Raw genomic sequence first — 67,157 nt, 5'->3', positions numbered from 1 at the left:
GCGATTGTGGCCAGATTGTTATGGCGCAGGGCCCTGGAAACTTCATTTAAGTTGACAACGAGTGGGACTCACGGTTTTGTACGGAGAGTCGTGAGGGATATCTATAGAGTTGTTATTACCGTCTTGGAGTTTCGCAAAAAATCACAAATCGTCTTGAGGGTGATATTTGTAGAGATGTTATTACCACCAATTAAACGATTGGACGTAGTTAGATTGTAACCAACTTGGAAAAAATATTATTTTTATAAAATAATAACTGCACATATTTGAAAAAAATCAAAATAATTTATTTTCGTATAACTGAGTAGATCCAAGTATTGTTAGTGTATACAATGTTCTTATGAGACTATGGTAGGTACTAAGCAGATAAGATAACACTTACTTAATTTCCATGACATTCATGTACACTGCCTCATTAAAACTTCTGTTTCATTTCAAATTAACACTTCACATCAAATCGAAAATACAAACTGAGACATGGATGCACAGGCAAGCCAAAAAAAGAGACCAGCACTGGGAATCGAACCCAGGTCCTCAGCAATCCGTGCTGCGTGCTGTAACCCCTACACCACTGCTGGACCTCACTGTCTCAGTTTGTATTTTCGATATGGTTTCACGGGATACCCGTAAAAGTAACAAATTTGGAGTTGAAATAAAAAATACAAAAAGACTCCAAAAAACTAATCATAACACCACATCAAATTAAACTGTCTATCTATGTCAAACCAAATAAATTCAAATTAATGAAATCAAATAAATTTCAAAGACTTTTTAAAGAAATCCGAAACTACTTCCATTCGAATCGAATGAAATCAAAATACTATAGCCTCCTAACGCCCAAAATCCTTTATAAAGGACTTATCAGTAATTTGACATTGAACCCTCTCAGAAGTGACATAAAGTTTCATGTTCATAAAACAAAAAATTGACTTGGGCGTTAGGATAGAAAAGCTGAAAAACTATTGTCATTTCAAAGTAGGTATCTCAAAAAGAACTGAAGGATTTAAATCAACTATTTTATCCAACACACACAAACACCGCAGAAACACTCGCTTTCACGTTAAATAACCGCATTGAAATCGGCCCATCCGTTTGAGAGCTATAATGCCACAGACAAACAGACCGTTGGGTGAAACTTATAACATCCCATTTTTTGCGTCAAGGGTTAAAATGTGAACAAAACTCGTATTTTTTACAAAATCCGTCATAGCCGGGAGTGTGCAACACGGGCGTAATGTCTGGCTGCCGGGCCGTATGAAAAAAAAGAAAAAAAAAATACAAATATAACTTTTTTGGTTGAATATGACTTTTAATTTCGTTGTAAAGATTTGTCGTCACAGCCATGGTCTAGGTCGTTTTGACGTGGGTTAAAAATTTCAAAATTCATGTGCGAAATTACAGTGAAAAAAGGATAGCTGAACTAGTTAGGCTACTTGACGTGGTTCACCTTGTTTACGCATATTTTTTATGTCATTATTCTATTTTGCATAATCTGTTTACGCATAATAGTATTTATGCCGAAACTGTTTTCGCATAACAGTTTACGCAGAATTCTCTTACGTATTACCAATGTAAGCCGAATGGGCTTTACGCATAATTTGTGAATTCCGAATATTACGCAGAAAATTACTTACGCATAAATTAGTTACGCAGAAAGTTACTTACTCCGAAGAGATCCCTTTAAGGGATAAGTTCGCCTTTGTACATCTTATTATCCTGTGTTATGTTATTTTCATGTGTTTTATGTACAATAAAGAGTTTTACAATACAATACTTTCGCATACTTTTTTTTTTATTCGTCTGGATGGCAAACGACCAAGTGGGTCTCCTGGTGGTAAGATATCGCCACCGCCCATAGAACAGGCATTGTGAAGTTTTAATTTATAATACATATAAAAAAATTGACAAATACTGTATTAACGTGTGAACCAAATTTAAACTTAATTGAATCAATAGATTTGGAGCTACTTCGCTGTGAAAGATAGATATATAGACAGGATTCAATTAATTATTCATTCGTCATTATTAAATGGAAAAGTTATTTATGAACACAAAAATAAATTGAAATTATTAACTAATTCAGGTTAAATGGTTTCCTTCACATTTTGTATCAATTCATCTTTCAAAGCAATCAGAGTTGTCTTCTAAGGTAAATAGAATCGTTACAAAAATAAACCTATTTATTTCTACGTCGCCACTTACGTGGCTGCCAGATGTCAAATGCCGCACGCGCACGCATGCTCGCACATACAATTTTTTACATATTTATACTATTACTTAACGGTTAATTGGTGTCAAGTGTCCCATGATATCTATTTATTTTTTATTTATTTACTCAAGTAAAGTTATCATCATCATCATCATCCCAGCCTATATACGTCCCACTGCTGGGCACAGGCCTCCTCTCAGAACAAGAGGGCTTGGGTCGTGGTTCCTACGCGGGCCCAGTGCGGATTGGGAACTTCACACGCACCATTGAATTGCTTCGCAGGTTTGTGCAGGTTTCCTCACGATGTTTTCCTTCATCGCAAAGCTCGTGGTAAATTTCAAATGTAATTCCGCACATGAATTTGGAAAAACTCAGAGGTGCGAGCCGGGGTTTGAACCCACGACCCTCTGTTTGAGTGGCGATAGGTCAAACCACTAGTAAAGTTATGTATGAATGTATTTATTTAAGAATTAGAAAATAGAGAAAACGTTGGTCTTATTAGATCCTACTAGCCGGTTGCCCACAACTCCGTCCGCTATCCCGCGGGAACTATAAAATTTTCCGGGATAAAAACTATCCTATGTCCGTCTCCGGAATTTAAACTATCTGCATTCCGAATTTCATCTAAATCGGTTCAGCGGTTTAGACGTCGATGAGGTAACAACAAACAGACTTACAAACTTTCGCGTTTATGATATTAGTGCCATATAGAATTTATATCCAGCCGTGACAGTACGTTTACTATCTTATTCAAAGGCAGCAAATGACACATCGTCAACGTAAAAGTACTGTCAGAAAAAGCAATATTTTCCGAGACACGGCATCGACAGCCGATACAGTGAGGGTCTGCAGCATTACTATTCATAAGGGGGCCAGCCACGTATACCCCCACTTTAGATTCCATTAGGACCCGCGTAGAATTCACTTTTAAACCCTTGCGGTGCCAAAAACCCGTATAAATATTTACAAGGTTAAAACCTGAGCCCGCTTCAAACAGAACTAAACTTTCCCGTTCCGTGTTTACAGTTAAATTTAACTTCGTCCCGGACATATTTGTTTTAATAAATAATTTCGCCCGTGTTGTACGAAAAATGGTCGGCCAAAGTGAAAAGTAACTACGTCAGGGCCTCAAAGAAAACGATTTGCGCGCCGAAATGAATTGTTGCTTTTATAAGGCCAATTATTTTTGATGTCTTATGCCTTTCTTGGCGTACAAAAATCTTACACTGTATATTATAACTCAAAGCATTAGTTTGAATGCGGGAGACGCGAACACCTACTCTTCTAGAAGACAGCCGGCCAAGAGCGTGTCGGGCCACGCGAGGGTTCCGTATATGGCACTAGATGGTCTGACAACGTTGAAAATTATGGGCAACCGATGGCAAGTGGTCAGTTGTCGTTTGTTGTATTCTAAGGGCCTTTGTTCAATTGTGGACGTCTTCCGGATAATGATGATATGACAAGTATTCAATATTAAATTTTGATCGTCAATTACTCGTTATCTTGTAAAACTTACTAGGCTGTGATAGTTTTCTTTTAAATTCATTTTATTTATATTTTAAACCAACACGGTTTGGCTTACGGAGGAGCACCTTTGCAAACGGATCTCTAAATCGAAAAATGCGTCCCTAGCAAACTTGTAATGTTTTTTGGAACCTCACACCAAAGCCTCACACTATGGGTTCAGACGAGAGAAAAAAAATGTCGTCGGCGTCTAAAAATAATACATCGTGTACAATAAGCCACTAAGAGTCTTGAAAGTTTTTCGGGGGCACTGGATAGGATTCAGACCCTCATCTCCTGGCTATACGCGGCGATGGTCCTACCAACTGGACCACACAGTGTAAACGATTGGCATGAGTGAGTTGGTCGAGCCCCTTCGTCCAGTTATTAGGACTCTTGGCTCGTTAAGCCTATAATCTTTTTCGTTTTTCAAAAATCTTAGAGTAGATATAATGTTTTAAATTTTCGTGATTTTCACTCAACTAAATATTAACACAATCGGGAATTATCACGCTAACAACTATAATAATTTTTTTATTCGACTGATGGCAAACGAGCAAGTGGGTCTGCTGATGGTAAGAGATCACCACCGCCATAGACACTGCAACACCAGGGGGACTGCAGATGCGTTGCCAACTAGAGGCCTAAGATGGTATACCTCAAGTGCCAGTAATTTCACCGGCTGTCTTACTCTCCACGCCGAAACACAACAGTGCAAGCACTGCTGTTTCACGGCAGGATTAGCAAGCAAGATGGTGGTAGCAATCCGGGCGGACCTTGCACAAGGTCCTACCACCTGCAATTAAGCAAACGTTCGAGTGCTCGACACGCTAATGCCAATAGACGACACCCTGCTGTCATCTCTATTGCTTATGACTTAAGATTAAAGATGCCAACTATTGGGACAGTGGCGAACACTCGTACGTTTACCTCACCGCTACGTTTCAACCACAATACGGTGGCCACAAGTAGAGGTTAATAATAGAAGGTAAAACAAGAAAAGGTGATAAATACTCGTATTTATTGCTTAGAATAGATATCTATGTAACCGTAAAAATGCCAAAAAAGTAAATATCTCGTTTCCAATTTCATGTCTATTATAGTCAAATACCACAAACGGGACTTATCACGCTATTATTATACAAGTAATATTTACCTCGACGTTTCGGCAACGTTACAGTTGCCGTAGTCACGAGTAGACTGAAGTGTGGGTGTCAAGTCTGCCTAGCAAACGCGAGTGCTCGCCACCTGCCCAATAGATCACTAACCTGCCGGTCATCTCTATTGCTAATGACATAAGATTGATGCCAGCTATTGGGACAGTGGCGAACACTCGTACGTTTACCTCACCGTACGTTTCAACCACAATACGGTGGCCACAAGAAGGTTAATAAAAGGTAAAACAATTAAAGGTGAAAATACTCGATTTATTGCAGAATAGATATCTAATGTAACCGTAAAAATGCCAAAAAAAGTAAATATCTCGTTTCCAATTTCATGTCTATTATAGTCAAACCATATCGAAAATACAAACTGAGACATGGATGCACAGAAAAACCAGAAAAGAGACCAGCACTGGGATCGATCCCAGGTCCTCAGCAATCCTGCTGCGTGCTATAACCAGCACGCAGCAAGCAAGGAAAACACTCGTCTCTAAGTTCTTGATTTAACTAGCAACTGTATTCACTTCCGTTACTATCATTACTCTAATTTGATTCAGATTATTCATGTTACATTTGTCAATAGGCAAGAAACGGAAGATTTGATTACAGAATGTCGATAACAGAAGTGACTGAAATTCTGAACAAGATAAAAGATGTGAATATTTCAAAATGATCTTTACTGTTTCACCATTCATTGATTAAACTAATGTGACAAATATCTGTGATGCCGTCTCTGTTTGTTTTGTCCGAATAGACAGAGACGACATCACATTTATCTGTCAAATAAAATTTATAAATGAGTGGTGAGACAGGCCCTAAATCTGGTATTTAAACTGAGATTCCGGGATTTCACCACCGGACATTACTTACATTGCATGAAAAAGGTTCATACACATGTCTCTAGATGTAGCAGTTGAAGTTTTGGGTTTTTACATTCGTACAGTCGAGGAACCTGAATAAGTACCAAGGGGGCTACTACGAAATTCGAAATTCGATGTTTTTATCGTACCGTCCCTCTCACTCTCGTATTAAATAACATAAGCGTCAGCGAGACGGCAAGATACGAAGTTCGAATTTTGCACTTCATAGTACAGGCCCTGGGTGGAACCTTTGTGCTACTAATGTAATGATGACATCCTATACATTTGCCAAAGAAATCATAGCGAAATAGTTTATGAAAAGGTTCCCCTCTTAAACATGATTCTGTTTCCTCAACTGTTTATTCCGATCCCGTAGAAATATCAGGATAAAAGGTAGCCTGTGTGATTCTTGAAATCCTATTTATTCAAATCTGTCCAGTCGTTTCAGCCTAAAAGATTAACGCACGCAAACATTGCAACATGAAAAAGTAAAAGATGAATGTACGTGATTATGTCTTGTGCTATACTGTGTTCTTTCCTCAACAGCTCTCTTATCATCTCATCCCTGAGAGCTTACTCGATTGCTACCACTCTTGACACAAATCCTGTTATAAAGGAACAAAATACTTGTTGTCGATTCTCCCCGCAATAATAAAGCGAAGTTAATCCCTCTTCCGCTCCAAGTGCGGGTGGCAACTGGGAAACTTTAAGACAATCCGCACATACAACGTTAACACAAATTATTTCCATTCACGTTATAACAAGATCATCGTTTTCCTCCATTGATGCCCTCAAGCCGACGCCTCATTATGCTCTCGACACGACACAAATTACTTTCGCCCGTCCCTGCCCTGGTATTGTTTCAAATATGATTATGTTCATACAGGAAATAAAAGAGCAAATCTACCGCAGAACTTGCTCTTTTGGGATATTACTGAGATACCGTAGAATTCATTTGTGCTAGGCGTCAAAGTTTTAAAGATAATGCGGTGCCTAACGAGTCAAAATAGAAAGAAGTAAACAAGACAATACATTTGAGGCCAGTTTTACAACTCTCAGCTGTCGTAAACATCAGGAACTTATTAGAAATTAATTCAAAAGGCTCTGAGTGATGCACAATCTTACTCTCAACAGACAGTGTGCACATATTTGTGTCACTTGATATCAGCTCAAAATTAAGTTCAAATTCAAATTCAAAAATTTCAAATTCAAATCATTTATTCAGTAAATAGGCCGCAATGGGCACTTTTACACGTCATTTTAAAACTACCAGCGCTTTCGGAAAGACCATCATTGCCAAGAAGAATGCGCCGCAAGAAACTAAAGAAAAGTAATTATCAAGACGTGTACCTATTTTTTGATTCCTTTTTTTTGTAACATAGCATTTCTTATATCTGGGTTGGTACAGTCGAGTTCATATACTTGTGAGCAAAAATTTGATCAAAAATATCTGAACATGCTTATACAAGTTTATGAACTCGACTGTAGACCCTTATGTACGTAAAATATATAATTACTCCGCTTTGTCTCGCGGGTTTCTCCTATGGATTGGAAGTAGGTACCTATAAAAAATGTGCTAGGTCTCTAGAAACGTGGAAGTTTCGAGAAATCTTAGGTCACCTCTATAATCTTTCAAGAAATATGTTTCGCAAAATTTAAGCCTCTAGCTCCAATAGTTGTGTGTTGTCTGTCTGTCAAACACCTTACTCTTTTAAAAGTGGAGATGTCTACTGCTATTTACAGCTGGGCATTTTCACAAAAAAAATTACCCATATTTTAACCCATAGTTTTTCCTACTCAGAATCAAAAGCACAATCGATTCAGATGGTTTAAAAAAATGCCCCAATCAAAAATGACAATTTTGTGACGTTTTTTTCATACACTCGGTATGGGCGTCGCAAAACTGACTCATCATCATCATGTCAGCCGAAAGACGTCCACTGCTGGACGAAGGCCTCCCTCAAGGATCTACTCAGACCGGTCTTGTGCTTTCCACATCCACAGTGGATGCGGAAAATTTGTATGAAAAAAGTAACACGTTTTTTTTTAAAACGCCCAGCTACGAGTATTTGTGTGGCAAAAACCAACATTTAATCACATCTCCCCTTGATTTTGTCATCACAATTCCGAGGTCACAATGGCATTACGGGACTTAGAGGAAAACTCGCTGAAAAAACATGGGCCCAATAAAAATAAAAAGCAGAAGGAAGCGGGGCGACGGTTTTATTTCGCTGCTATAACTAGATTCGATTCGAAGTTAGACTCGACTGGTATTGGTTTTCATTAACTCGCTTTTGTTTAAGGCGACCATAAAAAGCTTTACTGCTTTCGGATAAGGTTTCCCATGCAAGAAGTAAATGAGCGGTTGAAACGACTGGAAAAAATTTCGTGCGTTGACATTTACTTTGTAATAGAAGTTCGAGCATTCACCGTTTTTAAATTTGTCAAACAGATCAGAGCCAAGCGTAAAGTCAAAAATTGCTGCGAACATCTACACGATCATAGGAACTAGGAAACGTTCTAGTAAATGCTCGTTAAAATTTTTATTCTTTGCAATGATGTTGGACGGATACTCGGCAAAAAGCCTGAATCAAACTTAACGCCGTTTTGCTTGAATGCTCGCTAGAACGCTCCCTAGAATGCTCGCTGAAACGCTCCTTTTTATTTTGTGAGCTTTAAAAATAAAATGCTCTAAATGAGCATTCAATTAAATGCTCAAGTTTATCACCACTCTATTTATTAAACCAAGATACTAAAATGAAGTTTCATGTGTTACCCGTTTTTTCTACATCTCATAAATAGTGATGTGCCACAACCGGTAATCACCGAAAAGTTTCGGTAAGTACGTATGTTATACGTGTTAAATGTTAAGATATGAACGGATTTGTGACGTACTAACACACGTATGGCACTTAAGACATTCTAAAAAGGTAAAATGGGTCTAATGAATTTGCTTATGAGATATTTCGACTTTTTGTAGATGTTGATGTTTAAATTTCATTTTAATTCTAAGCAAGTTCTGCCTAAAAGCTCAATGCTTATGGAAAGTAGAATATTGAATGCTTTAATTTATTATTTTCCATTAAAATATTATTTTTTACAGATTATTTGCAATAATGTCGAAAACCGAAATCAGAGAGCAGCACTATTAGTATTATGCCAGCATATTATTTTTACATTTGAAATTTCATACTGTCAATTTAGTATCTTGGTTAACTTAATATACTATAAAGTTACTACCTACTCGTTGTACATGAATTGCCATCACATCATGCTACGAGATACCAAAAAGTACGGTCAACAAAAAAAATGGACTTAAAAATTTATTTTTCATAAAACTTTTCATTTTACAAGCTTTTATTTAACTTGCAATATATTATATATGTATGTGTGTATGTCAAATGACATGTGGTAGGTATGGTCAAATCTTGAAAGTGTAATTGACCCACTTAGAGTGGTCGGATTGACTTGAAATCTGGTACGAAAGTGTAGTTTGGATGACAATGCAAGTACAGCCTACAAAAAAGCTTGTAATATTAAAAATGATGTTTTACAAAAACTTATTTGAACCACGGTTAATTGCTTTCCTGCATCCTTATTTCTACCAAAATGTCATTAATTCTTTAATCAACGTACGTACATAGATCAAGCCCGCACGATATTGCACTCACAGGAACCATGTTGCATTTAATTTCGAAAATAACCTCTTAATTAAAGTTTGCTTCGTGCCAGAGGAGCTCTATTTCGTTGCATTCCCTTTCATTTAAAAAATTGCTCCAAAAATGTAAATTTTATCCTTTGATGTTAAATCCTATGAACTACCACGACTATCACTAGAGTTCGATTATTGAGCATTTCTAATAAATTATGTACGTTTCATTTTGCGATTTCATCGAGAAACAAAATATGACAAACAAAAATTATGTCAAATATTACGTACATTATAACGTGATTATAACCTTGAAAAATTATACAACCAAATACGCACCCGTACACGGAATTATCCAATACTAGCTACGTGGGATCTCCGGCGATATAACCTGTATGAGTATTTGAAATAAAATGATGATGAACTAGGTACATAGGTATTAAATATAATGACCCGGATAACTCACGTCTTAAATCGAGTTTAGCTCGACATGTTTCGGGTAGTCGCGCGAGCAGAGCGGCGGCGCGCAGTGCGCGTGTTGCAGCAGCCGCTGAGTCGCGTTGCTCCGAAGACGAAGGGCTACGGATTAGCCCGAAACATGTCGAGCTAAACTCGATTTAAGACGTGAGTTATCCGGGTCATTATATTTAATATGAGTGAGTCTCACGGTAGTTTCATGTTCAAAATAGGTACATAGGTACTTAATTTTTTAATAATTTATTTCAGTCCCTGCTTACATTCTTCCATGATTATATGGAGCCATACTAATATTATAAATGCGAAAGTGTGTGTGTTTATCCGTCTATCACGTCGAAACGGAGCGACGGATCGACGTGGTTTTTGGTATAGAGATAGTTTATGGCTCAGAGAGAGACATAGGCTACTTTTTATCCCGGAAAAATGCACAGTTACCGAGGGAACACACACCGCGCGATGACCGAATTCCACGCGGGCGAAGCCGCGGGCAAAAGCTAGTATTATTATAAAGGCTGAATCTAAAAACCATACCGTGAAAACGTACCTGGTATCCCATTCCTTTTCTACATACGTTGTAGTTGTAGTTGTTATAGTTCGGATACTTTTTCAAACCCAAGCTGGAGTTTAAATTACTACATCGCTGGCTTCAGAATACAGAATGGGTATAGATCCGAAGTTAAGCAAAACAAGAAGTATTCTTCTTATAAGTTCGAGGATTCTTCGTAAACCGCGACCCGGGAACTTTTCCCTAAAACCACTAGTCAGGAAACAAACTCTACTTTTTTTGATGAATCGGCGTATTGGATGGGAGTATTCACGTGAACACGTTTTTGTCAAAACTCTTATATCTTTAGACGAGTAATTCTTGTGTATTTATTTATTTACTAGTGTTTACCAGCAGTTTCAAACCCCGGCTCGCACCTCTGAGTTTTACGAAATTCATGTGCGGAATTAAATTTGAAATTTACCACGAGCATTGCGGTGAAGGAAAACATCGTGAGGAAACCTGCACAAACCTGCGAAGCAATTTAATGGTGCGTGTGAAGTTCCCAATCCGCACTGGGCCCGCGTGGGAACTGTGACCCAAGCCCTCTTGTTCTGAGAGGAGGCCTGTGCCCAGCAGTGGGACGTATATAGGCTGGGATGACCAGCAGCTTCGCGTGCGTAAACCATTATAAAACCAGCAGTTGTATCGAAATTCCGAGGTTTTACTAAAATTCCCGTGGGAATTCCCAAAAATTACATTGTGGATTTCATTAACATAGTATACTAGTGCTGGTTCCCTGCCCGCGGCTTCGCCCCTGGTGTAGTTTTTTTTTTCTAAATCTTCTCTTATAAGAACCTTCTCCTGACAATAGCAAACACAACAAAAAAAGAACTAGCGAAATCGGTCCAGCCGTTCACGCGTGTTGCCGTGACCAAGGGAAATAGGGAATTATTTTTTATATATTAATAAAAAAACATTAAATACCCGCGCCCAATTTCATGTCTCTGACCTTGGTTGAATGCTTCTGTTGGAAACTTTAACCAGGTAATCTGTCCAGCTCGTTGGTCGACGTCCTACGCTGCGCTTGCCGATCTTCGGTCTCCATTCGAGAACTTTTCGGCCCCAACGGCCATCTGTCCTCCATGCCTGACCGCCACTTCAATGAGCTGATTCGCTTGGCTATGTCGGTGACCCTCGTTCTTCTACGTACGGAAGAGATGAGTCCTATCTAAAACAGGGCACAGGACTGACTTCGGTCTTGATCTGCTGATTTAAAAGAAGTTATCCTTATTCTTAGAAGTTACCAAGTTGTTACAAGTTGCATTTTGCTTTGTCTGTGTATGTTATGAGGGCAAACGCACGTTAAGTTAACATATCAACAATCGCTCATGAATAAATAGAATAACAAATGTTTTTAATAACATTTATTTACGTTTATCTCGACAGCGTGCTAAATTAATATTAGCATTCTCGAAAACAAAACTCCTAGAACCAATAAACTCAAACCAAATATTGCTAATTGATAAAAAGATCTGCTTAAAGCTCTCGCCTGGCCCTACTACGAAGTGCAAATTCGAACTACGTCTCTTGCCGTCCCGCTGACAGTTATTTATTTAATACGAGAGTGAGAGGGATGGTACGATACGAACTTCAATTTCCGAATTTCGTAGTACCTCTCCTGACTTCTCAAGGGTACCAAGTAACGACTTATCGGAATTAAGGTTGGCCACTTGTTATCATACAGATTGATTTGCGGGGGAAATATGTGGAAAATTGAAGCGGCTTGCGGTCAATTTGCGTTGATTTCTCCATCCAGCCCGGAGCGTGCGCGCAGGCTGAATCCAAATGAGGCAGGGTCCGGCCTAGTTCGCGCGGGTGGCTTGAAACATAGTGCCACTACTTCAGTCGAGTTCATAAACTTGTGAGCAAAAATTTGAGATTGTTTTTTTTTAATCTTTTTGTATTTTTTATTTCTATGGCGAATTTTTGTTACTTTTACGGTGATCCCGTAAAACCCATATCGAAAATACAAACTGAAATATAGATGCACAGAAAAACCAGAAAAATAAGACCAGCGCTGGAAATCGAACCCAGCTGGCCGCTGGTCTTATTTTTCTGGTTTTTCTGTGCATCTATATTTCAGTTTGTATTTTCGATACAGCAAAAATTTGATCAAAAATATCTGAAAACGCTTCTACGCCGTACTTTGATAGTGGAAACCTCTTCTGTTGTGTACAATACAATTAGTTACCTTAAAAGTAATGTTTCACAACCATTTAGGTACAGAAACGACGTTGAAAGTATAGTTTATTTATGTAAAACCTGGCGGCAAACTTATAACATCTCTCTATCTCTCTATCATCGTCTATTTGCGTTAAGGGTTAAAAAATGTTACGACCCTGAAAACTGACAGATAACTCACAGCCTGCCTAGATCAAAAATCAAAATGTTTCTCCTGCAAGTAGGCGACAAAGTGCTCTTTTACATGTCACTTTTTTGTATTACCAGCGCTTTCGGAAAGACCATCATATTGCCAAGAAGAATGCGCCGCAAGAAACTTAATAGAAAGTCTTTTTTTTTTTCAAAACATAAAACGAAATATAAAAATGAAATTTGACAGACGTTGATATAACTTATGGGAAGTAATGTTCCACTAAAATCAATGCTAACATATTTTATTACAATAACTATATATCAATATCCAGTGGCACTCCACCCCGGAACTTGCTTTTTGACATTTATATTCCCCGGGAAGCCTGGCGAGGGCTCGATGGGTTTTTATCAGGCACAATGCCGCCTTCGGATTGCCTTTTAAACCTCAAAGGCCATTTGAAGTTATAATAGTTCTCTGCCCAGTTTACTTAGGCTAAGTAGGTTGTTTTATGGGTTTCTTATGTTGCTAATAAAATAATGGAGGTACGCTCTTTGTGTTTTGTAAGCTCTGAAATTTATTTGATGTTTTATATGATTTTTATTATTTGGTTAACTAGATGGTTACAGATCTAGTGATTTTTTACTATCGTATGTTGTCGGATACGGTCGTATTTATCTCGCTGTCTCAAATAGCTTCAGTAAACTTCAGTAAGCTAACATAATACGAACTGTTCCGACAAAATACGATGACAAAACATTATTCAATACATCTGTACGTATAGTTAAGGTACTAAGGTACTTACGTAAACAGAGGCGTCTTTAAGACCTATAGTGCAGGGTGTGCGTTGCACAAGGGCGCAGCGGTGTTAGGGGCGCCGGCCGCGGCCCTTTGTACCTATTCCATTTTGACCACGCGCGCCATAGATGGCGCTAAAGTAATAATTGCACACGGGCGCTACATGACATGGGCTAAAGACGCCGCTGTACGTGAATTATGTAATTACCTAATAAATTAATATAGGTACCTAATATTAGTTTTAGGAGTCTTTTTGTATTTTTTATTTCAACTGCAAATTTTGTTACTTTTACTTAATAATTATAGATTAAAACAATTTACATTAAAAATTACTCATGTACATAAAATAAAAATAAAACCTACTAATTACTGAAAGTAGCCCCTCTTATGCAAGGTCCCGAAGATACTGGCAGCGTTTCCTCTTCGAATAGCTAATTCTTTGTCCGAGGAAGCTGCCAGCTCTTCGTTCCCCTATGACGTCTAGATACTAACCTTTTTGATATTTATAATATTAATTTTAACTATCTTCCTCAGAACTGAAAAGCGAATCAGTGGACAGTGCCAACACATCTACCGGCAGCTCTCAAGAAGAAGAGCCGAAGGAGGCCTGGATGCGGGCGCCGGCGGGCGGCGTGGCCGTCCGGAGTGGGGAGGACGCCTTGCTGACGTGCGTGGTGCTGGGAGCGAGGGGGAAGCCCGTGCTGTGGCGGAGGGCCAGGGACCTCCAGCTGCTGACCGCCGGGGGCGTGAGGGTCACCAGAGACGACAGGGTCAAAGTGCTGCATGATGACTGTGAGTATTCTTCCTCATTTCACTATTGGCAAGTCGTGGTAATAATATCAAGTAATTTATTGAATCAGGTGTTACTTTGCGGAGGTCTAAATGAAGTATAAACTGAATTCTCCCCTGCGACCTTACAATAGCTACTTCTATGCGACAAAATAAATGTGTGTTTATACAGCTCCTTCGCCTCCTTACTGTATGTAAAAATACACATAGATCATAAAACCCAACTTTCACCACCGCCACACTACGCTGACCTCATTTGGGAATACAGGCGTTATGTTTGTATGTGTAGATATTTGTGACACGTTGAGCACTCACAAGTAAATACTACCATGACAATCAACAACTTTTTGACATTTGAAACGTTTACCATTCTTTGAGCACCTGGAGTGTATAGCGAGAGCGAGTTCTGCTGTACTTATGTTCGATAGATTTGTTTTTCTAATGTTCACAATTTCCTTCGCAGCTGAAGAGCCCCTCCAAGGGCCGGGCATCGCGAAGGGCGGCGACGTGTGGGCGCTTGTCATCAAACAGGTTAAGGCGTCCGACGCGGGGCTGTACATGTGCGAACTGAACACGGAGCCTCCGGTCAGGAGCTTCCACAGGCTCACTGGTAAGAACGACGAATACCGGGCGATTCTTTAGACGTAGAACCAACCCTAAAGCTTTGGTTTCCTAGGATCAGCGGTGTCGTCATATATCCGTGAATGACGTCACTAGAACGTTGTCTATGTACCTAAAACAAATGGTGCGGTTTCCTAAAGAGCGGTGTCAACACAACGTAGACAACGTTCTAGTGACGTCATTCGCCGCTTAATTACGGCCGCTATATGACCGCACCGCTGGTCCTAGGAAACCAAAACTTAAGTAACTCAGTTGATTATGAACAAGCCTTTCAATGAACTGAAACAATTATTTTGGTCACGGGCGATCTTATGACAGCTACGTTTATGCAAGAAAAGTGTACATGCAGTTCCTCTACCGCCACACTGTAAGAACACACACAAATCACACAAGCCCTATCAAAACCACCACACTACACTGACGCGTTTCGAACTCAACCAGAGCTTATCTTCAGAGCAACACAACCGTTCACCATGCTACCAGATGTTAGACTAGCTTGACTAACATTTCGTAGAAGGCCAAAAGAATGAGAATTTTTCGAAGAATTCATTTCCAGCAAGCTGAAACATTTCATTACCTATACCTTTGTTTGGTCCTAAATGCGTTTAATCCGGATTTGCCCCATTCCAGGAGGTGTGCATAACTTTTGATTTCGGCTCTACCACTGCACCGAATTTGAAGTTTTAAATGCTCATTCGACGTAGAATCAACATTCTTTAATATTGAATAGAATTACGTTTCCGGCGGAAGTACCGTTTTTGTGCTACAAGCAAAAAACTGAAAAAGAGAAAAAGTATCGTGGTTATTTGGCTCCCAAAAAGTTATGCACACCTCCTGGAGTGGGTCGCAATCGGATTACACGCATTTAAGACCAAATGAAGGTATTAAAATTATTTCCAGCTCAGTGGAAATTAATTCCTGAAAACGCTTTCGAAGAAACTTATTTGATTAGCCTATAGTGAGAATTAGTGAGATTTTTTAGTATTCTTTTGTTATTTTTTTTGGCGTGTGAAATGCGGACTAGTAACACTCCAGTAATATTTATTGAAAAACAAGTATGTTAATTTAATAAAATGTAAAAAAATATCGGGCGGTGAAGGAAAACATCGTGAGGAACTTGCACAAACCTGAGAGGTAAATCAATGGTGTTAAGATCAAAATCCGCGCTGGACTCGCATGGGCCCAACAACCCAAAACCTCTTAGACTGAGATAGAGATGGATGGTCTAATTCTAATACTATATGGAACCATAAAGTCAAAGTGGTTCTATAGAAACTAACTAATTTCCAACGCCTTCGACACAAAACTTTGGGTGTTCGGTAGAAGAATAACTTTACGAGAGGAGCCGTTTAGTGCTAACAGCATTAAGGAATTAAAGTAGTTGTGTCTTCGCGACAAACATACTTAGCTGAAACTTTGCACCTTTACCAGGCAGAGTTCAAAAGTTTAGTTCCTTCAAGTTAAATTCAATTAGAACCACTTTAAATGCGTAAAACGGTACGTTTTCATACATAAGTAAGCCCTGGATAAAATTAGGTACTTGGATCAGTTTTGAATCTGAAATAGATACGAGTACTTGGTAAAAAAAGAGATTTGGTATTCTAAAATTTCACGCCAAATAAAAATAAACAAAAACAAAAAAAACCAGATGCCAATATTATGCAATCATCAAAATACCCTGTGCCCTGTCACTACAGAGCATAATATTGGCATCTAGCTTTTGTTTATTTTTATTTGGCGTACAATTTTAGAATACCAAAGCACAGGTCCTGATATTGACGATAATTATATAAGGATACGTCGTTACTACAGAAAAATCAAGTTTGGGGACAAATTAATGAAACCCCAATCTTTCTACCTCTTATCTCTGTATACTCGTACATTCATTCTACACCGTTTCGCAGAAAGGAAATAGCGAACGCGATGTTTAATGACCTAATGTTCTTATACCCACTTTTGTCTCACTTTTTCTTCTTCGTCGTCACGCTCTTGGCAAAGTTGTCGTGGTTTTCACATCATGGGTGGTAACAAGCTTCACAATCCACCGCCATTCCTCCCGCATTGCAGCCCTTCTCTAACATTCGTAGGCTTGTATCACTCAGACAAAGCCAAATTTCTACATCTATCGTTAAATCAGCTCTATCAAGTTGCCTTCTTCAGTTTACACAAATCCGTTCTCTTTCAGTAATATCCAGAGGCCTGACACCTCCAGAAAACACAAACGTAACTGACAGTTACTCCGCGAACGTGCCAACTTTATCACCTATGGCGTTAGCTCACAACTACACGGATTGCTGCTTGGCTGCCAACGTCACCAAGGCTTGTCTCGGCTTCTGCAGCATCCAGACCATCTTGGAAGGCACTGGCCAGGACCCAGAAACCTGCCAGCCTGACTTCCCGTCTATTGTTAAGTAAGTTAAAGATAAAATCACTAGTTTTGATGAGAAAGATGATTGGTAAAATGTGGCAATGAGATAAAATAATAAATAAATAAAATATAAGGTCAAGAGAACTATAGTGGCAGTGGAGCCATTATTACTCAAGCTTGTAAAAAATATCTGAGTTTCATGTTGACTAAAACAAATCAAAATTCAAATAGATTTGCAATTACTGCGGCATAGTATACTGTTTTGTGGCATTACTAAAAATACGAAGAAAATGTAAAGAATTCGCCTAATTCAACATGACGATTAATGATTGAGACGTTAATTCAAAAGGGTTATTTGCGGCCCATTTAATTAAAACAAATCTCACATGGTCCGAGATCGGCAAACGCAGCGAAGGGCGTCCACCAACGAGACGGACAGATAACCTGGTTAAAGCCGCGGGTTCATGGCAGATGCAGGTTACTTCCAACCGAAGCAACTGAAGGTCTATGGGGGAAGCCTATGTCCAACAGTTGACGTCCTACGGCTGATATGATGATGATGAAATCGCAAATGATCACGAGTCCATCGAACGAAAAATATTATTATATCATCAAAGCCTTTATGGGTGAAGGTTAGTCCTCTATAAGTCCCCCTCTCCCAGGTGCATGGCAGACGGACGGAACCACGTCCCTTGCTGTGTCCAGGAGCGCGTCCCGGACATCTGCCAAGACGTCTGCCGTGGCGAATTCACCCCCGTCACCGACAACATCAAGACACATTACTCCTGCGCCGCTTATATGGAGAAAACTTTAGCCTGCATCGTTGAAGGCATTGGTAAGATACTAATTGTAAATTCTTATGGAGCTTTGTGTAAGTAAGAAAGTAATTCTTTATTCGCCAGAATGCATAAAACGTTTAGGTCTTCAGTAATTTGAAAGTGATTGATGAGAAGCCACTTGTGTGCCCTAATACGCTTTTTCAACATTCATAGGTGAACGCTATAGAACTATGAATGATGAAAAAGCGTATCATACTTAAAAACGAATGAATTCAATTGAATTCAGTTGTATTTATACCATACTGTAAAGAATTTGCGATCAAATTTTTGTGTAGATTTTTAACTATTATTATTATGTAAAATTATCAATCTAATGTGATTGATTGCAATCTATTTAAAAATCCGCATTCAATTATTATTCATCATTCAAATTTTACATGAAACTCTGAATTCAGAAACGCCATTACGGGAAAGTAACAATTGTGGCATGATTTTTAATGCTTTAGCATTTGCCATGAAAGTTAATTTCCATATAAATCATTTTCAGAACTTCTCCCAAGTCCACCAGAAGACGTGGAAGTGGAAACACTCAGCGAAAAACAGTTGAATGTAACGTGGAACCCTCCAGTAGAAAACACAGACACTGTCACGGAATATATCGTCAACGTAACAGCGCTTCGGTCCTTCGATGCCCACCTCATCGATCCTTCAGAAAGCTCTATTAGAAACAGTACCATAAAGATGAGCCAACCCGTAACGCATAAGGTTCCAGCTAACAAAACCTTCTTGGTACTTAATGATTTGCTGCCGTTCACGATGTATGAGATCACGGTTACGTCCTACAATATGCATGGGTCCAGTCTGCCTACATATGCTGTTAGGTAAGTTGATTTGTTTACATACATAAGCCAACATATTTCACTGGGATTGCATTTAGTAAAGTAAATGTTCCAGTGCTTGACATCTATATGACGTCATATAGATGACACCCTGCTGTCACCAGTCACCACTGTTGCTAATGACAGAAAATTAAAAATGGCAACTACCGAAACAGTGACCAACACCCGAACGTTTAGCGTAAAATTTTCTCCTCGCAGAATCAATGTCTTTACCTTAAAAGCTCATTTTATTTGAGTTCAATCTATTTAAGATTGGTTTTTTGGAATCTTTTTGTATTTTTTATTTCAATTCCAAATTTTTACTTTTACGGTCATCCCGTAAAACACAGAAACGATATCTCCTGTCCGGGTGAGCGGTTAGTTCCAAAGGAATGCCGAAAAAGTTTGAGGGCTTACGGCATAGATGTCGCTAGCGTCGCTGCTTAAGTGACTAAGTAAGAAACACAAGCTGAGATATGAGGTGCATAGGGAAATTCGTGTCGGTACCGTTGACCATCAGTGGTGTAGCGGTATAGCACGCGGTACGGATTACCGAGGACCTGGGTTCGATTCCCAGTGATGGTCTTATTTTTCTGTTTTTTCTGTGCATCTATATTTCAGTTTGTATTTTCAATTTCAATCTATTTTCCCAACAGGTCATTAACCCTGACTCCAGGCAAGATGAAGACGACAGAAGTAGCTGCGGCCCCAAAATTACCAGACGTGCGTGCTTGCTGTGTCAACGCTGGCGTCAACCACTTCGGATGCGTCGACAAACTGTGTGACCCCACCAAGACCTTCGAGATCGGGGTAAGGAGGTATCATGGTGTAGTTTGTGTGTCATCAACTTAAGATGAAACTTAAAGAAAACAGAAATCAAAAGGCAAAGAAATAACAGCCATTAAATAATCGAAGGGTTGCTTATTTTTTTATAAAATCTACCCATTGTGCAAAGTTGCCGATCTGAGATATAAAAGAATGAAAACTTTCAGTTTCAGAGTAATATCTATCGCAAAATAAAAATAAAACTCTAAGCTTCCCAATAAGTACTTTTTAACCGACCTCAAAAAAGGAGGAGGTTCTACGTTCCAATGTTTTTATTTTTACAATCTTTTATTTAGTTTCACCACTTTCACCGGTTCCGTTGTCTGTCTTTCTGTCTGGAGTCAAATCTTGTTAAATTCAACCAACTTTCAGTAGTTGGATTGACTTGAAATTTGGTATACTTATGTAAATTGCGTGACAATACAATAATATAGTAGTGACATTCTGGTAGTCCGGCCAGGATCGTCACCGCAGGACGGAACTCTTCAACGGTTATTGGCATCGACTTGAAATTTGGTATGCAAATGAAGTTTGGATGACAATACAAGTACAGTCAACAAAAGTTCAGTCAGCAAATAAAAGCTTGTATTAAAAATGAAATTGTAACCAAAAACTTATTTTATAAAGACTAGTCTGTCATTACATTTTGTTTTCTTTAAGTTTCCATCTTATACCATTATATTCATTGCGAATGTCTGTCATTTTTCATGTCATTCATGAGTATCAACGATTCAATTACATCATCATAGTTAACTTATACATAAAATATATATTGGACCAATTCTTTAGTGCAATTTGGAACGCCACATTAAAAGTTTAATTCCTCGTCACTAGAATATTTCTATAAGATTTGCAAAATCATCAACAACATCTATTCATTGAGCGCTACTCACCCCTAACATCCATCCACGCCCATCTGTGTCTAATGCACCCTCGTTGTCCCCCATCTAATCCTCAGCTGCAGGTGACAGATCTGATGATCTGCGCCCCCTGGGCCGGAGTCACCTTCGGCTGCCTCGCCAACGGGATGGACCACTCGCCGTGCTGCCGATCCCGGGGGCTCCCGGAGTCTTGTCTACCGCTATGCAGCGGAAATGTTACGAATCTGGATTTCAATCATTTCAAGTAAGTTAAAAAGACATGGTTTAAATTAGCCCTTTATAAATTATATATCCAGTGCATAAAGTAAAGGCTCAGTTTCATTGGTCGATAACTCGCACGACAACTCACTCGACATACAGCGTGCGGTGATTCCCCGCAGACTGAATTAAAAAGCGACAAGTGAAACCAGAACTCAGACGCTATGGATGCATTTTGGAAATATCCCGTACCCAACATGTGGACCCTATCAACCAATGAAAACGGTTCCCCGAACGCGGGCCCTATAGTTATGGAAATCTTCCGTCCCCCGTATGCGGACCCTATCGACCAATGAAAATGAGCCTTGATGAACACAAAATAGAAAGAAAGAAACGTGAAAATAAAATGATTTATTTTACACCATAAACATTTATTGAGCATTTTATCACGGCCAGAAGTGCGAAGAATTTTACACAATGACAACTATTTGTCTCCGTTACTCGCTGTGACAGTGTTTTAGTTGAAATAATTGTCTGGCGTTGTCTTCAAATTTCAATTCATTTGTTAATCTACCATTAATGTCTATATCTGTCATTATATCTAAATAAATATGTTCTACATAATTATACCTTTTATTTTTTATTGTTTCTTTTAAAGCAAAGCATCATTGTCATTTTTTATCAGGCAGCCTCTGGAATTACCTCTTAGCGGAGGTATATGGGAGACTGCTGTTAAGAAAACTAAAATTCAGATTACAGCATCTGCAACTTTTCCAGGTGTCTCCGCTACATTTCCTCCTACACCAACTGCTTGCTGCAAGGCTACGGAGTCCTCCCAGGCCCTCCTACTCGCCTTCACCTCACTAATATCGACACAGACTATGCTGTGGTCCACTGGGCCCCGCCCGCGGCTTTGCCGGACACCGTTCAGCACTACAACCTTCACTACAAGTCAATGCAAGTTGGAGATGACTACAGAGTGCTGGAGAAGGTCAGCTCTTCCACAAATATAATTTTTCGTAACTAATCAGTCATTGTATCATATAAATAAACGAAATTTTCACCTGCTTTAAAATCGTTAGAAGTTTAATATTTACTAAACTCATTAAAACTTTTGAAATCAAAGTGACTCTTTAGTTAAAAAATTAAGGCAATTTAAGATGTTTAATTTTAGCAAGGTTTTCATCCTACGTATTTATAATTACTATTACATTTTGCCTCAAATCAGCTGCAGCATATTGTTCCATTTCCCCAGAATAACATTTCGTGCAATTTCGGAAAACAATATCTGCGACTTTGTGATTATCTACTTATCCACATTTTTTAAATAATTTTTGTTTAACATCACACGTTATCTTACTACAAGTAAATCCTTTGATTCCAGCGTTTATTTGCTCCAACTCTCGCATTATTAATATGGAGCAAACCCACAACACTCCCTAGTCCTCGTCCAGCGAGCTATTATCCTCTACATATAATTCTAATATTACTCGAATCCAAACCAAGTTCAAATATAGGCAACGATTTGTATAGACGAAGGGATTAATTCATTATACATTCATTAGAGATCACCCTCGGCGGAACTATAAATTAGATAGGTGACAGAATTACCTTCTGTCTGCGCGTGTTTGCCGGCCTTATCGTTTAATTTATCGGTTCTGCTATATCCTTTTCACGGTAGGAGGAATTTCATACAATCCGAAGCGAAAGCGATTTATCATTTTGGAAAACGGTGAATGGCATGTGGTCAACTGTTACAGGGTACGGAGTGAATTGAAAGCGTAAGTTGTATTGGACTTGACCAATATTTAATAAGTAGCCGTTACCCGCGACTCCGTCCGCGTAGAATTCGATTTTCACTATCCCGCAGGAACTATGCAATTTTCCGCGATAAAAACTATCTTATGTCCTTCCCGGGACGCAACCTATCTGTATACCGAATTTCATCTAAATCAGTTCAGCGTTTCAGACGTGATGAAGTAACAAACAAACAGACTTACAAACTTTCGCATTTATAGTATTAATTTTAAAAAATAATGGCATTAGGTCATGCTTACCCAGTTGAACTCTTCTGCGAGCTCTGTGTCCCTATTGAGGTATAACAGGAACGCAAATCATACCCAATTGAATCGAGTGAACATTATCGTTAGGGAGGTAGAAGCATGTTTTCGGATGCTACATCACACAGTATGTATTGCTTTTCTATACCCGTCATTAATGGTGGGAATCAAGATGTTAGAACGCCTGTGCAGTAGCCAGACAAACATACACATAAAATATTTAAGTATAGCAATTATTTCATTCGGGTATTTTGAAATCTGTCCGGGTGAATCCACCCGCAAATTGTATTTTCGCATGTCGTGTGAAATAGCTATATCTTTGGTCTCTGTCTTGTGTCAATAATAGAAATGTATAAAAACAGATCGAACCTAAATAAATATTCATTGCATCTTGAGAGCTCTTTCTGATCTTCGGAAAACCACCAAACATCCTCCTCAACAGTGGTGACCCCTGACAACGCAAGAGCAACGCAAATGGAACAACCTAAGAAAATCAACGATGAACAGACGAATAATTCCGGCGGATCTCAAGAGCCACCGATGACCATTGCAGCGCAGAGTCATGCCGAGGTTCTAGGATTGTCAGTCGGACTACGCATTCCACCTATATGGCGAGACAAATTACGAGCTTGGTTTGCGCACTTCGAAGCAATTGTATCGTCACAGAAAAAAGGCGACCAGGCTATGTACGAATTAGTATTGGGGCAGTTGGAACGCCAGGATGTCGACGAGATTTACGACATGTTATTGCGGCCGCCGGAGACCAACAAGTATCAAGCCATAAAACAAAGACTACTCGAGGTATACGAAGAATCCGAGCAACAAAATGTGCAACGCGTGCTTGCCGGTATGGAACTCGGTGACCTTAAACCATCCCAACTTTTTAGAAGAATGCAAAACTTAGCTGGAAACCACCTCTCAGAAGTAACACTCCGCGGAATGTGGTTAAAACAATTACCCAGCAACGTAAGCTCCGTGTTAGCCCTCAGCGAGTCAGCAAGCATACGCGACATCACTCAAATGGCCGATAAGATGATGGAGCAGCAAGCGCAACATCAAATATCAGCTGTTTACCACAAACCACAATCAGAAACCGCATCTACTTCGCAACCAGAACTGTACGCCGTCGCTAGAACGTTCTCACCAGCACCTGCAAAACATCGCATCGTCGAAGATAAAATTGATCGGTTAACCGAAGCGATAACACAACTCGTCATCGCGCAAGCACACAACCGACGCGGCCGCTCGCCGCAACGCAACTGGCGCGGGCGCAGCAGACAATGGAATCGATCCCGTTCCCAATCAATGAAGCGCGGCCGCAGCTCACTCCGCAGTTCACCACCGTATAATGCATCATTCTGTTACTATCATCAAAGATTTGGACCAAGAGCATACAATTGTGAGGAGCCATGCACCTTTCACCAAAAACCACACACGCCGCCCACGGGAAACTAAAACCAGCGCTGGACGCGACGGAACCCAGCGCCACAGAAAACGCAAACCGTCTATTTGTCACCGATAAAATCTCTAAGCTAACATTTCTCATCGACACCGGCGCAAATATATCAGTCATCCCAAAATCAAGATATATGCAAGCAAAACCATCAACATTTCAACTATACGCAGCGAATAATACAATTATACCTACATACGGCGAAAAAACTATGAAACTCGACCTCAATTTACGAAGATCGTATTCTTGGAGATTTGTTATCGCCGCAGTAAGCAAACCAATCATGGGCGCCGATTTTCTGAACTACCACAAAATCCTAGTAGATGTCGCCGGACGAAAACTTATAGATAAACAAACGAACATGGCGGTAAAAACTCGAGTCTGCAATTTCTCCGACCCCACTATCAGAACAATCGATATGCAGCAGAAGTATCATCACATCCTGGCCGATTATCCTGACATAACTCGACCTTCAGCTATGAAAGAGACACCCAAACATTCGGTTGAACATTACATAGAGACGAGCGGAGCGCCACTATATTGTAAAGCACGGCCTATCCCACCGCACCGCTATGCAGCTGTTAAAAAAGAGTTCGAGTTAATGATGGAACAGGGCATTTGCCGCCCAAGTAAAAGTCCGTGGGCGAGCCCACTACATGTTGTCCATAAAAAAAACGGCGATTTAAGAGTATGCGGCGATTACAGAAGATTGAACAACGTCACAAAACCTGATCGATATCCTGTGCCAAGGCTGAAAGACTTCACCTATCAGCTAAAAAAACAAAATTTTCACTACGCTTGACTTAAACAGAGCCTATCAACAGTTACCAGTATTCGGCGAACATATCGAAAAAACGGCCATCATCACACCATTCGGCCTATTCGAATTCCCAAGAATGTGCCCAGGTTTAAGAAATGCAGGTCAGACTTTCCAGCGCTTTATCCATCAAGTATTGCAAGGACTCGACTTCTGCTACCCTTTCATCGATGATCTCATAATAGGCTCGCAGGACGAAGAAACCCATGTTACCCACCTCCGTACGGTACTACAGAGATTAAACGACTATGGAGTCACAATTAATCCCTCAAAATGCGTATTAGGCGCGAAAGAAGTAAACTTTTTGGGTTATACCGTATCAGAACATGGCATCAAACCACCTGCAGAAAAGGTATCAGCTATTAATTCCTTCACCCTGCCTGAAACAATCGACGAATTAAGAAGATTCCTAGGAATAATAAATTTTTACAGAGACGCCATACCACGAGCCGCATCATACAAGCACCTCTAAACGCTTATTTACATAGATGCAAGAAGAAGGATAAAACTAAAATTCCATGGACAAATGAAGCAAAAGAGGCATTTGAAAAGTGCAAAGTTAGCCTTCAAAACGCAGCCTTACTAGCTCACCCAGCACACGACGCACCGATCGCCCTTATGTGTGACGCATCCAACTCCTGCGCAGGCGCTGTACTACAACAAAATATAAAAAATAAATGGCAGCCGCTGGGATATTTTTCCAAAAAATTCACCGGTGCGCAACAAAACTACAGCGCGTTCGACAGAGAACTACTTTCCATTTACATGGCTGTAAATATTTTAGAAAAATATTCGAAGGAAGGCCATTAATTATATATACCGACCACAAACCAATAACATTTGCTATAAACAAGACGGCATCGAACAACGACACGCCTCAACGTACCCGCCAGCTATTATTCATTAGTGAATTTACAAACGACATACGTCATATTAGCGGCGCAAAGAACACTGTCGCTGACTCACTCTCTCGCGTCGAAGCGATATCGTGCCCCACCGCGATCGACTTCACTCAACTCGCAGCCGCGCAAGAAAAGGACGCCAATATGTACAAACTCTTACAACAAGACAACTTAAAATTAAAAGCAATAACGGTACCAAACACCGATTGTAAAATATATTGCGAGATCTCGACTAAAAACCTAAGACCGTATTTACCAAGCCAGTTTCGACGAATAGCTTTCGACACCATTCATAACCTAAGCCATGCAGGAGTTAGAACAACACGGAAAATAATCACGCAGAAATATTTTTGGCCAGCGATGAACAAAGATGTCGCAAATTGGACCAGAGCTTGTTTACCATGCCAGCAGTCTAAAATCCATCGGCATACAAGTAGCGACTATGAATCATTTGCACAAGCAGAGCGTTTCCAGCATTTGCATGTTGACATAGTCGGCCCACTCCCACCATCGCACCTTGGACACAGATACCTACTTACAATGATTGACAGAAGAACGCGCTGGCCGGAAGCCGTGCCACTGGAGAATATCACAGCGGAAACGGTGGCAAAACAGGTATATGAGGCATGGATAGTAAGATTTGGGTGCCCCACAACCCTTACTACTGACCAAGGACGCCAGTTTGAGAGTCAATTGTTTACATCACTCACAAAACTACTGGGAATAGAAAAGACAAGAACCAGTTCTTACCATCCCCAAAGCAACGGAATCCTTGAAAGATGGCATAGATCATTGAAAACGGCTATTACGGCTAGTCTAACTAATCAAAACACAAAGTGGCTCGACGCGTTACCTACTGTTTTATTGGGACTTCGGGCTGCTACAAGGAACGACACCGGCGTAAGCGCAGCTCAATTAACGTATGGATGTACGCTCAAACTACCTGGAGACCTTTTCGACGCAACTCGCATCGAAACGAAAAATGACTACGACTTCGTCGATAAGTTACGTCAGATAATTAGCAGCTTCAAAGCAGTACAGCGCGCACCGAAAAATACGAATACTTTTGTACACAAAGATTTGTTTACATGCAACAATGTGTTCCTACGTATAGATTCTGGGCATAAAGCACTAAAACCACCATACGAGGGTCCGTATCCCGTTCTACGCCGAGATAGAAAAGTATTTAAATTGCAGCTACCTGGACGAGAAGCAAATGTATCAATAGATCGATTGAAGCCTGCCTACGAGCTCAACGAAGAAGCTCAAATGAACCCAATGCACAGGGAGCGAAAATTTCACGCTACGGAAGAATAATTAAACCCGTAGTACGTTTCACTTGAGGGGGAGCACTGTGCAGTAGCCAGACAAACATACACATAAAATATTTAAGTATAGCAATTATTTCATTCGGGTATTTTGAAATCTGTCCGGGTGAATCCACCCGCAAATTGTGTTTTCGCATGTCGTGTGAAATAGCTATATCTTTGGTCTCTGTCTTGTGTCAATAATAGAAATGTATAAAAACAGATCGAACCTAAATAAATATTCATTGCATCTTGAGAGCTCTTTCTGATCTTCGGAAAACCACCAAACATCCTCCTCAACAACGCCACACCACTGCCATGTACTGTACACTTAATACAAAAACGGAACGTTATTAATAACAGTGACATATTTTCTATGAGCCTATCTTAGTGTAGATTTAAAGTACAAATCCTAATTTTTGTGGTATTCATCAGATCCAAAACTCTCCGTACATCCTGGAAGACCTGGAGTCGAATACTGACTACGAGATCTTCGTGGAAGCTGTGAATGAGCATGGAGTCGGGGAGGCTTCGCCTAGGCTCATCTTCAGGACTCAGAGTCAGGTATGGACCTATCAATCAGTGATGATTCTTTATTGCAGTCACATTACAGTACAATGACGTGACGACCTTCCATGGGTCATTATTATCTATTTACTTTAGTGTTTAGAATTTATCGATATCCCGAAGGAACTATGCTGTGCAATTTTTTCTCGTCATAAGATCCTAACTCGGACTTCAATAAAAGATTTGTCCAGTGCTTGTGTAGGGGTATGGCACACAGCACGGAATGCTGAGGACCTGGGTTCGATTCCCAGTGCTGGTCTCTTTTTCTGGCTTTTCTGAACATCCATGTCTCAGTTTGTATTTTCGATATTCAATTACCTTTATTTTGATTTGTACTGTGCTATGTTTTATTAATAAATATATAGATAAAAGACTTGATTTTTTTTACATACATATTGGTCTAGCCGTTCTGATATTTTGTGCTTAGCAAGACATTTACTGATTCATGTTTATTTTTATAAAGGTTTATAAATACATGTATGTCTTTAGAACCTATTCGTTTTTACTTTTATTGCATTACTTTCGTCTTCTCAGGTCCTAGAAGAAGAGGAAGAAGTTGCCGTCAACTACAACGTGTCCGCCTGCTGCGAAAGAGTGACCGTCGCCCGCGTTTGCATGCCTCTGTGCTCCTTCGACGCTAAGATGTCTGACCTAAGGACGCTTGCGCCGCTGTGTGCGCAGGAGTTCCATAAGCTGCTGCGTTGTGGAGCGGGAGGTAAGTTAAATCATTCTGCGCTACATCTTCTCTTCAAAGTCAAAGGGGTTTATTGTAGATTGTGGGTACATAGATCTAACAGTTTTTTTTTACAATATTCACTGTCACGCAGGCGTGCTGACAAAATCAACTAGTGTTGGCATATAATATTTTTTACAAGCTTGCCCTGATTGTTTATACATTTATTTATTTGTGTCAAATCTTGGAAGGTTTTGACCTATTTCTAGTGATCGCATTAATTTGAAATATTACATATTTGTGGAAATCTGGTAACAAGACAATAATCTGGTCGTGACATCCTGGTGGTCCGGCCAGGATCGTCTCCGCAGGAGGGAACTCTTCAATGGCATTGGCTTGAAATTTGTTACGGAAAATATGTAGATGACAATTCAATTATAGTCAGCAAAATATATAGTCAGCAAGAAAAACATAACTTAGTCAACTGATGATCATTGTGCAGGTCGCAATCACGAGGCGTGCTGCGAGCGGCGCGGCGTGCCCGCCAACTGCCGCGGCGTGTGCGCGGGCGCATACACGGGCGGCGTCAACACCTGCGTACCGTACATCGGGAACATTGTGCAATGCTTTGAAGAAGGTATGGTATAATGTAGAGAAAAAAAGAACAATAGCTAATAAAGAAACTGAAAAGTTCAAAACAATTATGCGGAAAAATTCAACCATTTTAATTTTCTTTACCTTTAAACGAAATTAAACTCCTTCGTTGTTACAACACGATTCCCACCGAATTGCTTAATGAAAATATTCACTTTGCGCCACTATCTTACACCATACGCATTTATAGATCAACGCACAGCCCAAACCGCTGGGTCTAGAAACTTGAAATTTGGAATTTATGTTCCTTAATAGGTGTAGACGCGCACTAAGAAAGGATTTTTCGAAATTCCCACGGGATAGGGAATAAATGGGATTTGTATTTTCACTTTTAATTAATGACTCTATTTCCGTAACTATAATCCTATATCGTGTATGAAGTCGCGGGCAAAAGAAACGCGTAGTATGTACTTTAACGTTTTCTAAAATTCCAACCCTGAATCAGCGAAGCAAAGTTGGTAAGAATCATAAATAATTACGAATGTGTCGATTTTTGTATTACAAAATTTTGCACCATCTGTCTAAAAGAAAATCGGTCTGTATTTGTATTTCCATATAATCCTCCGAAAAATTAATTAAAACACGAAAAAAGGATCGCAGAAAGTAAAAGTATGTTACTCCAAATTTAACGCGAACGAAACCGCGGGCAAAAGCTAGTTAATTATATATTTTCAACCCTTGATACCTAATGTCATAATATTATAACTATTAAGATCCAAGTAGACGAAGCCACTGTTGGCCGCCAGTTTCACTGACATCCAGCGCTGGCTTGTAGTTGGTCTCGTATCCACTCACATGCTTTGAATTTTAAATTGTACTCTATTCATTAACTAAATAAGAGCGTTGACAGGCAACTAGAATTGCCAAAAGCATATGAGTCAGTATAAACGTTCTTCAAGACAAGCTTAGCGCTGCCTGCATGCACTGGCGGGAATAGTGTCGGCTTATTTTTCAACCCAGTAACCTCCGCCCGCGTGCCCCGAGAATAATCCAGGTAAAAGGCAATAAATGAATCCAGTTGGCGTCATCTAAACAACACGGGCCAGGCCAGCGCTAGCTTGACTGGCGTTACTAACTTTGCCTAAACCTTACCTTACTTCTTTTTCTCCTACTGATAAATGTAACGCGACATCTTAATAACCTTGCCAGGCACCGGTCTCCTCCCGGGCCCGCCGCGCGAGGTCCACGCCATCGTGTCTTCGGAAGACAAGCAGAGCTGGACGGGCTTCATCGACTGGTCCGCCCCCCAGGATGGCAGCAACGCCACCTCCTACACGGTGCACTGGCAGCGTGTCGGGAACAACTCGCAGCCGTATTATTATAACACGCTGCAGTTGGATAATGTGAGTAGTCAGAGTTTTAAAAAAGGAAAGAAAGAAAGAATCAGTGGCGTAACTACCGGAGGGCTAGACGGAGCAGTGACCCGGGGCCCCCAAGCTCAGGGGCCCCTCGGACTCTGACTTAGGTACAAACTATAACTTGAACTACGAGTAGTAAAAATTTCTCCCACATTCGGAATATTTGGAATACGGAATAAACGATTTTAAATAGTTTAGATGGGGTGGGGCCCTAGTTTAGGTAGTTTTTGACCCAGGGCCTTTGACTGGAAAGAACAACAATTATTTGTGACATTTAAGGTTTAAAAAAAAGAGCAAAACCCACAAAAAAAAGAAGACACAATTCGACACGTATTAATGTAATATTTTCAAAATAGCACTGTTTTTGTATAATGTTAGTTTATACCAGCTTTAACGTTAGCCTATTCTATGTATGTTTGTTTGTACTGAAATTTTGTGCGACCCTCTTATAGAGGCATCACGGCCCCCCAGGGGGTCGCGAGCCACACTGTGAAAAACTCTGCTGGAAAGGATTAAAAAAATAAAAATCAAAGCGCTTATTCTGTAAGTTGGCCGCAACGATCTCTTTGACATGTCACTTTTTTATACCACCAGCGCTCACTGAAAGAGCATCATTGTCAAGAAGAATACCCCCGAGAAACTCGGCAGAAACTTTTTACCCGACTGCAAAGAAGGAGGGTTATTTTAAACACAATTTAGATTACAATTCTCTTGACTATTAAAACTAAAAAAACATGTGGGTGAACCACTAAATTTGTCAGGGATGTAGGGGATCCCTACTCAACTTATTATTATTAAACCCATCGTCCCCAGCAACTGAACACGACTGAGACCATGGCCCATATCGAGGGTCTAGAGATGAACGGGACGTACCACGTGTTCGTGGTGGCCGTGAACGAGCACGGCACTTCGCTCCCCAGCAGCATGCTGCTCATAAACATCACCAGCGAGAACCGTGAGTAATAAAATGACTTGTGGTAATATAACGGACTAAAGTTAAAGAAAGTTCAATTTAACGGAAGTTAACAAGAGCGTTAACAATTTTTTGATTTAACTTGAAAGTAAATCCATTAAGCATTTTGTTAACTTCGTTAAACGATTATCGGATTAGCAAAATAATTTCCACCTTATATCCTTATTACTATTACTTACCCCTCTGTTGTATGACATGAGAGCTTGTAGAAACACTACAGCCGCGCCACCTGACGCCAGAATATGAAAATATATTTCGCGCAGCCGCACAAGAGATCTGCCATACCTACTTTTGTCTTCTGTTTGAATTCAACCGTCAATACTCGACATATTGTAAATAAAATATTTTCTCTCGCAAATTTCGTTTCGACCTTCTAAACTGGTGACGCCCTAGATTGGAAAAAAGACGCAGCCTTTCTTGGAAGTAAAATCAAGGTCCGAACACAAATCGTGAGTCAAATAAAACGTTTCAAAAATGTCGACAAACAAAGACGAATTTTCCAACGCAATGTCAGATGTCGAACATGAAAAAAATGACGACAATTTTTCCATTCGCAACGAAACATTTCGTGTTGGAGTAAAAATACCACCATTTTGGCCGCAAGAACCAGCCGTTTGGTTTGCCCAGATAGAAGGCCAGTTTGCGTTGTCCAACATAACGTCCGACGGCACGAAATTTTTCTACGTACTTTCACATTTGGAACATCAATACGCAGCGGAAATTAAAGATATTATTGTTAACCCACCCGCAACCAATAAGTACGAAAAACTGAAGAGTGAACTTATAAAACGGCTGACAAATTCAAGAGAGAAGGAGTTGCAAAAGCTTTTAATGCATGAGCAGCTAGGCGATCGAAACCCTCGCAATTCTTGAGACACCTTCAACATATTGCCGGTCCCAACGTTCCTGAGGACATCTTGAAGGCTATTTGGACCAGTCGCTTGCCGCTAAGTATCCAAGTGCTTACTACTTCGCAACCGCACTCATCATTGAACGAACTTGCCGAAGCAGCAGACAGAGTTTGGGATGTTTCTCCTGGATTAGCCGGTATGCAACAGATAGCAAGTACCTCAGCAACATCGCCAATGGATCTGATGGCTAACCAGATTGCCGAGCTTACCAGACAAGTGCACGCTTTATCGACTCAGATGCAAACAAGATCTCGCTCTAAGTCAAGACGCAGAGACACGCAGCAATATCGTAGTCGCAGCAAGAGCCAACGTCAAGGTCGCAATCACAGCCGCTCGCAGTCAAGCTACCGCAAGTATCCAGTATGTTGGTACCATTCCAAATTCCAATCGCTAGCAACGAAATGCGTGAAGCCGTGCGACTTTGTTTCGGGAAACGCACCGGGCAATCGTTAATGGCGACCAGCGATTGTCACAGTCCCGGTCGCTTATTCGTCACAGATCGACGTTCAAAAGTGCAATTCCTCGTTGACACAGGAAGCGATCTTTGTGTTTTCCCACGATCTGAACTTCGCGAATACCGACCTAAAACTGCATACCAACTCTTCGCTGCAAATGGATCTACAATCAGCACATATGGTTATACACAACTCAACCTGGATCTTGGTCTCCGAAGAGAATTTAGATGGCAATTCGTCGTGGCTGACGTCACTAAGGCAATTATTGGCGTCGACTTCCTATCTTTCTACAATTTAGTTGTCGACTGCCGAAACAAATGCCTGCTAGACAATACAACGGCACTTTCAATAACAGCCATTTCTAATACCGCGGCGGACACTATATCTTCTGTCAAGACACTCTATGGAAATTCAAAATACAATGACATCCTTCGAGATTATCCTGAAATAACTCGTCCTCCTGGCGTTCATCGGGAAATAAAGCACAATACGGTACACTTCATCACTACTACTGATGGCCCACCGATTCACTGCCCACCCAGAAGACTAGCGCCGGACAAACTCAAAATAGCCAAGGAAGAATTTGAGTCTATGATCAAGAGTGGAACAGCAAGACCTTCGTTAAGCCCCTGGTCATCGCCACTCCATCTGGTTCCAAAGAAAGACAAGAGCTGGAGACCCTGTGGAGACTACCGACAACTGAATGCTCGAACCATTCCAGACCGGTATCCCATACGTCACATACACGACTTTGCACATAACCTGGCTGACAGCAAAATTTTTTCCACCATCGACCTCGTTAAAGCGTATAACCAAATTCCAGTTAACGCTACAGACATCGAAAAAACGGCTATTACTACTCCATTTGGGTTATATGAATTTCCTTATATGACATTTGGTCTCAGAAATGCAGCCCAAACCTTCCAACGTTTTGTCGATGAAGTCACAAGAGGCCTAGATTTCGTATTTACATATTTGGACGATTTTCTGATATTTTCTAAAGACGAAAAAACACATGAAGATCATTTAAGGCAACTGTTTACTAAGCTAAAAGAATACGGTATCGTCATAAATCCTTCTAAATGCACATTCGGAGTAACCGAAGTAAAATTTCTCGGATATCACATCACTGCTGAAGGTACGAAACCATTAGAGAGCAAAATTGAAGCTATAAAATCATTCCCAGCACCCAAGACTGTCAAAGAACTGAGACGATTCTTAGGAATGATCAACTTTTACCGTCGTTTTATTCCTCGAGCAGCTGAAATTCAAAGTCCTTTGAATAGACTATTGACTGGTTCTGTAAAAGGATCACATCCAATTAACTTGAAGGACGACACTTTGAACGCTTTCTTAGAGTGCAAATCAAGTCTATGTGAGGCAGCTCTCCTAGCACATCCTGACTGCAATGCAAATCTCGCTCTTGTCACGGACGCCTCGGATACAGCATTAGGCGCTGTACTGCAACAGAGAAAAGGAGACGCATGGCAGCCTCTGGCATTTTACTCTAAGAAACTCAGTCCAGCACAGCAGAAGTATTCACCCTATGATCGTGAATTGCTCGCAATATATAACGCCATTAAATATTTCCAACATTGGCTGGAAGCGCGAGTATTCACTGTCTTCACTGATCATAAACCATTATGTTTCGCTTTTACATCAAACAAATCAAACTGCTCACCAAGACAATTTCGCCATCTTGATCTGATTTCACAATTTACCACTGACATTAGACACATCTCTGGTAAAAACAATGTCGTCGCAGATACTTTATCCAGAATAGAAGAACTTGAAAAACCTGTCGACCTGCTGAATCACAAATTGATGACGAAGAGTTGAAACAAATTTTGAGCGGTGACACAACCTACAGCATCACACTGAAGAAAATGATGATACCTGGTTCCCTCACTCAGCTATATTGCGACAACAGTACGTCAACTCTTAGACCATACGTAACGCCAAAATTTAGAAAACAAGTATTCAATACCCTGCACTCGCTCAGCCATCCAGGAATTAGAGCATCTGTAAGGCTAGTTTCTGAGCGTTTTATCTGGCCGAATATGAACAAAGATTGTCGTACATGGGCTCGAGCGTGTTCAGCATGTCAGCGGTCGAAAATAACAAGACACGTGCAAGCACCTTTAGGGACTTACAACTTACCCAAAGTGAGATTCACACACGTGCATATCGACATAGTCGGTCCGATGCCGCCATCTCAAGGTTATCGTTACTGCCTTACAGCCATTGACCGATTTACACGCTGGCCTGAAGCTATCCCAATGATGGACATTACAGCTGAAACAGTAGCAAAATCTCTACTTACCGTTTGGATATCTAGATTTGGCTGTCCTGAAGTCATAGTAACAGACCGTGGAGCTCAATTCGAATCAGCACTCTTCAACCACTTATCAAAGACAGCAGGTTTTCAACATCGACGCACTACGGCATATCATCCTGCCTGTAATGGACTCATTGAAAGATTCCACAGGCAATTGAAAGCCGCTATCGTCTGCCACGCGCAAAGCAACTGGACAGAAGCCTTACCACTAGTCCTACTTGGTATAAGAAGCGCGTTCAAAGAAGATCTACAAGCATCATCTGCTGAACTGGTATACGGAGAGACTCTGAGATTGCCTGGGGAATTCTTTCAACCCAGCACAGAAACTACATCAGACATTACCGATTTCACCGCACGATTGCGTAACATTACCCAGCAACTTCAACCTGTACCTACTTCGAGACATGGACAGAAGAAGATATTTGTATTTAAGGATTTAGCATCCGCTACTCATGTTTTCTTACGAGAAGACGCTCTACGTGGCGCGCTAACGCCTGCATATACGGGACCACACGCAGTTCTAGAACGAGGTGAAAAGATTTTTAAGATCAGAGTAAAAGGCAAGACAGTTACAGTATCTATAGACAGATTAAAACCAGCATATATGCTCGAAACAGATACTTCCTCAGATGTCATAAAGCTCGTACATAAACAAACAGCACAAACAGAGCCGAACAAAGATATAGAGAAGCAAGTAAAGCTTACTAGATCGGGCAGACAAGTTAAATTTCCTCAATATTATCGCCCGTAGCCGGTCTCTGGGGGGAGAGATGTAGAAACACTACAGCCGCGCCACCTGACGCCAGAATATGAAAATATATTTCGCGCAGCCGCACAAGAGATCTGCCATACCTACTTTTGTCTTCTGTTTGAATTCAACCGTCAATACTCGACATATTGTAAATAAAATATTTTCTCTCGCAAATTTCGTTTCGACCTTTTAAAAGCTTACTAGGGTTTGCAATATTTTTCACTTCAAAAATTATTGTATTTTTATTTATACGGGATATTTTGTAAAATTGTATTTGATTCAGCAATGTTTCCTTGTACAGCTGAAAGAATATATATTAAAAGAACATGGTTTACGGTGCAAAAGTTTGAATCTCCTAGTAAGTATAAAATACCTGTGTCAGGAGACCCCCCCCCCCTCGCTCTTCCGTAACAAATAAGTTTTGAACAACAATAAACTAACTTTACTACGTTGTACACAGCTGAGCAGTCACTTTCCGGCATTCCGTCGCCGCCGCACTCGTTGTCCGTCTCGTCACACTCCGCCACATGGCTCACCCTGACGTGGCAGCCGCCGCAGTTCTCCCACCCTGACGAGAAGATCTCGTACACGTAAGTACAGTTTTCTTATTATTCTTATTCCCCTAACACCTCCAACCCTCTGCTCCCCTTAACAAGTTCCTGGGAGTTGAGGACGTGCAGCCGGGTTTTTTAACCAGTAAGAGTCAGTCAGGGTTCTCCCTTTCCAGCTGTCCATGATGGAATTTCCTGACTGCATGTCGGCATCTCCTATAAAGCACCTCATATAAAATTTAAAGGCTAAAATTAGCTAGTCTATTTGACTCTTAAGGCGACTCAAACCAAAAGCAAGTCACCGACGTAACGCGAAGATTATGTAAGTTGAAGAGGCAATGGGCGGGCCATATCACTCAAAGAACAGATAGCTGTTGTGAGAGAAAAGTGAGTGGTGGGCGACCACGAACCGGACGACGAAGGGTTGGCAGGCCTCCCACTAGGTGGATAGACGACAACGCCAAAGTACCTAGCGGGAAACCAGTTGATGCAAGTGGCGAGTTGTCGTTCGTTGTGACATTCTAAGGAGGAGTCCTTTGTTCAACACTAGACATCTTTCGGCTGATTATGTATTGTAAAAAATATGTATGACATACCAAATAATATGCAAGGATGACCGCAAAAATGGTGGTACTGTCATTCGTTCGGTCATTGATTTTGAAATGAGACAAACTGTATCTTCGTGGCAATCCCTGCAGGGATAAGTCCGCCTTTGTACTTAACACTTTACTTTTATTTATGTAACCTTTTTGTTTTTCCTTTTTGTACAATAAAGAGTATAAACAAACAAACAAACAAACAATCGCGCTTTCATGTTTACACGAACTTTGTCGCGCTTCATCTGTGTCTTTTTTGTCTCATTGACAAAAGAAAAAAATAAGAATCCAATAATTTGTGGTCTAACCGGCGGACTAAATGGAATGTTCTTTTTTTTGCCCAAAAATCTACCCAATGAGGGCTTAATGACAGGCGAATATCGCTAGATGGCGTTAGTATCGTGAGGTTTATTTGACATCACGGTCTTGCTTGCAATGAGGGCTATCGCGTATGAATTCGCCACTAGAGGCGCTAGTGTAGCATGAGGTCTTCGAAATGTCAAATCTCATAGTTTTTGGGTGAGCTACTAGGTTTATTTATAATTAGAATTTTTTTGTGAATATTTTACATTACCTACCTGAAATTAATTATGGCAATTATGCGTTACGGGGCAATGAATGCCAGTGTTGTTTTGAGACAGTTATGTCTTTCGGAAACTTTTGTCCTCCTTTTTTCCATACAGAACGGGACTACGCAACACTATGGTGGCTGGATATTTTTATGGTACGGTTTTAAGGTATTTTAAATATGATTTTAATCTAAACTTTGTTTTAACGCCCTTAATAACAGACTCTGAAAGCCATACTTAAAAACCTCACGCTACAGTGCGCCATCTAGTGAGACAAAAAACGATAGCCCTCATTGGCTCATTTAGTTATTAGCCAATTGAAAGCAAGATCTAGCGATATTTTGCCTATATTTTAGCCCTCATTCTGATTAAATGTTTAATGTTTAGCAAGCCATTACCAGTCCAAATTCTGGAACTAGTTCAGATTCCCCGCAAATTCACTACTTAACTGCAAACTAGACTTCCTCGAATAGATCAAAGCCGAATAATTAATGTTCATACCAAAGGCAATGAAACAGGTCGTCGATTCGGCATTAGAAACCGTTTGAAAGGCAAATGCATAATGCAAGAGCAATATGCGGTATTGTGAAGTCCCATATGCTATTGAGTTGAATCTACATACGATATTGGTAATATTATACAACTCATGCACCAGGCGCCAACGTTATGCGAAACTTTGTCTGCAGAGAATTCCTTTACCGCTTTTCCGTGGGAAAATTTTAATTTTTCGGGATAGAAACTATCCTATGTCTTTCGCGGGGTATATATTTTTTACCTAAATCCGTTCAGCAGTTTAAGCGTGAAAAAAAATGGGACTATTGACATTAATAATTCACCTAGTCCCAATCCCAAACGAAGCAAATCTTGTGTTAGGTATGTATGGGTATTAGGTACCAGGCAATGGGCAAACTAGATGTATTTATATGTAAATAAATACGTACTTAAATATATATATATTGTATACATCTAAGACTCGAGCACAAACATTCGAATTTTCACGAAAATAGGTATCTGCCCCGACCGGGGATCGAACCTGTGACCTCAAGCTTTGTAGTCAGCCTCTACCACTAGACTAACTACCTATCCGGTCGACTTAATATTTAAACTAAACTTAAACTATAAAGTAAAGTCGCCGTTAAGATTTTCTGCCATCGGCATCAGTGGCGTGGCATCAGATATTTTCGTGGTAAAGCCAAAGCAAAGATCGCTTACATCTTTCATAAATTCTGTACATACCTATGTCTTGTCGTTCTATTTTGAAATATTGGGAAGCCGGTAGGAATAGGGTTCTATGGATGCTTCGCCACTGATAGGCATCGACCCTATAAGGACGTCTGGTAGCCTTTTTAAAAACTCGATTTAAGGCTTAAACTAACAGTTCTTGTAACCTAGATTAAAAAGCCTGCAAGTGGACGTAAGACACTGGCCGCATTACCTCTCTGAACTGCTATCCCTCCCTAGTCTTTGTGAGAGGTAAGTAGTGAGGTCGTCTGATTTATAAGGAGAAATTACAGTAAAATAGTACCATTTCAACCGCTCTAAATAGAGTATTTCTTGCGCATAACTAATAGACCATTTGCATTCCACACACGTCTTTCCCACTCTTGATCACTTTCGCTGGCTTTTGATAAGTGACTGGATTTAACACCTCTTGATAGTATCTACCTACGCGGGTATTATTATATTGCTTGTACAATATCAGTATTCCTTTACATAAAGGACAGTAGTAACGAATCCACGCCTTCGCCTCTAAGCTGTAGCAGCAGGACTTCTGCTAGAATTCGTCCCCTCCCCCTAAAACCTCGCCTCCGTAAAAATGTCGTGGAGTTGTAACGAAGGTTTATTTTTACGTTGATGTAAGAATATCTGTCACATAAAATTTATCAGTGTGACATTTAGAACGCCGTATTGCATTAAAAAGTTTTAAACACGATTTAAGTTGTACAATATATAAAAGCGTCCAACTTTCCAGACGATCACAAGCTACAAATAAACAGCCACAGAACAGTTGCGTTCAACATCGCGGTTCATATTCAACATTCGTGCAAACTGTTTCCAAAGACTTGCTCCCAGCGTCTGCGGGTTATTCCGTATGCACACTGCAATAAAACTTTAACAAGAACGCTTCAGGTATTTGCATAATATAAAAGCCAATGATGGAATTGACTTGAACAATTTGTCAAAAATTAAATAGGTATTACTTACCACTGCACATTAACATTATCAGAACACTTTTAACCATGATTAAACCGAAACAATTAATTTCATCCATTCTCCATTCGAGTAAATTATTTTCAGTTATCTTGAATATTTTCGGCTCTAGGCTACGCCTTTTAAAGTCAGTATTCTCAACAGTACCCTTAGTGTAAGTTTTCGGTTACAAAATACGTCTCGATCGCGTTCGCGTTAAAATCTCAATTTGTATGGCATCATGAACATCGCAAACGTTCCGCTAGAGGCGCTGTTCGTGTTTGCATATAAATTGAGATTTTAACGCGAACGCGATCGAGACGTATTTTGTAACCGAAAACTTACACTAATGGCACAGAATACTATTTAATATGGTAACAGAAACTATCAAAGTTACGTTTCCTAACTTTTCGTAGGAAACTCACAGAATAAGACTTAACATTCACAAAGATACCAAGCGGCGCAATAGGTAAGTACTTTAAAGTTGTCGCCGTAAAAGCAAATTGATAAGTTGTTCCGACTCCAGTTGAAGCCGAGTTTTGGTTTGGCAAATGCCTAGTTAAACTGTGTTTTGAAACTAATAATGTACCTCGGCGCCATCAAATTGTAGGCTTAATGTCCCCAATAGTTCAGAAGCTGGTAGAATATGACTTTTTACGTTTTAAAGCTGCTAAAGTGTTGCTATTAAATTAAACAAGATTGAATTTTTTCATGAGGTCTCGGTCCATTTCTGCCGGAGGAGGCATGTCTGCATCTCTAATAATCTCTATGAGACTCGTACTATGAGCGATACTAGTATTAAGCAATTCCGAATATTTTATGATAATATGCACTAACATACACAAAAAATATCAACTGGTTTGAATCCTACTTATTTAATATCAGAAATTTACTTCCCGATTTTCTTGTAATTTTTACGTTTTTCAGGTCAAAAATATTTGTTTTATTTATACTGATCGCTTGAGATGGTTTACAGGGATACACACGTCCTGAGACTATAAAGGACTTGGTTCTAGTTATTCTTAGTCCCAGCCTCAGTTCTTTACCTGTATGCCTGTATAAAAGACATCGATAAAGCCTTAAGTACCTAATCCTGGTCCATTCATCACCCTGACCAGTTCACTGCTGGATATAGGCCTCCTCCAATGAGCGCCATTGCGCCCTGTCCTCGGCTAGACAAATCCAACATCTACCAGCAGCTTTTCGCAGATCGTCACTCCACCTGGCCGGAGGGCGTCCTACACTACGTTTGCCAAGACGCGGTCTCCACTCAAGAACTCGTTTACTCCAGCGGTTATCAGTTCGACAGACATGACCACTGCCGCTTCAACTTGCTCCATTTATACATAAAATCCTTTCTTCCTCAGGCTATACTACAAATCACCCACCCAATTCACGCAAGGAAACGTGACGTCCATAACGACCACTGTACCTGGCCATACCCTGGAGAAGTTGACTCCAAACACGCAGTACGTGTGCTGGGTGAAGGCTCACGCTGCAGCCGGGGACTCCATACCCTCGGAGACGCTGCTGGCCTGGACGGACCCTGCCTATCCTGCTTATGTTGAGGTAGGTAACAGTACCGTGTCGTAAACCTTACCGTACCTTTAAGCGGTGAATGATGGAAGGGTTGTATGAGAGACGGGTGTTCGAAGTACGTCTTCAAATGGAACACCTCGTAGATAGTGTACATGTGTACAGCAACACCACCCACCACACCACTTCTATATCTGCTGTATCAGCTTACCATGCTATCAAAAATCTAAACATACCTATTTTTTGCATAAAATAATGATGTAGGTATCCTTGGTACAGTCAACGTCATAAATAAGTGATCACTTTTGTACCTTGACGTCATGTTTGAAAGCCATACGAAATTGTGTAACGACTGAAAGCAACAAGGTTCAGAAATGATCTCTTATTTATGACGTTGACTGTACTATCTACACATTTTTTTTGTTTCAGCCACCAACAGTAAACCCGGTGAACCTGGTTGTAGAAGGCTCCAGCATGACGATCTTATGTATCGCCATGGGAACCCCAACACCCACGATATCTCTATATATTTCTGGTAAGTTTCACAGGATGAAGACCGTATAGCGTAATGGTTACAGAACCTGACTACGAAGCTTCAGGTCTCGGGTTCAATCCCCGGATAATGCAGATATATATATAGAATACTTAACATTTTTTGCTGTCGAGTCTTGGATTTTGGGTTTTATCACAATTCGAATATAGATAGTATCAGCGTTTAAAGTGATGGTGAGAAGATATCGTTATACATCACCAAAGATACCTACTTCCATTCCACACTCTTAATTAAATTTGCAACATAGAGTCTGTGTAACTTTACCCTATGAGCTTGTCTAGTTCTCCAGCTGGACAAGCTCTAAACGTCGCTTTCACGAGCATGCCGCATGGTCTAACTAACGTGTTCGCGGTCGCATTCGCCATCTCTTTCTACCCTTGTCTTATACCGTATGACAGAAAGAAGTGGTGAAAGCAATTGTGATTTCATGTGTGTTAGACATAAGGCCTTTATGATTTAGGGGCTGTTTCACCATGCCGTCTCCGTCTATTCGAACAAAACAAATAGAGACGGCATCACACCTAACCGCCAGTTAACACTAATCATTAATATTTTAACCTACATGACGCTGTTCGTTGCTGACCAGGCCACCTCATCCGGCAAGTGGAGACGCGGCACATGGTGACGGTCATCCACAACGTGACCCGCGACATGGACCAGATATCCTGCTACGCCGACAACGGATACGGCACGCCCATGCAGGCTTCCCGCAAGATCAACATATCCCGTGAGTCACGTTTGATAAGCTTCCTTCTTCTCTTTGTGCAATAATCCAGATTGCTGAGGGTCGTGGCCACCATGAATCATTTTTCGGACAACCGCTCTCCATTTGAGCTTCATACTGTCTGATTCATTCAGGTTGAAAAATGTTCTTTGATTTGACCACATCATGATGCTTGGCCTGTTCTACAATTGTTTTTCTGTAGTATTTTGATCACTTTGCACATCTATTCAAAAACTAAGCCAAGAACGTTATACTTTTTTTTTTGTGTGAGCCCAACCAGTTCTAAAGCAAATTTTAACGAGGCCATATAGTTTAAGAGTAGACCAGCTTTCCTTTTCTGCCGGTAACTTTTCTTGTCAATTAAGCTGGAGCTCAGAGTATAGCAATAAGTACTGCCACCGCGTCAGTGATGTTGTGCCCCGCCCCCTTCCCCTTTTACATGAGAAGAGTCTCATATCTGTCAGACTGTCATATCCAAGAATAAGAGACAAAGCCCCTTATCCTCCAGATGTCCCGACGATCCAGGCCTCTGGCATCACGATGGCGGCAGCTGGAGACTCTGTGATCCTAGAGTGCCGGGTGGAAGCGCTACCCAAGCCTGCCATCGCCTTCTGGCGGGACCCCAACGGAAGAACACCCGTTATTGATGGGCCCAACTACACCATACAGCTGCTGGCTGACCAGGAGGTAAGGTTTTTTAATTATCCTTCTTAACTAACGTAAAGGGAGGCATTCCATACATTTTTTTCAGCAAAAAAAAAACGTTTGTACATGTTTTGACAGTTTTAATTATGTGATTATTTTCGGAAATAATCGCTCCGAAAGTTGCAAAAGTTTTATCCACCCCTTATCTTCCAAACCTCACCAATTCTAATACCTATGTTCAAAAGATATGAAAAAATTTTAAATGTAATTTTTAGTCAAAAGTATTTATTAGGTTTAAACCAAATAAATACTTTTAACTATTTTTTTTTTACGAAAGAGATAATTTTTATTTATAACGAAAAGCAATAAAACACAATACATTAAACATTTAAAAATATGACTATGTACAAAAAATATATAACCTAGCCTAACCTATAAATAAAAAATCCCTCCTAGGTCACCGTCGCTGTTCATTGTGCCCAGAAGGCTGGCAGCATTCCCGCGTTGTATCGCAAGGCTAATCCTTTGCCCAAAATAGCTGCCAGCCCTCTGGTCACCTGAAACATCAATGAGGCGCGCGGATATCTCTTTCGAGATTAAAAATAAAATTGATTCAGCATATCGGATATACCGTTTTTGAGTTATTGCCGAAAAACTGTGCTTCTTAACAAAAGGACAAGTGCTGTGGCAATAGGTATGCATGCTCTTTTCCATAGAGCGGCCATACAAGTCACGTGCATATCGCGTTTGTATCAAAGAATACAAATGCGCGTCAACAGCGCATTTAAAAAAAGCGGTGTACAAGGCTCTAAAATCTATAGTTATTTATTAAACTTAAGCCCGGTTCACATTATTCCAGTAAATTCGTTCCAGTAGCATGACACTGCGGTGCTCTATCCATCTTGTGTAACTTGTTTGGATTGTGACCCCGCTATGTATCGCTACAGGCACGATTTACTGGAATAATGTGAACGTAAGACCATAAGCTTCAACAGTCTCAAAACGAAAACTTTATTTTCACAATCACAACAATGTCCACTCCTACGCGTTTTCAGAAATTATACGAAATGTTGTTTAACTTTTAAACGTTAGTGAAAGTTTTACTCGACTTTGTCCGCTTTCAGGGCTAAATCAACTTTGCTAAGTATTTATGTGCTACCTACTTATAAAATATTTGCGTACATTCCGTTAGTTAATTACTGACCGTTCTATGTTTAGATAGAAAGCGATCAGTAAGCAATTAGTAAAAAACTAAAGCGAAGCTTCCAGTTTCGGCATCGGCCATTTTCAGTGAAAGTTTAATTTACAGGAGTTTTAAATATCCAACAGATAGATACAAATTCTTTCTATTTGTCGATCCCTAATTTGTTTCTCCTCTCACACAAAGGTTGACTGGCAAAGATCCCTTCAGGGAGAAATCCACCTTTGTATTTTGTATTTTTCTGTTTTTAACCCATCTGTATTTAATTTTTTTATACAATAAGTTTTACTACTACTACATTACATCAAAAATTCCAATGGAAACCTTTATCCTTGAATGTTCAGTCAAACTAACCAAATACTGCTGAAAAAAACAATTTCAAGACACCTGTATACACAGATCAGAAAGGTACCATCCTAAAAGTACTTATGGTTTATTGAATTACTTTGCGGAAGAGACTTTGCCGTACTTTGAAAACAAAATCAGTGGAAAGGAAATGTTACTGTTTGTTATTAAAATATTGTAGGCTTCGGCTTTGCTGGTTAATATTCTAAGGGGCTGTTTCACCATCCATTGATCAGTGTTAACTGGCGGTTAGGTGTGATCACACCTACATCAGCCGTCTCTATTTGTTTTGTTCGAATAGACGGAGACGGCATCACATTAAACCATCAGTTAACACTAATCAATGGATGGTGAAACAGCCCCTAAATAACTAAACTTTGATGATGATCTAAATGCAAATCTATCACCGAATATAACCCCTGCTCACTATCACACAGTCCCATGTTTAAAATACGTAGCGATCAAAAGACAATCGTTTACCTTTACAATAAGATGGAATTCCGTTAGCTTTAAATTTTCCAACATAGAACCTTTGTATTAAATTTGTGATATATTTAATGCTATGCCAATCTTCTAATCTCATTCCTATTCATGGTCTAACGGTGTTAACCTCGACAAACACTTAAATATTCCTTAAGTCCCTTGTAATGATTCAAGAACAGCTTTGTATACGTAGATCAGAAGGACATAAATAAAGGACGTTTCCCAAAGATACCTTAAATTATGTTAATATTGTTAAAGGTAAATTGGAGATTAAATAAAAAAAAATACAAGTACAAAATAGTTAATTTCACAGAAAACAGAATTTTACAACAGTAGGACTATCCGTCAGTGACCAAACTAGGCTGAGCCTGTAACTTGGCCAGCTGCGAGTGCGGTTGACAGTAAAAGTTGACAAATGAGGAGACAATAATATAAAAGGGAACAAAACATGTGGTATGCGTGTATGTGTGTGTGTGTGTGTGTGTGTGTGTGTGTGTGTGTGTGTGTGTGTGTGTGTGTGTGTGTGTGTGTGTGTGTGTGTGTGTGTGTGTGTGTGTGTGTGTGTGTGTGTATTACTGTGATGTTAAAGTGTTAATAAATGTGGCGTGCTGCTTTGATGAGTTGAGGTTGTCGTCATAGCCACATTTTTTTAAGAGTGTGGTAGCGATAAGCTAAAAACTAAAATCGCCAGTTTCTCAACTTTTATATAACTGACATGCGTTTTTTTGAATTACGACGGCAGTGCAGTCCAGGTAGGGGAGACCGAGAAGAGTTGTGACAGAGGAGAGTATAGTGACAACGTCGTTTTTTTGAACTTATTAACTGCTAGTGATCTCGCAATAGCGCGCGTTTTTAGTTCAAGTCTCGAACTATCAAACGCGTGCTGTCGCGAGCTTGCTAGTAGTTGATAAGTTCCCAAAAATCGACGTTGTCACTAACTCTTCTCTGCCACAACGCTCCTTGCTCTCCCCTGCCATAACTTCGAGTAACACACTTTGTGTTTTCCAGCTAACTTATCTTTTGAACTAAATATGTCTTTCCCAGGAACAAACCAAGTACACCATGCGTTTGATAATAAAGAAGATATCGGAAGCAGATGAGGGTGACTACTTCTGCCATGCGGAGAACGCGTTCGGCAAGACCCTGCGACCCGTATCGGTGCGTCTGCGACCCACCACGCCGCACCACAATGTCACCGAGTGCTGCACACAGGTAACTCTCATTACACGCTTTCTTTAATTCAGTGATCACTCGTGGAATTTTAGGTCTGGGATTGAATAGGAATCAATTCGTTACCGGTACGCAAGGAAAGGAATAATTGAATTATCCTTACAGTTCACTTTAGGCCGCAGCCACACCGCTGCTTAAAATACGGAATCGCAGTGACGTGCCGTAAACAAACGTCAGGACTTTACTGAACAAAACTCGTGACGTTTACGGCACGTCACTGCGAATCCCGCACCGTTTGCTAATTTTAACCAGCGGTATGGCCGCTCCATTGTTCCTTTTCTTGCGTACCTTTTCTGGAAACTTGTCTTGTTGCGATTACGTTGGTAATAATATTTTATTTCCTTAATTCGCACATACTAGTAGAGCTTGTTGCACAAGACCTAGCTTTTAGAAGCTTCGCTAGTTGTTCTGTTCGCACCGATTCGTCCGCGTAAAGTTTCATAGATCTTAGAGTACTAAAAGAACGATGAACTATTGGAATCGCACAAAATTAACTAGATCCTTTCGGTCTGTGTAGGGGTCATTCCTAAACGTTCTTAGTTCGTGAACTACTCAAGCCTACGCCAGCGGCGGGGAAGTAGTACATTGCATACTGATAATACTTATATGAACAGATGAACGTGTCGTCTGCCTGCATCGACGCGTGCAGCTTCCACCTGGACATGGACAACATCATGGACCGGCCCGAGTGCATGAACGACTTCGATAAGCTCATGAAGTGCGCTGCCGACGGATCAGGTAAGAAAATGCTCGGAAAATAGGCCATACCATTTTATATGTATTAACCTGCACTATTTTCCCCCGGTATTTTCGACATTAGTACCTACATATTGCACACAATTTCATGTCTGTAGACTAAGGGGCTGTTTCACCATCCATTGATTAGTGTTAACTGACGGTTAAATGTGATGCCGTCACCGTCTATTCGAACAAAATAAATAGAGACCCTTAAAAGTGTGGCAAGGAAGAAACCAAGGGGAATCAACAAAAAAGGCTGACCCTAGCACCCCGCAGAGCCTATCGGGAGCATGCATGCTCCTCTCTCGGCTTTCCAGCAAATGGCTCAAGCAAGACTCGTCTGTGGGTAGCTAAGAAACCCCTTCCAACCCTCTCCCCCCTATAATAAGCTCCAGGGAGTTGGGGACGTACAGTTGGGTTTTTTAGCCGGTGAGAGTCCGGCACTATCTGGACTTTCCCTTCCCAGTCGTCCATAATGGATTTTTCAGGATAGGTAAAACACCGCATTTAAAATTTAAAAACTAAAATCATGTAAATAAAAGTCAGAACCTAATGTCTTTAGCCTAAAGGCCGACTCAGCCCAAAATAGTTATTTGTGCAACAAGAGAGCAAAGTTGTTTTTTGTTGCGAGTGTTGATTTTGAATCCCGAGTAAGCGAAGGATTCTATAATTGAATCACGAGCGTTAGCGAGTGATTCTAGGTTAGAATCCTGAGATCAGCAAGGGATTGAAATACACGAGATGCAAAAAAACTTTGGTCTCGTGTGACACATACAATTTTTCACCTCAGCAGCGAGAACATAATTTAAATGTAACATAAGAATAAAACCACATGTACCTACCTGTTACAAAACAAACACATTTTTTTAAATAGAATCGATTATTATCAAATATTTTTTTTTTTTTTTTTTTTTATACGACTGGAAGGCAAACGAGCAAGTGGGTCTCCTGATGGTAAGAGGTCACCACCGCCCATAAACATCTGCAACACCAGGGGTATTGCAAACGCGTTTACATAATTACATTTAAAACCATAAAAAGAGTCCAGTAGCTACAATACAAATCGCATACTCATAACATGCAATCTTAACTTCTTGTACTAATGTCACACTTATTTTAATACTGCAAAAAGCCTCATCTCGGGGTAATTGAAAAGGTTGAACAATTAACCATTAAATATGATTTTTATTAAGATTACATAAACATGAATTATAATAATTTTTATTTTTACATAAACATGAATAGATTTGTTAAAAAATCATTCAATTTAACAATTAATAATTATACTGTAGAGGCAGTATACGGAATTCTTTTATAAAAAAAACAAGAGAAGCGGTTTTCGTGCAACGAGGTTGCATACTTATTAAAATATCGGGAAAATTAACATTTTGGAAATATTTCGATATATTTTTAATACCAAAAATTTAATTTAAGTTTGTAATCGACAAATTTGATCCTATCTCTTGTTTTTTTCGAGTTGAAGTGAAATGACAGATCAAAGTAAAGTTCAAATATTTGGAATTCAGTAAGTAGACCCAGCACTGTACTCAGTATTTAAAAAAAAAAAAATTAAAAAGTTACTTTGTCTCACGGAGTGAGCAAAATGCGATTTTGCTCACTGATTTCTCATAGCAAAACCTGCCTGTTTGAGGTGCTGAGGTGAAAATAATGTGATGTCATTATTTTTTGGGTGAGCACTAGCTGTCATTTAGGCTCCATTTCCACCACAGATGTGCGAGGATGTGTTGCGAGGAATGTGTTTTTCATGAATCAATAGAAACGCTTCATTTACCTCACCTCGCTCCGCTCAGTTGTTTCCAGGCAGAGATGTGTAGATAGGTAAATGAAGCGTTTCTATTGGTTCATGAAAAACACATTCCTGGCATGCCTCACCGTATGGTGGAAACGCAGCCTCATAATGGTATGCAGTCCGTAGGTTGTGAATGTTAAAGCGAACATGATCCTCTGCTGCAGACCACCGCAGCTGCTGCGCGTCGTGGGGTGTCCCGCGCAACTGCCTGGAGCTGTGCCGCGGCGGCGCGTGGCGCGCTCCTGCGCACTGCAGCACGCGCGGCGCGCGCTCGCCTGCTTCCGCGACTCGGGCGCGCGCCTGCCCGCCCCGCGCAGCTGCGCGCGCACGTCGCGCCCACGCCGCACTCTGTGCTGCTCAGGTGGGACACACTCGCCGCCTGCGCTAAGGGCCATAGGCCCAGCAGGACTACTACGAAACTCGAAGTTTGTTTCGTACCGTCCCTCTCGCTCTCGTATTAAATAGTATAAGTGTCAGAGGGACCGCACGACACGAACTTCGAGTTTCGTAGTAGCCCTGCTGGTCGGTTTCACCCGCGGTGCAGAAACCCGGCCTACAGCGTCTTATTTTTTTAATTATTCATTTATCATCAATTAGCTGTTGCTCACCTCTCCGTCTGCGTAAATTTCGTTTTGCACCAACCCACAGAAACTATGCAATTTTCCGGGATAAAAACCATCCTATGTCCTTCCCCGGGACAGCCGGGACTCAAACTATCTGTACACCGAATTTCATCTAAATCGGTTCAGCAGTTTAGACGTGAAAAGGTATCAAACAACACATACAACAAACAGACTTACAAACTTTCGCATTTATAATATAAGTGAGATAACATCGTCACAACTATCCTTATAGGCTCTCCTAATTCGATATATCGAGTCAACACATTCTAGATTCTAGAGCATAGTTTAGGTCAGTGCATATTTACTCATCTATTCCCCATGTTCTCATCCAACAGCTGGGAGCCTCCAATGAAGAATCCTCAGACCGTGTATCTGTACCGCGTGTTCTGGCGTGCCTACGGAGCCAAGGCGCCGGAGAAATTGGACACGAGTGAGACCAGCGTCGTGCTGACCGGACTGCAGGATGACGTGCGTTACGAGTGCGTCGTGAAGGCTGCCAACGAGGCTGGTGAGTGACACTGCGCTTACAATCACAAGGTCCCAGAGCATTGGACACGAGTGGGGCCAGTGTCGTGCTGACGGAACTGCAGGACGGCGTGCTTTGCGAGTGCGTTGTGAAGGCTGTTAACGAGGCCGGTGAGTGACACTGCACTTACAGTCACAAGGTCCCAGAGCATTGGACACGAGTGGGGCCAGCGTCGTGCTGACTGGACTGCAGGATGACGTGCGTTACGAGTGCGTCGTGAAGGCTGCCAACGAGGCTGGTGAGTGACACTGCGCTTACAATCACAAGGTCCCAGAGCATTGGACACGAGTGGGGCGGCCAGTGTCGTGCTGACGGAACTGCAGGACGGCGTGCTTTGCGAGTGCGTTGTGAAGGCTGCCAACAAGGCTGGTGAGTGGCACTGCGCTTACAGCACAAGTCCCAGAGCATTGGACACGAGTGGGGCGGCCAGTGTCGTGCTGACGGAACTGCAGGACGGCGTGCTTTGCGAGTGCGTTGTGAAGGCTGTTAACGAGGCCGGTGAGTGACACTGCACTTACAGTCACAAGGTCCCAGAGCATTGGACACGAGTGGGGCCAGTGTCGTGCTGACGGAACTGCAGGACGGCGTGCTTTGCGAGTGCGTTGTGAAAGCTGCCAACAAGGCTGGTGAGTGGCACTGCGCTTACAGACACAAGGTGCCAGAGTCTTGGACACGAGTGAGACCAGCATCTTGCTGACGGGACTGCAGGACAATGTGCTTCACGAGTGCGTCTGTACCCATGTAGTTACTTCAAGTGTACTTTAAACTGCTGTGCGATTTTCATCAGTTCCACAATTTGCTATTGACGGTATGATGTCAAACATGATCATACCAAAATCCAAAGTGTATTTTACAAATTGGCTACAGAGGGTTAATTCTATAAATCTCGCTGTTTCGGAAAGTCATCATTGCCAAGAAGGAGGCGACGCAACAATCTCCAAAAACAAGTTAGAAATGTCTATATGTATATATAAATTACCCCTCCCATTCGCAGGCACGTCATCACTCAGCCTGCCGATAATGTTCTCCACGGCGGGCCAGGAGACGGGCGCGGCCGCGGCGCCGGTGGCCACGGGGGGCGCCGCCACCGCCGTCGGCGTGGCCCTAGCCTGCATACTCGTAGCTGCCATACTCGCAGCGGCTGGCTTGTACTACAGGCATAGAAAGGTAAGTGCTCATCATCAGCAGGAAGAAATCCACTTTTGCACAAAGGCCTCTTTAGAACGGCACAATCAACGACAACTTGCCACCTGCTCATCGGTCCACCTAGTGGGAGTCCTGCCAATTTGCATCTTCCAGTTCGTGATCGCCACTTGAGATCTTTTCCACCAGTTGTCTGCTCCGATTATTGCGTACCCATCTGTTGTTTGTGTGTTATTGGGAAGACTTGTGTAAAGTATATGCCACACTGTAGATAGGCCAAGAGATGGTAAGCGAAGCAAAGCTCCGTAGGCATAGAAAGGTGAGTTGGGACGAGTTTACCCCACTGTAAAGTAAGACGGAGATAGGAGTCAAACCCAAACCAAAGTCAAACCGTCTATCTTGCATACTTATCGCCGGTATTAAAAGTATATCGGGTATTAAGAGTGACTCTTGGCTAATATTTGCTTTCTATTTCAGAACTTGAGACTTAAAGCGCAAGGAGGAGTAGCATTCGAGAACCCGAGCTACCTCAGAGAGCCAAACCCTGATACTGTGATTAATGTTAGTATTATTAGAAGTATAACTCCTAAACATTATATTTTATTGAAAATCGTGTGAATCGTGTGCTGTTGGAGAATTTTGGATTTCAGTTTCGTAAAATCAAACCATAAAATTCGGACGGTGGATGTGTTTTAAAAGTACTTATGTGAATGAAATGCATGCTTGATTCTGCGCAAGATTGCCTTAAAAAGATTTCGCAGAGCTAGTCCTACGCGAGGATCTATTGGTATCAAGCAACTTCAACCTCAAAAACATACCTTGCTCCTTTATTTATACCCACTTACTAAGTGACGCCTCCTAAATTTTACTAAGCGTTATACTGCAACTACCGCCCCGAAAGCCTTCGACGCCCCCAACACCGCCCACGTTAAGAATCTATTATCTTTATCTTTTGATGATGTGTATCGATTATGTGTAAATAGATGTTTCTCTCTCTCGCATCTAAAACGTATTCTGTTCACCAGGGTGGAGTACCGAACGGCGCGGCCAACGGCAACGGCGTGGCAAACGGCGTGTCGATGAGCACGGCGTGGCGGCAGGAGACGCTGCAGAACCCCTCCACCACAGCCCCCCTACCCAGAGAGGTGGACCCTACGCTCTATGAAGAGCTTAAGTTAGGTAAGACGTGGTTACTCACTCTTGCTACGCTACTAATGAATGTTTAACATAGCTAAGGTTTTTTTCTTTACAAATTTTTGTTGTTGCCCCGGTTCTTTTATATTTTCTGCAGAGACGAAAACCTCTTCTTCTACATATAAAAGTACCTAAGTAAATATACCTACCTGCCTGGGATCAACTAAAGATAACTACCTCGCAAAGCCTAACGGGATTATAATGTACCTATGCTCTTCTTCCGAGAAACAACCCTCTCCTCTCTCCTGACGTGCAACCGGGTTTTTTAGCCAGTGAAAGTTCGGACTCCGGACTGTGCACGCCAGAAGAGGAGAGGGTTGTTTCTCGCAAGTTCAATCAACTCAAATCTTGCAAGTTAAATTCGACCAACTTCCAGTAATTGAATTGATTTGAAATTTGGTTTGGTTCGCGAACCACGTCCGAACTGTCTGGTTCCTGGCTTCCCAGTTGTCCTTAACAGATTTTTCCCGACTGCACGCCCCCATCTCCTATAAAACATCTCAAATAAAAGAAGTTTTTGGTAAAATTTCATTTCTAATACATTTTTTTGCTGACTGTACTTTTTGTTCACTGTACTCGTATGGTCACCCAAACTACATTTGAATACCAAATTTTAAGTCGATGCCATTAACCGTTGAAGAGTTCCGTCCTGTGGTGACGATCCTGGCCGGACTACCAGGATGTCACTACTAGATTATTGTATTGTCACACAATTTACATAAGTGTACCAAAATTCAAATCAATTCAATTACTGGAAGTTGGTAGAATTTAACTAGCAAGATTTGATTACAGACAGACAGACAACGGGACAGGTGAAACTTGTAATTAGTAAATTAACAAAATATAAGCAAAAGCAAGGACAGCATCTTTGGCCCTTCCGGCGACTCAAGTCAAAAAAAAAACTACAGTCAGCAAAAAAACTCGTATTAAAAATGATTTTTTTAACAAAAACTTCTATTCAATTGTTTTAGTTTCAGTACAATTTAGAAAAAAAATGTGATTCCGCGTTGAATAAGTGACTTTGTTTTCGCAGGCCAGGACGGCGCGGGCTTCAAGAGACTGAAGCCATAGCAGGTGGCGAGCGGCTCGCCGCGCCGCTCGCCGCGCCTCACCGCGCGCGTCGCGCCGCGCTACTGAGTGCCGGCGGGACACTGTACCAATACAACTAGAATTAAATGAAACCATATGGCCGGTTTACACTATCTCAGTAAAATCATGCCAGTAGCATTATCAAAATCAAAACGTTTCTTCTGTAAGTAGGCCACAAAGAGCTCTTTTAAATGTCACTTTTTTATACTACCAGTGCTGATGAGGCGTCTCTACCCATGTAGCGCCCGTGTGCAATCATTACTTTAGCGCCCTCTGGTAAGCGCGCGGTCAAAATAGAACACTGCGCAGGTTCATTGAAAGTGCCGCGGCCGGCGCCCCTAACGCTGCGGCTCCACTGAGTTGGAGACGAGCGGAGCGGAGAGGAGACATATAGGATCGACCAATCATATTAGTTGAAATCCACTTGAAATCCACATCTCAGAGACGAGATGTAATATGATGGTCGATCCCTACACGTCTCCTCTCCGCTCCGCTCGTCTCCGCCTCAGTGGAGCCGCGGCCTAACACCGCTGCGCCCGTGTGCAACGCACACCCTGCACCATAGGTAAAGCGCCTCTGCGCTTTCGGAAAGACCATTATTGCCAAGAAGAATGCACCGCAGAATGTTGTCAGAAAGTCATATGACGCGGAGCCGTGATGCTTACAAGTTACAACATCGATCGAGCATCGCAGTATCTAATTCTGAGTCACTACACTCTTGACAGAGAGCTCGTGGTCCTCGGTCTAGGATCACCAGTGAACATTCATGACGACCTTCTTAAAAAATAGTGTGGAGTTTCCCCTTGCCATCCACGCCGCAGTGCTGGAGTCTGGAGTTAGTTAGCAATAGAGCGCTTTACCTTTTACGACAACCACGGGGAGAGATGGATTCATCCTAGTCTAAAACCGGATACGGCACGGACAGTGTCATGCTACTGGAATGATTTTACTGGAATAATGTAAACAGGGCCTTATACTGGCTACTCGAGGATAAGCGCGGCGAACTAGCTTGGACTGAAGATCAAATTCATTGGGCCAAATCTCTTATTTTACTATAATTTATAAGGATTGAATGTGTATTTATTATTTTTTCATATCAAAAATAAACGGATTTAACCTTTTCGACGCCAACGACTCTATACGCAACACAGGTTCCACGCCAACGACCTATATATATTACTTCAATGCAAAAGCAACCTTCGTTCAATTGTGTTAAGGTTCAATTGTAGGCATTGCAATATAGAAGCCTGGCGTATGGGTGATGTCTTTTGTATTTGACGTGGCGGCGAAAAGGTTAAATGTTTGGTGCATACAAGGTGTTAATTAAATAACTAAAAACGTCAGACTCCCCAACAGGTTTTTTTTTATTTTATGTTAGTTTATTGCATTTATTTTCAAATATCTTAATTATTTGAAAAAAATTCGTAAGTATATTGTGTCAGTAATTCTGCTTAATTTTCAACTCTACACTCATAATTTTGTACCTGTCAATTGTGTTTCACCGTTTTTAGAAGAAAATGAAACTGGCAGAAAAACGGCCAGTATTAAATTATCTAAATAGTATACAACCTCGCTTGACATTTAATTAGCGTACACGCAACTTTTATACTGGGCACAGTGACAACTACAGATGTGCAAGTTGCGAAAAGTTTCCAAAAAGTGATAAAAGATGTCGGAAATATCTGGAATTTTTCACGAGAAATATAGGAAATTTAAATTTAAGAAACGGAAAGTTTCAATCCCCATACAAAATTGTGAGAAGTTTCCGAAATTTTCCTATGTGAGAAATTGCGACATTTTGGAAAGTTTTCTTTGGCACATCAGTAGACACAAACTGCTTTAAATACAGTGTAATCGATTCTACTCTTGATTCTGAACGATCTAATTTCAGGTTTTCAGTTATTTAATTAACACCTTGTAGACAGCTGGATAGCAGAAATAATGAATAGGCTACTTTTTGTTCCAATATTCCCACGGGATCAGGCTAATGTCGAGACATTTCTAGAGATCTGAAATTTTTCATATGTGCTTTTTATACAACGTAAATGAAGACCACGATGTATTTTCTATGAGTTCCCATGATAATTTATTTTAATCAGCCATATGTTCACCCAAGCGAAGCTGCGGGTAAAAGCTAGCATGTAGCATAAAATCTGAAGATTATATTATATACGAGAGTTGGTCAGATGAATTTGGCCACAAATAAGCCAGCTACAGGTCGCACCTATCCGGAGTAGACCTAGCAATAACTAGTATGTTTTGATATCAAAGCGTCTGGAATGCGTTCGTTTTTAAGTGCTAAATTCTACATGTTTGTTTCTGATACATGCTAGACACTGTGCCAATATGTTCATAGTTCCGTCGGTGCCCCTAACATAAGTGTTCAAGACTAACATTATATAAAATGTAATTTTTATTCGAACTTATTAATTTATTTAGCCATAGTTTGTTTGTTAATGTTGCTGACGTAATCACCATCCAGGCCCCCCGTCCCCTATGTCATCAAAAATCAGCTAAGCAAATATAACCCCCCCCCCCTCGCCCCTTTTGCTAGGTACCTAATATTTGAACGACCCCTAAGTTAAGAACCGACTGTATCTAATTGAAACAGCGAATGCATTCGAGACGGTTTGTTGTCTAAAAACTTATACTTGAGACACTGAACATCGACCATTTGCTGTAACACGTTATATTAATTATCTACTATTGTGTCCCACAGGATGTCGATGCGACTCTCGCCGCTAATCATCCTAACATTACAACCGTTTTATCCTTAGATTTAGGTTCTGATATCCACCAAATTTAAAATAATAATTATTTAGGTTGTGAACCTGAAATCTCTCAGCTAGCGAGTTATATCTTAACATAAACTAGATTATAAATCTCAATAACTGTATTACCAAATGGAAATGATTGTATATATCTATGTACACGGAGAGAGATACGAATTAAATATGTACAGTAGTATTATTGAATAATATAAATAAAATGGAGGAGGTAATGAAAAACCCTAAAAAATGTTACCGGAGCGGAGTGTAGATAATATAAAATTTAATAAGATAAGTCATACTTGCGGTACACTCGATGTGATGTAAACCAAAAGGCAAGCAGCACCTCAAGCTTGACAATTGTAATTTGTAAATATTTCAAACGTTGTTTAAAGAAAATTACAATTACGGATTAGTGTAAAACAAATGTTTTAGTAAACCTTACGTTAGGCCACGTAGAATCAACGTTGGATTCGTTAAGAGTTTCATAGAACAAACACTAGAACATTCTATTCAAAAATGTGCCTTCAAACAATTTATGATGTAGTAATAATATAGAAAACCGATAGTACTAATACTGAGCTGGTTTGAAGATTAACTGAACCAGTGAAATATATTTTTTTCTATCCTTTTAAAGCAAAGGTATTCTTTGTAATTTGAGATTTAAAAAAATGTTTCAATCCCATGCACCTAACGCACATGCAACTTTAAATAATTCAATTGTGAAACCAGTTTAATATTAAATACTATCAATACTTAGAGCTAGTACGTTTTCGGCCTCTATTTTTTGTACTTTGACCTGTTGTAAATACAGTGAGTTTTAGAAACATCACTTTAATATGTTTATACAAAGATTTTAAACTGACACACATAGTTACCGAACGTTTCCAACCACGTTATGCTTTAGTATTTCGAAACGCTTCAAAGTCAAAATATCTTTTTTCACCTATGAATAAAGGACAAACAAATATATTCAGATGAAATGTCAACTAATTCTCCAGCTGTATTCTGGAACACTTTTTATTAAATATTTGGCAGAAATGTCAGAACTGTGGCTCTAAATTTAGGCCTTTTTCTTATTTAGTCAGTGTTAAATAGCCAAGGTACTTTTTAGAAGTCTGTGACATTCTGTGAACCTGCGTTAGATTTGTTCATATTTGCCATATCCTTAACTTTTCCGGCTCAGAGTAAGTAACAAATGATTTGTTTCCGACTACCATACACAGCTTATTAATGATGAATGTATATACTGGTCACACTATGTACAAATATATTCACACATTTATTTATTTAAAATATGATCTCAAGAGACTTCATCACAAAATAATTACGTAAATTACGTAATTATTATTATTATTATTAATTATTATTATTAATTATTATTAATAATAATAATAATTACGTAAATTGTATAAATTACCTTACACTGCTATTAACTGTTTAGTTAATTACTTTTTCTACTCTTAATATCCATACTAATATTATAAATGTAAAAGTGTGTGTTTGTCCGCCTTTACATCGAAGCAGTGCGACGGGTCGACGTTATTTTTGGCATAGATATAATTGGCGTGCCAGAGAGTGACATAGGCTACTTTTTATACCGGAAAAATGCCCAGTTCTTGAGGGAACAGCGTGCGATAGCCGAATTCTACGCGTGCGAAGCCGCAGGCAAAAGCTAGTTTTTTAGGGTTCCGTAGCCAAAATGGCAAAAACGGAACCCTTATAGTTTCGCCATGTCGGTCTGTCTGTCTGTTCATCCCCGGCTTATTGCTCAGGGACTATCAATGCTAGAAAGCTGTAATTTTGCACGAATATATATGTAAACTATGCCGACAAAATGGGACCTACAACAAAAAAAATAATTAGATTACCTCCCATAGACGTAAAGTAGGGTGATTTTTGAGTAAATAGCAGCCTAAGGTATAAAATATACCTAAACTTGGAATATTCCGTACAAAATACGAAATCCTTAGAAAAATATTACTTAATTTTTTCGTAATCGCTACGGAACCCTATTTCGGGCGTGTCCGACGCGCTCTTGGCCAGTTTTTTTAAATATAAGTAGTAACGTTTTTGGAATATTTTTTTATGTGATTTAGTAAAAAAAATACCTACCAACTGTACCAACGTCATTGAAAGTTAAATTACTACGCCTAAGTATAAGCTGCTATGTCGCTTACAACTCATTTCCGGTACATAGTGTGAACTAGGTATATGTATGCATGTGGCTCACCTATAGCAATGTGATTTATTTAGAACAACTTATTCAACTAATGAAATAATTTTAGATAAAGACGGATGTGACTAGATTTGTAAATATATAAATAAAAAAGCCAAATACAAAATAAACATGAATTTAATGTTTTAATTCTCCCTTACGTATGAAATACAAAATATCAAATTCGAGTTCAAAATATATGTTGCAAATCACATTACATATCTACTCGTACCTATAGACAGGTGGAACAAACAGCAGATTTACATGTGACACCCTGCAAGGGCAAAATATTGGGTAGGTACCTACATGATGGTCATTTTTTGCATACATCTAAGTAATTGTAATTATATTAGACATACCTATACAACTGTGCAGGATTGTTATAAAATGCCTAAATGTAACCTAACCTAATACAATTTGTAGATTACACGATTAAACATCTGGTCCGATTAAATAGTTTCATCGAAAATTATGCACATTTATCAAATGATCATTAGGTAGGTACTAATTTCATCCAGTATCCTTTAAATTTATATATTTTGATTTTGATGCGCTTACTAATAAGCGCTGATCCGTTGCGGGCGTCGGTCGTGGACAGAATGTGTACGGTCTTCCACTTGCCTTATGTTATATATACCATATTTATAACGTGATGTATTATAGTTAAAAGTATATTGAACTTTCAGGCTACGCCGTGTACTGAACGGAGACAGTCTGTGTCAATTCCGCGACCGACGTCCGCAACTGACAAGAGACCTATAGCTAAATAGACCCAAAGAGGGCGCAAAGTAACGCCTGATTCAATAAATCACATAATTGGTCTCTAATAATTCAACTTCTATCTTATACCTAGTGGCATCCACGAAGACGCGTGATTTTGTCAAAATTAGACATTAATCGACATTTTAATAAGAACCACGGCACGCGTCATCGTGAATGACTCTACCTACACCCTTTTAAATAATTAGGTAATAAACAAAATACGAAGTTAATCAAGTTCCGACGAAAACAGACACCTGACATCAGACGCTGTAAGTATTTGATTTCAGCAAGTTTTAGTAGAACTAGTCTTCTACAAGTATTTTGAAACGTCAGAACAATCAAAGGGTTAATTATGTCATCATCATCCCAGCCTATATACGTCCCACTGCTGGGCACAGGCCTCCTCTCAGAACAACTTCACACACACCATTGAATTGCTTCGCAGGTTTGTGCAGGTTTCCTCACGATGTTTTCCTTCACCGCAAAGCTCGTGGTAAATTTCAAATGTAAAAATTAATTAAATAATAATGGTTAATTATGTATGAAACACATATCTAGCTATTTTACTGCTAGTAGGAGTGCTATGTTTTGTGTATGTGTCTCTATTTGTTTGGCCATTTCGTCAAAACTATTAGAGTGACATAATATTGAAAAATAACGTCCGAAAAAAAATATAGGGCTTATTTGAACTGTAACAATATGGATGCAATGAAAGCTAATAAAATTAGCCTAGTTAATGAAAGTGGTAGTGAAATTCTAGGTACGGCGAGGATCGGCTCTGCAAGACGAAACTCTTCGACTTGAAACTTGCTACGGAAATAGAGTTTCGGTACTTGTACTATTATCTATTCTGTGGTTTGGGTGACAAAGTACAGTCAACAAAAAGTACTCAGCAAAAATCGCTTGTAGTAAAAACATAATTTCAACAAAGTTTTTTTTCATATTTGCCACAGTTCATAAAAAAATATGCTATTAACTTGTCACTGTCACTTCATGTTCGAATTTTGTTTAAAATTCTCAGATAAGAAGGGACTAAAGATCATTGTCCTCGGCAGGGGCAGTACACGCTGTATTTAAACACAACGTCCCAGATAAGAGCAAAATTTCGTATAAAATCGTCTGCCACTTATTTTAATCCGCAACATTTATCCCAAAAGGCTATAAAAGAAAATTTTGTGAAGCATCTGGTTTTATAGGGGACAGCGTCGGCGGACGCGAGAATTACAGATTACACGTTTTACCGACGGTAATTTCTGAAATTACCGTTCAGGGGTAATATTGTGCTGTAATATTAAGCCGCTGAAATTAATAACTGAAGTCGTTGAAGACTCCCCGGCGAGGTACGGCCGGCAGCAGACGGAGCTTCCTATTATTTCGAGTAGGTAGGTATTATTTTTAACTCCTGACGCAAAAAGAGGGATGTTATAAGTTAGATGCCTATATCTGTCTGTCTGTTTGTTTGCTATATTACTATTTTCATGTGTGTTTTCTTTTCTTTTTTTGTTTATTTGTATGTAATTGTGTAAATTTTATTGTATTTGTGTGTCTTACGTATTAGTGAATTATGTCTTCTTTCTTTCTTTCTTTTTACCCGACTGCAAGGAGTGGTATTGTTTTTCGCGCGTATCTTGTATGTAATATTCTTTATTAATTAAAGTTAGTATTTTTTTGTGTAGTGCTCCGAGAAGATGTTCAATCTATACGTCTCACTCACACTCATAATCGACTTTCTTTCCACCCTCCTCACCTCAATTTTGTCACACTCTGTGAAACTTTGGTACGGTACAGTCGAGTTCATAAACTTGTGAGCAAAAATTTGATCTGAACTTGACTCTATTGTTAGCGGCGTAGAAGCGTGTTAAGATATTTTTGATCTAAATTTTGCTAACATGTTTATTAACGCGACTGTACAACTTGGGGATGTTCAAAAAACGAGCCTACTGTTTTCGTAAAATGGCAACGTATCGGTAATTTGACTGATGTTATGGGTGTCTATGAACGGGTGATTGCTTTCCATGAAGTGACCCACTTGCTCGTTTTCCCCCAGTCTTATAAAAAAAAGGTCTGGTTTACGCTAGTGGAATAAAGCATCTGAACATCTTTGCCGACCCTACCCAGAAGCAAATTTAATATCGCAAATGTTCGTAAAAAGAGCGAGCGGAGAGCGCGCGCCCTGTCAAAGCAAGTCTTCACATTTGTTAGGATTTAAAAACATTTAGTTCACTCTGAGTAGACGGGTCTTGAGGGAATGGGACAAATAATTGTCGCAAACTAGGAACAAATTGCCATTTCATTTAATTTACTAACCGTTCAGATCAGGTCAAATAAACAGTAAAATAGTTTAAATTAGACCATCGTGTTCATGTAATCGTGTATAATTCAGACCAGTGGCCACTCTGGCTCCTCTTTATTTTGAATAAGTAATCTCTAACTTAACAAACAATATGGATATAAATTAATCATTAATTCATTCATTCATTACCCACTGGGCAGTCTAGTCTAGACACGAGCCCACTCCGCGACCCAGACAGTAGCGGCGTTAGGGTAGGGCGTGGTGGGGCGACCGCCGCGCCGGACTTAAAGGGGCGCCTGAAGCCTATAAGTATGTTGAACCTTCTAGAAAATTCTTAGTTGGGAGCGAATCCATGTCGGGGCCCCTAGGCAATGCAAATTCTCGGGGCCCCTTTTCCGCCATTCGAAAATCATTAGAGCCTGGCCAAGCTAAGTCTGCAACGGAATAATTTGGCAACACTGTATTTTAACGTCAAATAACGTACATAATATAATATGCGTTACATTTGCAGTGTTACCATATTATTCTCTGCAGAGTTAGCTTGGCCAGGCACTAGCTCTTTTAAAGTTCAATCAAACTTAACTGACAGCACGCTTCGAAAGGATGCATAATTATTTACAATATCATTTTTACTTTATGAACATTTTAAATTTCTTTAATGTGCGCGCGGGGCCCTAGCTGGATGGTTAATGTACAAAGTACAAAGATTCTTTCGGAAAATAAACTGTATAATAAGTAGTTTCCAAGTCCATGAAAATCACGAATTGTGATTTGTGCGGGAATCTAAAGAGCCTATAAGACCTCCGCCTCCGATACGTTAAATAGAAGCTTGGCGGCCCGTTGGTTAATTCCTCTTGCGTTTGAGCTCCATGTCGATGTACCCAGCAACTATTGTCTCCTGCCTCAGTGTCATGTTGCAGTAGATGCGTCCCTTGGTGAAGGGGAAACTCGGCATCGCACTTATGGACAACGTCATGTTCACGAGATGGTAGTCTCCCTGGGGAATGAAAAGAAATGAGTGCAACATTTGAAGTCGTCATTTGATTTGATCGCACGCCGTGGGATACTTAAGACTTAAGTGAGGTACATACTAGCGTCAGCGTTTTTTGAGCAGGTGGGACGGTACGCGTTACATACGGTAAACGTGACGCGTTAAACCGCGAACTGGACGCCAGCGAACAGCGGCGCGTGGGGGTTTTTCTGTTCATTGAAAGGAAGAACAGAAAGAAAGAATAGCTTTGCAGGTGGTTGGACCTTGTGCAAGGTCCGCCCGGATATCTGCCACCATCTTGCTTGCTAATCTTGCCGTGAAGCAGCAGTGCTTGCACTGTTGTGTCGGCGTGGAGAGTAAGACAGCCGGTGAAATTACTGGCACTTGAGGTATCCCATCTTAGGCCTCTAGGGTGGCAACGCATCTGCTATACCCCTGGTGTTGCAGATGTTTATGGGCGGTGGTGATCTCTTACCATCAGGAGATCCACTTGCTCGTTTGCCATCCAGTCGGATAAAAAAAAAAATCCAAAATTCGACACAGCAAAAAAATACAATTAAAAGTAAGAAAACCTTACATACTCCTAAGAGTAAATAATAAGAAGAAAGAAAAGAAACATTGTGCCGAAAGAAGATATTGGTGTCAGCTATATTCTATTTGTATTTGTTTTAACATAATTCAAATGCCAGATGCCAAACTGACGGAACTACTGTTACACAAACTATCGATAGGTACTTTTGCATGTACCTTGTGCTATTATTTGTTGGTTTAAACGTTACGCTATCGAACTGAAAGTCTTATTTGTTTTTTTTTATGTCCCACTGCTGGGGCAAAGGCCTCCCCTTTCCTCCGCCACTCTTCCCTGTCCTGGGCATGCACCTGCCAATCGAGCTGAAAAGCGCTCAGGTCATCCCGCCTTCTCCTCTTGGGATTTATTTGAATTTTAAAATATAATTTATTCAACACCTCTGGCAACTGCGGCCTATTGAAACAACATTGTAAGGGCGTTCATTAAAATAAATTAAGTTAATATAACACAGTGCCTACGCAGTAACTTAACAATTTGAGCTCAAATATTCGAACAATCAGCAGTTTTAATGTGATTTCATTTTTTCAAGCATTATATCTCTGTTGGAAAAAAATAAAATTTAGTTACCGCCTCACAATAGTAGATTGATAACCAAGGGAGGAAAGTGACCCATTTCACCTGAGATATTTAAACGGATGTTCGGCGTTCAACCTCCAGTGTTGTTTAAAAGCTCCTTGGTCACGACGTACATCTAGATGGCCATGCCGAAACGTGAAAAAAAAGTGTCATTGCGTAACTCAATTATCTTCGACTACGTGGCTAATCAAAAAAATTAAAAAAAGATTACTTTCCACCCTAGAGATGAAAACGCAATTTTCCACCCGGCTATCTACCCATGAAAATTAAACTTTCCGAACAGGAGAGATGAAAAGTAAATTGCATTTATTAAACATAACTTTCTAACGATAGGATATACTTCTGGACTCATCATCATCATCATCATCATCTCAGCCGTAGGACGTCCACTGTTGGACATAGGCCTCCCCCACAGACCTCCAGTTGCTTCGGTTGGCAGCGGCCTGCATCCACCGTGAACCTGCGGCTTTAACCAGGTCATCCGTCCATCTTGTTGGTGGACTTCTGAACTATCCTGTAGGTTTTATTTAAGTTAAGATAGTTTAATACGTAGGCGGGATGATAAGTAACTGGCCTTTGCAATTTAAAATTAAAAAAAATTAAAAAAAAAACTATACTATTTTTAAAAGCGTGTCTCTGGCTATCTGCGTTCTAAATTTGAATCGGGTGGTGTGACAATTTAATCGATTTGTTGTCATTTGAAAATATATTCTGTCAATTGATTTCAAAATGGATAGATTTGAACAACGAGCGGTAATTAAGTTTCTGTTTATGAAGAGGATGAAGGGGACAGAAATTTATGAAGAGTTAAACAATGTGTTGGGTGAATGTGCTCTATCTTATGCCGCGGTAAAAAAACTGGGTGGCCGAATTTAAACGCGGCCGTACATGTGTCCAAGATGAAGTCCGCCCCGGACGTCCTAAAAGTGTTACGACTCCAGAAATGGTGACCAAAGTGCATGATTTGGTTTTGGCCGATCGACGATTGAAGTTATCTGAAATAGCTGACACTATAGGTATCTCGAAAGAACGGGTACATCATATCCTAAGTGAAGAATTGCATATGAAGAAGTTATCCGCCCGATGGGTGCCGCGATTGCGCAAGATCAAAAAAGGATTCGGGAGCAAAACTCGAAAGATTGTTTGAACCGTTTTGAGCGTAATAAAGCTTTTTTGCGTCGATTTGTAACAACTGATGAAACATGGGTTCACCATTACACACCAGAATCAAAAATACAATCAAAGCAATGGACCGAATCTGGGTGTTCGGCTCCTAAAAAAGCTATGGCTGTAAAATCAGCGGGGAAGGTGATGGCTTCTGTTTTTTGGGATGCTAGTGGAATTTTGATGATAGATTACCTTCCTAAAGGTCAAACAATTACTGGAGAATATTACGCTAATCTTTTAGATAAACTGCATCAATGCATTCAGGAAAACGACCAAGTTTAGCGAAAAAAAAAATCATCTTCTATCAAGATAACGCTCGAGTTCACACGTGTGTTAAAGCTATGGCAAAAATCAACGAATTAAAGTTTGATTTGCTGCCACACCCACCTTATTCGCCTGACCTAGCACCATCAGACTTCCATCTGTTCCCTAAGCTGAAAACTTTTTGGGTGGACAGAAATTTGCCACAAATGATGAAGTTATAGCCGCTGTAGAGGAGTATTTTGCAGGCCTTCAGAAAAGTCATTTTATGGAGGGCATTAAAGCTTTAGAACGAAGATGGAATAAATGCATAGAACTACACGGAGACTATGTCGAAAAATAAAATCAGATTTATCACGAAAAATTAGTATTTTTTCATAAGGCTAGTTACTTATCATCCTGCCCTCGTAACAATCCTAAAATACTAACAAAAAAAACAATGAAACAGTTGGGATTGGGAGATGAATCATTTGAAATAAATATTTTCGCTGAAAAAAATTAGAGAACCCTGTGACATATTTTCAATTTTTTCATGCAGCCTATTTAGTTCAGGGACCCCAAGTACTTGTCTACTGCCCTGCCTAATGGTTAATCAGGTGGTGTCATACCGGTTTGTGGGGGCAGGATTTGGGCAGGTTCCTCCTGAGAGCTGGTCCAAAGAACATGTCCTTGTACACCAGGTTGCACCACTTGAAGCTCATCTCCAGGAAGCTCCGGCGGTACTGCGAGCTGTAGTACTCGTAGAACCAGAACGATACCTGTCAATGCGTAAACCATGGCGTCTTTACAGTCACCCTTACACCAGCGACATTGGCGGATTAGGGAATACACTAGCTGGCGCGGGTGACGGAACAGCAGGGCTACGTCCCTCTCGCTCTCGTATTAAATAGTATAAGTGTCAGAGGGGCAACAGCAGGGCTACTACGAAACTCGAAACTCGAAGTTCGTATCGTACCGTCCCTCTCGCTCTCGTATTAAATAGTGTGTCAGAGGGACCGCACGACACGAACTTCGTGTTTCGAGTTTCGTAGTAGCCTTGCAGGACACGAACTTCGAGTTTCGAGTTTCGTAGTAGCCCTGCTGGCGCACGCTTGCGGGCGCGGGTTGGCGGGTGCTGGTAAAATCCGTCGCACGCGACGCGTACAGTTAGCGCTGCTCATACTATTTTTAGGGTTCCGGAGCGAAAATGGCAAAAACGGAACCATATAGTTTCGCCATGTCTGTCTGTCTGTCTGTCCGTCCGTCCGCGGCTTTGCTCAGGGACTTTCAATAGAAAGCTGTAATTTTGCACGGATATATATGTGAACTATGCCGACAAAATGGTACAATAAAAAATTCAAAAAAAAATTTTTTGGGGTACCTCCCATAGACTTAAAGTGGGGGTGTTTTTTTTCTCATCCAACCCTATAGTGTGGGTATCGTTGGATAGTTCTTTTAAAACCATTAGAGGTTTGCTAAGACGATTTTTCGATTCAGTGATTTGTTTGCGAAATATTAAACTTTTAAGTGCAAATTTTCATGAAAATCGAGCGTCCCCCTTCCACCACTCTAAAATCTAAACCGGTGGGTGGAAAAATTTGAAAAAATTCAGGATGGTAGTGTATATCAACCTTTCAAGGAAAACTATAACGGCTAAGTTTGCTTGAGAATTATTAGTAGTTTTACTCTTAAATCAGCCTAAGGTATAAAATATACCTAAACTTGGAAGATC

At 40.4% G+C, this 67,157-nt stretch overlaps 3 protein-coding genes across 3 annotated transcripts in view; 2 read left to right on the top strand and 1 right to left on the bottom strand.

Annotated features, from left to right (window-relative positions):
• LOC141441174 (Ig-like and fibronectin type-III domain-containing protein 2) overlaps positions 1–50 on the top strand; it is a 236,994-nt gene extending 236,944 nt beyond the window's left edge. Inside the window, exon 13 of the mRNA XM_074105852.1 lies at positions 15–50. Coding sequence (XP_073961953.1) covers positions 15–50 — 36 coding nt within the window. The remainder of the gene's footprint in view (positions 1–14) is intronic.
• A 14,005-nt stretch (positions 51–14,055) lies between these two features.
• LOC141441130 (Ig-like and fibronectin type-III domain-containing protein 2) lies at positions 14,056–54,383 on the top strand. The gene is given in 28 exon segments (XM_074105817.1): positions 14,056–14,309; positions 14,770–14,916; positions 17,113–17,338; positions 17,958–18,130; positions 18,622–18,955; positions 19,609–19,762; positions 20,736–20,902; positions 21,634–21,847; positions 27,831–27,959; positions 28,497–28,677; positions 29,138–29,272; positions 30,439–30,632; positions 31,461–31,602; positions 36,536–36,665; positions 41,349–41,550; positions 41,947–42,052; positions 42,657–42,797; positions 43,303–43,481; positions 46,513–46,680; positions 47,313–47,436; positions 49,411–49,473; positions 49,476–49,556; positions 49,559–49,607; positions 50,205–50,377; positions 51,390–51,562; positions 52,016–52,099; positions 52,564–52,717; positions 53,766–54,383. Coding segments are annotated over 28 exon segments (4,242 nt in total). The 5' UTR covers positions 14,056–14,128; the 3' UTR covers positions 53,804–54,383.
• A 4,068-nt stretch (positions 54,384–58,451) lies between these two features.
• LOC141441131 (uncharacterized) overlaps positions 58,452–67,157 on the bottom strand; it is a gene marked incomplete in the record, with an annotated part of 23,414 nt that continues 14,708 nt past the window's right edge. The window contains 2 exon segments of the mRNA XM_074105818.1: positions 58,452–62,859; positions 66,055–66,198. Coding sequence (XP_073961919.1) covers positions 62,707–62,859; positions 66,055–66,198 — 297 coding nt within the window.

This window comes from Choristoneura fumiferana, chromosome 23 (genome assembly GCF_025370935.1).
Source record: "Choristoneura fumiferana chromosome 23, NRCan_CFum_1, whole genome shotgun sequence".
Taxonomy (NCBI): Eukaryota; Metazoa; Arthropoda; class Insecta; order Lepidoptera; family Tortricidae; genus Choristoneura; species Choristoneura fumiferana.
Note: the sequence above shows the minus strand (reverse complement) of the source record. Positions and strands in the feature narration are given on the sequence as shown.